Genomic DNA, 72,089 nt, shown 5'->3' on the forward strand with positions numbered 1-72,089 from the left:
AGAGTCAGCCTCCGGGCCCCTCCGGCTCCCTACCGGCTCAGCTAAGAGGCATCCGGGGGGCTTCCCCTCTGGATCCAGCTCAGCTGCGTTGGTCCCTCTGCCCCACTTACCTTAGGGGGATCAGCTGCTGCTGCCCCCGCTGCTGCTCTGTTTGCTTCTGCTGCTCTCGCCTCCGCTCTGGGTCAGGTAAGGGGGCACACATGTGTGTAAGACACATGTGTGCCTGTGTCCTTCCTCTCCCCACTGCTCCTAGCTCCTGAGTCTTTTTACCATAGTCTTACACATTTAACAGTGTTCTATAGGTGTGACATAAATAAGAACTCTGCTGAATGCAACTATTCCAGTTTGCATCTCCCAAACTTCTGGCAGCAAATATTTAAATAACAAAATTAAGAAAAAATATAATACTTAAAGTTTCTCAACAAACCATGAGCCAGAATCAATGTTCTTCTGCTGAAATGAGCTGTATATTTCTTTCTGTTTTATAGCAATGTTTACTATATGGTAGCTCAGTTATGTTGATGTCCTTATTTATTTGTGGCTATGTAATTAAGGTACTTAATTAAGTTCTACCATTGGGTATTTCCCCATGCTTCTGAGCTTTGCTGGTTGCCACATGGGATGGGGAGGAAATTCCCCCCCACCCCATTTCTGTTGTTCCATGTAACAATATTTGTTTAACCCTGCCTCAGAGGCATTTGGTGTGGACTGCAGCAAGGCTGGAGATTTTGACAGGGTATGCCACTGTTCCTATTGGAACTTAAACCCAGAGGTTTCTGGCTAGAGGGTCTTGCCACTTTGCTCAGGGTCAGGCTGATTGCCATATTTGGGGTCAGGAAGGAATTTTACCCCATGGAGCATTTTTACCTTTCTCTGTAGTCGGGGTGTGGCCCTCTTTGTGGATTCTCTTATGTCTATATTAATAACCTTTACAGCAGCAGGATGTTTGCTGCTGCGGTCCTCCTGCTTTACCTGTGGCAGGTTACAGTATGATGTCCTGTGTTGCATCAGGGTTGATGGTATAGTTTTACTGAGGTCAGACAATGGATTTGTACAGGATGGTTTGGATAGGGATGATCCAGCTTCAGGCAGGGGGTTGGACTAGATGACCTCTGGAGGTCCCTTCCAGCCTGACTTCACAATGATTCTATTATTCTAATTATGATATTTTAAATTATTTATTTCTTTACTTTATGCCTCAAATTGTGTAAGCTATTTGGTATACTTTTTTTCCAATTAGTAGTGTTAACTGTGGTTTTGAAGCTATGGGTCAATTGGTCTGGTTTCATTAAGTAACACCAGGTACAAGTCTGGAAGGAGGCACAGATGACTTTAAACCCTCACTGTTATTCTTCCAATTCTGGGGGTTCTGATGGTGGCTTTGTGTTGCCTTCACTTAAAATAGGAAAAAGAAGTTTGGGGAGGTGGTCTGGTCATGCTACTTTTTCATTGGCCATACCCACTGAGCTAGTACTTGCTAAATGGTGTTCTTTAAGAACCACACCAACAGTTTTAGAGCAGCCTAGAATCATCACAAGGGACTCTCTTAGTGCCTACATCTTCCAGATTTTAAGGAGCCTAGATTGGTTGAGAGATCTGGAATTTGTGTTCTGAGATTTGGAAAAATAATAAAATCTCTCTCTGCTGGATAGTTCCATCCATTTTACACCTGCCTCTGAAGTGAACAGCAGATTAGTAGGCCCAGGAGGTTTAATGGAGTACAGACTGAATACATTAAGTCAATCCCTAGAGTAACAACCCCTAAGGGCAAGAGTGAACCAATGATATATGTTGTATGTTCCTTCATCCCCATTTTAAAATAGAGTTAATGAAAATAGTAGCTGGTTTCAAGCCCAGTGAGCAAGGCTACTACATTATCCATTCCTAGAAATTTTATATATATAGGAATTGCTTAACACAGATTGCTTGTACAATTTTAGATATGCTCATAGGAAGGGAATTCAAGGTCAGCAGTCCCTGGAGGCTGTTGAACTATTTACAAGTTAGCTATTTATAACAACTAGCCTGGGAGTTTCTAGTAGCCCCAAGTTCTTAGACAGGTGGTTAATTTTTGCAGAGCACAGAGAAGGTTCTGGTTCTGCAGCAATGTCCAACGGTCAATAATACTCAGTACCATTCTCTTAAATTACACTTCTTTTAATTGACACAATTGTAGTAATAGGCTTAATTACAACTTCATCTGACCCAAAGACAGACAAGAACAATTAAGATCAATGAAGTTACAGTTACGGGGATTTTTCTGTACAGTTGCCAGAGACTGGAAAAGTTAATACAGTAATTTAATGTTTTATAAAAGTTATTAATGAAGTGACCCTTGGATGTGTAATCAGTTCATAAAATAGCAGTTTGGTGAATTTAAATGCATTAGCAAGAGCATGATCTGAGTAAGACAGGGGTTTTGGTGCATATGTCTAGTTTCTGTGCATTTTACCAAACATAGTATTTGTTCTTATATCTGCACATATAAACACAGAGGAGAAACTTAAAGATGTCATAAGAACTATGGAACTCTCAGCAAAATTATATCCAGCAAAAGTACAGATATGTTCAATTCAGATAAGTTTCCCACGAGTACAGAGGCAGGACCTGCTGTTCTCTTCCTGGGTAATTTTACCTATTAATATGTACAATTGGTACTTTTTGTACCGTACTTTAAGTGGATGATACTTCTTAGCAGGAAACCACTTGTTCTAGGGAGCAAATCTAAAGGCCATTTCATTTGGATGCAGCACTTAAAAAGTAAGTTCTGTTAGATGATCTTGATAGTTCATGGGAAAGAATTGGTTTTCTTGAGGTATTGCACAACAGACAATTTCCATTTAAAAACAGAATAAAACAAATGGGTATCTGCAAGCTGCAGCTGATTTTAATCTCTCTTTAAGAAGTTCAAAAGTAGGACACTTTCCTGAAGTTGTCCTAGTGGCCTTTTGTTTCAGGGGTTCAAGATAAAAGTTCTCAATGTGAGAATACAATCTGGAGAAGCTAAATCATAACTGAATGTGTTACAAATAAGGACAAAAAGCCAAGAATGCAAAACGGGAACAAGACAGTTCTCATTGTCAATTCAGTGAGCAAGTGTCCTGGACAAGCTGTGAGTTATGGCAGACCTTGTACACAAAATCCTTTAACGGTGTCTTGGGGAAACTCAAAGTGTAAATTGTATATTGAAAATAAGCATGTTTATGGCAGTGGCTATGGAACCAGTGAATAGGGGCTGCAAACAGGGTAAGCAGTTTGCAGGCAGTTGCTGGGGGCAAGAGGAGGAAGGAGGAGAGAAGCCAGGCATCAGCCACCAGATCCTGCCCAGGGAAGGTAAGTGATCCAGCTGCCAGTGCCTTTGGTCCGCTGAGTGTTTCTTTCATGGCTGTGTGTGTTTGGAGTGTGTGCTCTGAGAAGCAGGGAGTGATTGCTGACTGCTGAGTAATTCGTGCCTGGGCCTGACAGAAGCCCTAACGAGTGGGCAGATCTAGTCCAGGCTCAGCAGGGTATAAAAGGAAACTTCCCAGGTGACCAGGGAACATGGGTTGCAAACAGGGTAAGCAGTTTGCAGGCAGTTTATAGGAGAGTTACTAGGCCACTTTGTGCCCCCCTTTTAGGGGCAAGCTTTCAGTTTGGCATGAGGAAGCAGGAAAAAAAGGAACTTTTGGAGCCAACAAGCAATAAACAGGCCAGCTTCCAGGCAAGTTCGCTGGGGAAGGTTTGCTTGGAAGGAGAGCAGTAAAAGAGGGAAGACAGATTAAAAGACCTAGAGAAATGAATGGAGAACATCATAATGCCAGAGCCACTGCAACTGCCTCTGCTTGCATCTGTGAGATTTCTGTCTAGGCAGGACCGCTCACCATCAACGCTTCCAGCCAGGTCCAGGTTTGGTGTTGTGTAGCTTCCAGGTTCCCTCCAGTGATGGCCAGGTCAGGAGTTCCTGCAGTGTGAGTGGTACCTCCAGGTGGTGTCTCTCAGATAACAGGCAAGAGAACTACAGGAGGAGGTGGTGAGGCTCCAAAGCATCCTCTAGCATGAGGAGTTTATCAGTTCAATGCTGGAGGAGACCTCCAGGATTATGGAGGAAGAAATGTCAGATGCAGCGCTAGAGAATGGAGAGGACATGGACAGCCAAGAAGGTGGAAGCTGGAGGCTTGTGAGTTCTGGCAGCAAGCAGAGATCTCCACTCTCACTTACAGTGGTTCATCTGAAGAACAGATATACAGCCCTAACAGCAGAGAGGGAGGAGTACAGTCCACTGGTGGAGGAAGACAGGTCAAGCATCACCAAGAAGGCTTGTCCAAGATGTCTCAAAGGGACTACTGAGGCTCATCTGACCCTCTAACTACTACCCTATGCTGCTCAACCATGTGGGCACCAATGATTCTGCCAGAGGAGACTCTGAGTATATAAAAAATGACTATAGGGCTCTGGGTGCAAGGGTGAGAAGGCCTGGGGCTCAGGTTGTGTTCTCATTAATCCTTCCAGTCAAGGGAAAGGGCCTAGGCAGGAGCAGATGCATCCTGCAGATCAACACCTGGCTGCTCAGGTGGTGTCACCAGCACAGCTGTGGCTTCTTTAAATATGGGATGAAGTTACAAGAAGAAGTATTACAGGGAAGAGATGGGACCCACCTGGTAAAGAGAAGGAAGAGTGTCTTTGTACACAGGCTCACTAACATAGTGAAGGGGGCTTTAAACTAGGTTCACTGGGGGATGGAGACCAAAGCCTTGAAGTAAGTGGGGAAACATGAGACCTGAAGGAAGAACAAGCAGGAGGGGGCAACAGGGGAGGTCCTTTCATACTTTCTGAGAAATCAGGGCAATCAACTAGTTACCTTAGGTGCCTATACACAAATGCACAGAGCCTAGGAAACAAGTAGGAAGAACTGGAAGTCCTTGCATAGTCATGGAATGATGATCTGTTTGGAATAACAGACTTGGAGGGATAGCTCTCATGACTAGAGCAGTGTTGTGGATGGGTATGAACTGTTTAGGAAGGACAGGCAGGGGAGAAGAGGAGGAGGAGTTGCTCTGTATGTAAAAGAGCTTCTAGATTCTTCAAAACTTCAGTATGAAACTGGAGATAAGTCTGCGAGTGTCTGTAGATTAGGATTGGACAGAAAAGCAAAGGTGATGTCATGGTGAAGATCTGCTATAGAACACTAGATCAGGAAGAAGTGGTGGAGGCTTTCTTCAAACAGCCAGTGGAATTTCCCTGATCATAGGCCCTGGTTTTCATGGGGGACTTCAATCACCCTGATATCTACTGGGAGGGCAATACAGCAGTGCTCAGGCAATTCAGGAAGTTTTTGAGAGTGCTGGGGACAACTTCCTGGTACAAGTGCTGAAGTGGCCAACTAGAGACCATGCTCTTCTTGACCTGCAACTCACACACTGGGAAGAACTGGTGGAAAATGTAGTAATGGATGGCAACATGGGAAGCAGTAACTACAAAAGGATTGAGTTAGGGATCCTGAGAAAAGGAAGGATGGAGAGCAGCAGAATAAGGACCCTGGACTTCAGAAAACCAGACTTCAACTCGGGGAATGCATGAGCAGGATCCCTTGGGAAGCCAGACTGAAGGGGAGAGGAAACCCAGGAGAGCTGGATGTACTTTAAGGAAGCCTTACTGAGAATGCAGGAACAAACCATCCTGCTGTGCAGGAAGACTTGCTAGTATGGCAGAAGACCAGTTTGATTTATGCGGGGACTCTTCAGGAAACAAAATCACTAAAAGGAAGCTTATAAGAAGTAGAAACTTGGAAAAATAAGTAAGGAAGAATATAAGAGCATTGCTCATGCATGCAAGGATGAAGTCAAGAAGGCCAAAGCACATTTGGACTTGCAGCTATCAAGGGATGTGAAGGGAAACAAGAAGGGTTTCTACAAGTATGTTGGTAGCAAGAGGAGGATGAGGGAAAGTGTGGGCCCCTTACTGAATGGGTGAGGGAAACTTGTGACAGAGAATGTAGAAAAGGCTGAAGTGCTCAGCACCTTTTTTGCCTCAGTCTTCACAGGCAAGATCAGGTCCTGGACTACTGCACTGGGCAGCACAGTTTGGGGAGGAGGTGAGCAGTCCTCACTGGTGAAAGAACAGGTTAGGGACTACTTATAAAATCTGGATATATACAAGTCCATCGGACCAGATGGGATGCACCGGAGGTTGCTGAGGGAGTTAGCTGATGTGACTGCAGAGCCATTGGTCATCATCCTTGAAAACTCATGGCAATCAGGAGAGGTCCTCGATGATTAGAAAGGGGCAAACACAGTGCCCATATTTAAGAAAGGGAAAAAGAAGGTCCAGGGAACTATTGATCAGTCAGTCTCACCTCAGTCCCTAGAAAAATCATGGATCAGATCTTCTAGAAATCCATTTATAAGCACTTGGAGGAGAAATGGGTGATTAGGAACAGTCAGCATGGATTTCACAAAGGACAAGTTATGCTTGACCAACCTGATTGCCTTCCATGATGAGGTGACTGGCTCTGTGGGGAGGTGACTGGCTGTGTGGGGAGACCAGTGGACCTTGATTTTAGCAAGGCTTTTGATAGTCTCCCACAACATTTTCACAGGCAAACTAAGGAAGTATGGGCTGGATGAATGGACTGTAAGATGGATAGAAAACTGGCTGGAGCATCAGGCTCAGAGAATAGTAATCAATGGCTTGAGGTCTAGTTGGCAGCCGGTATCAAGTGGAATGCCCCAGGGGTCAGTTGTGGGTCCAGTTTTGTTCAATATCTTCATCAACGGCTTGGAAGATGGCACAGAGTGCACCCTCAGCAAGTTTGCAGATGACACCAAGCTCTGGGGAGTAGTAGATACACTGTGGGGTAGGGCTAGGATTCAGAGTGACCTAGACAAAGTGGGGTATTGGGCAAAAAGAAATCTCCTGAGGTTCAAGAAGGACAAGTGCAAAGTCTTGCACTTAGGACAAAATAATCCCATGCACCAGTACAGGCTGGAGGCTGACTGGCTGGGCAGCAGCTCTGCAGAAAAGGGCCTAGGTGTTACAGTTGACAATATGCTGAATATGAACCAGTAGTGGGCCCATGTTGCCAAGAAGGTTAATGCCATACTGGGATGCATTGGTGTGTTGCCAGTAGGTCAAGGGAAGTGATTTTTCCCCTCTATTCAGCACTGGTGAGGCCACACCTGGAGTACTGTGTTCAGTTTTGTGCCCCCTGCTACAGAAAGGATGTGGACAAATTGGAGAGGGTCCAGCAGAAGGCAACAAAATGGTGAAGGGGCTGGGGGACATGACATGAGGAAAGATTAGGGATCTGGGCTTATTTAGTCTAGAGAAGAGGAGACTGAGAGGGGACTGAATAGCAGCCTTCAACTATCTGAAGAGGGGTTCCAAAGAGGATGGAGCTAGACTGTTCCCAGTGGTGGCAGGTGACAAAGCAAGCAGCAGCAGTTTCAAATTACAGGAAGTGAAGTTTAGGTTGATATTAGGAAAAAAATTCTTACTAGGAGGGTAGTAAAACACTGGAACAAGTTAGCCACAGAGGCGGTGGAAGCTCCATCCCTGGAGGTTTTCAAAATCTACTAGACAAACCGTTGGCTGGGATGATGTAGTTGGGGATGGCCCTGCATTGAGCAGGGGGTTGGACTGGATGACCTTCTAAGGTCCCTTTCAACTCCAACTTTCTATGTTTCTATGTTGGAACCAATTCTGTGACATGGCTTTTAAATTGTGTGACTATGGTTGAACAATAATGCCAAGAAATGTTTCCTGGTTCTTTAGTTTCAAAGCAGGCTATAGAACAAATGAGAGAGACCAGGTTGCAGACATTCTTGTGTATTGGTTAGACCACCAGAGGAGGGCCTAAGACGGGGGCAGATTCCAAACCACAGGCCCAATCCAGGGTCAGGAAACCTAGTTAATCTGTCCAGGGGCCAGGTGAAAATCATAAGCTGAGTCAAAGTTGGGGAGTCAGAGACCAAATGACTGGATCGAAGGGAAAAATCTAAAAACTAGAGTAAAAGAATAGAGCAAGCCAAGTCAGAAAACTAAGACTACTAAATCATAGAGGCTTGCTAGGATGGACCCTCGTCAGGAACTGCTGCCTATCTTACAGTTCATTGGTACAGCTGGAGCTAAATGGGGAAAATGCTCTCCCAGAAGCCAATCAGGAGGTTCAGACAATGGCCAGCTGAAGTCATTAGCTGGGTTAGGTAATTAGCAATTAGCCCAGACTAGGCTGCCTATCTGGGCTGCTGATAAAGAGCTTCCAGAAAATGACATCTTCTTGGCTGACAAGAGTAAAATCATAGACCCTGATCCTAGACACTGCTCTGCATGGGCAGATGCCTAGGTCTGTGTTGACATCAATGGGAGTCCACACTGCACATTTTGAATTCTGGGCCTTGATTAGTATGTGGCAGAATGGTAAAACCTCTCTAAATCCATGGGCAAGTCCCTGGTTACATAAAAGATGTACAGCTTATTTTAAGATCATAGTGGCTCATAACTCATGAATTCAGAGGCATCTGTCTGTCATAATGAACTTTGTTTAGAGATCTTGGTTTGAGTTATAAAGGCATTCATGTATTCATACACTTATCAGAAGCTTGGATCAGACTTACTGTCTCTAAGGGAGCTTGATAATCAGATTCCTGACCTATGTAATGGGTTTAGAGAAAGAACAGAAGAGATGCAGGCAGACAGTGATTTGGTAGGATCCCTCCCAACATCCAAGACTATGAACATGCCTGAAAATAAAGGATACATTATTAATTAGTTCATGTTGGTAAAGCACTTTGAAGATAGAAAGTGCCAAGTATTCTTCTTTAATTTTCAGTAAACAAGCATTCTGTGTTGTAAGGAGACAAAATGCTGAGTACATAAAATGCATAAAAATATACAAAATATTTAAGAATTAGAGAAATTTTCAACACCAAAATAGCGTCCAGGCTTCTGCAGTTTTATATCTATGCAGCATCATATGCATGTGTATGGTACTTTAGATGAGAGGAGTCCGTGACTCAGTGGTGAGATATGATCAATGAGCACTATGGATAACTTTGGTAATAGATGGGTTGCAGAAGTGCTTAAATCACCTTTCCAACCTTATCCTTCTTCCTCCACCCGGCTCCACGTTGTGCAGGTTACATTAGGCAGGTCATTCAGAACAGCTTATGGTCTGCTTTATGGAATCTCCTGTGGTTTAGTGGTAGAATCCTTGGGTGCATCTACACATGCATTAACATACTTTAGTTAATTAAATCTAGTACCTCCATTGTGAGGTACTAGGAAAATACACATGAGCCAGTCTTAAGTGATGGTTAATGTGCATTAGTCTTTTAAAATGTGCATTAACTAAATGGCACGTTTTTCTTTTAGTGATGGTTTAATGTGCATTAAAATAGGCCAATGAGCATTAAAGCACATGTGTAGATGTGTCCCTTGTCTGCCACACAGGAGATCTAGGTTTGATTCCTGGATGATTATACAACTACAGCCATGGAGGTACCAAACATCCGGATCCACTCTGGCCTTTGGATTCTGTCTCAGTGGCCTAAATGAGGGAAGGTCTGGGCAGCCTCCACTCCTCTGAACTCCTGCCTAGGCATATCTATCTAAGGTCTGGGTGACCTCTCACTCAGACACCATGATCTGGAAGGACTGATGGTTGCCCCCCTCCCCACTCCAACCCCCAAAAAGGGGTCTGCTACTGACCGGCTACTTTTGTGGCTGTAGTGAGACATTATTCATACCTTCTGTGCTCTGGCTACACCCCACCACATCAGCTGCAAGAGATCTCTTTGTAGGCATTAGAATGATTGCAGCTGTTCCATACTACCCCAAAGACCGTTAGACAGCAGAGAATTTCTCTGAGGTGGCTTTCCTGCTAGAACATTAGGTCCTAGTGCAGCAAAGGATTTTACCCATTGTGTCCTACACTTGAAAATTTACTGTCTAAAGGGCTCACATTGGGAAATGAAAACTATGATTTAAAACCTGGAATTTTTGCCTAATATTTACAAAGAGAAAGGGAAAACAAAGGGGCATCCCGATCATTACTTCCTCAAGAACTGTCCCATAAGTATGCATCAAAGGGAGCAGTTTGTCCAGCACTGAAAATGTTGTACAAGCTGCTGCAGACTGTTTCCCTCCCCACTCATTGTCATGTCCCCATCTGTTCTTTCCAGTTCCCTAAGTGGTAAACAAGCTAAGTTGGAAGTCAAACTGTCAAATTCATGAAGTTTAAGTAAGTTGGAAACTACATCAAGAAAGGTCATGCACTTTGCTTTTCGTTCCATGGGTGCTTTTAGAATATGAAATTTTGGACAAATCCCTAAAAACTCAATTGCATTTTTGGAGACTTGAAGAAATAGTAGAATGTAAAATGATTTATCTTCTTCCTTTCATTATTACTATTATGAGAGCCTTGACCATCAAAATAAAACCATAGTTCTTAGAAACTGCAGAGCATCTGCTCCTGCCCTTCAGCTGAAGTCATGTACCTCAATTCACAACTTCATACTTTGAATGTTATGATGTCACAAACACAGGATTATAACTGTAGATGACAGTTACCCAGTAGGAGCAGATAAGCTAAGTAATAAGTCAGGCACAAGCTAATATCTTTGAAATGCTTAGCCATAACTAATGATCAGGTAGAATTACTGCTAAATGAAAGGAGCTAATATAATTTCCATGGGGTGCTTAGTGAGTCAAAGATTCAAACAAGCTGCATAAGAAAAAATAAAAAATAGATCTTATAATATTTTATATATTCCTAAACCATTCATATTTTCAAAACATTATGCCTATATTTTCCACACATATTCCTTTATATTCATATTTTTTCTTGTATGACTCTCTCTTTTGCCAAATGATAAAATATGCATGGGACGTAAACCTGTACATATAAAACTCAGGGGTCTAATTCCAATTTATAACAGCTAAAGCTATGGACCAGGCAATTCACACACACACTGAATATAGTAGGAATTCTGTGTCTGCAATTTTAGTATAGGTGTAAGAGATAGGAACACTTCTATTAGGTTTAGTGCTGTCCTGCTATAGTCCTCAGTAGGAGACAATGTTTTAAACTGTATTTATAGAAATTGAGACTAATTTTTCAGGTCTTTTGAAAATATAAGGCCAGATGGAAATCAGTGGGGCTTTGTTGAAGGTGCCAGAGGACTGGAAAAGGGCCAATGTGGTCCCCATTTTCAAAAAAGGGAGGAAGGAGGACTCAGGTAACTATAGGCCTTGTCACAGAGAGGAATATAAGGAAGGACACCAAAATGCCAGGGGGGAACCCTGGGGGTAGGAACCCCCAGAGGAAAGTGAAAGGAAAAGAAAAGAAAAAGGGAAATATTTACTTACAGTGGGACCCACAGTGAAGCCGGAGCCTGAGGAGGGACCCGCACAGCTCATCAGCCATGCCTTTATACAGTTGCGGCCAGCCAATGATGTCAGCTGCAACTGCTGGCTGGCAGATATAAAACAGGCAGCTGGCAAAGCAGAAGGGGGCAGATGGACGCCAATGGGCTCACCGGCAGGAGAGGTCTTCTCGAAGCCCCTGCAGGGGCAAGAAGAGCTGGAAACTGCTTCTCTCAGTGGGGGAGGATGTGGCAGAGCACACTGCAGGGAGGATGCTGCCGGCCACGGTGCGAGAAGCCAGGAGCCAGAGGCGGCGCCCCTAGACCAGGAACCCAGACAAGAGAGCAGAGGGGAGCAGGAGGATCCCAACATCAGGGGCCACAGCAAGGGAGCGGGAGAGGCCAGCACATTTCGAGACACCAGAACAGGTGGGGTTGTCGAGGGCACTGGGAGAGCCAAAGAGGCGTACCAGGTGGGAGACGGGAGGCAAGACCAGCGTGAGGGGCTGCAAAACATGACCCTCAAAAATATAAAGACAACCCAGTGGATGACATGGGGGCAGTCCGCTGCCGGAGGACCACAGTGGATCCAACGAAACCTAAGGTTGGGCGATGAGTGAGAAGAAGCATGGAGTAGCCCACAGGCCACCGCAGCCATATATAGGGCCAAACATAGACCCCTAATATCTGGGGTGGGTATTGGTGACTAGGCTGGGGGGAAGCAGGGGAAAAGGGGCACCTGGGGCCCTCAGAGAGTAGCAGCAATTTTTTGTTTGTATTTTATGTTTCCCACGATTGAAGGGGTTGAGGAGAGAGGGCTTGTGGAGCCTGATTGGTGTTGGAGCCTTGAAGTGGTTGGCAACATCAGGTAAATTAGAATGGCTTTGAGGCTTGGATAGGATATTACGGGCTGTTTGCAGGTAGGCCGAGAAGACTATCTTGGCGAATGTACTCAGGGACTCAACAGTTGGGGATCTGGCCAGAAGGATATCTGTGACTCATCAAGGCTGGGTGTAAGGACAAGGTAGAGGGGAGGTGGAGCCTCGCAGAAGACCACCAGACAGACCTCCCACCATAGAGAGACTCCCAGTGGTCAGACCCTCCAATGAAGCAAGATTTAAAGTTGTGGCAGGCGAGATTGGGGAAGACTACACCAGAGGTAAACCCCTACTCAGTGGAACACCTGGGACGGACAGGTGAATGTCACTGAACATCTGGGCCAGAGCAGCATGTGACCGGATGTTCAAGGCCAGACGGGCATAGGCCTGTTAGTCTTACCTCAGTCCTGGGGAAGCTCTTTAAGAAAATAATCCAGGAGCACAACTGTGAGGGACGAACAGGGGAGATTATGATTAGGGGCAACCAACATGGATTAGGGGCAGATCCTATCAGACCAACCCGGTTGCCTTTTTTGACTATGTCACAAAATCCTTGGACGCAGGTGTCACAGTGGACGTAGTCTTTCTGCACTTTAGGAAAGCCTTCGACACTATCTCTCACCCTGTTCTCATTAAAAAATTAGGCGACTGTGGTGTTGATGCCTACCCAGACAGTGGTGGTGGGCAGGTCATTTTTGACCAGGTGGGATGTGAGCAGTGGAGTCCCCCAGGGCTTGGTCCTCAGGCCCGTACTGTTCAACATCTTTATCAGCGACTTGGACAAGGGTGTGAAAAGCACCTTGTTCAAATTCATGGATGACACTAAGATGTGGGGAAAGGTGGGCACGCTAGAAAGGAGGGACAGGCTACAACTAGATCTGAGCAAGTTACAGGGGTGGACAGATGAGAACAGGATGGGATTCAATACTGACAAGTGCAAGGTACTGTACTTAGAAAGAAAGAACCAGCAGCATACCTATAGGCTGGGGATCCCCCTTCTCATCAGCACAGAGGCAGAAAAGGATCTTGGAGTCATTATTGATTCCAAGATGAACATGGGCCACCAACGTGAGCATGCAGTCAGTAAGGCTAACTGCACCTTGTCATAACCATAGGTGCATCATGAGCAGGTCCAAGGAGGTGATCCTCCTCCTCTATGTGACATTGGTCAGCCTGCAGTTGGAGTACTATGTCCAGTTCTGGGTGCCGCAGTTCAGGAGGGATGTGGACAGCATTGAGAGGGTCCAGAGGAGGGCCACTTGCGTGGTCAGGGGGCAGCAGGGCAGGCCCTACAAGGAGACACTACGGGACCTGAACCTGTTCAGCCTCCACAAAAGAAGGCTGAGAGGACCTGGTGGCTGTTTATAAACTTACCAGAGGGGGACCTGCAGGGAACGAGAGAGTCCCTGTTCCCCTGGGCACTACCAGAAGTAACAAGGAATAATGGCCCTAAGTTGACGGAGAGTAGGTTCAGGCTAGCACTACTTCACAGTCAGGGTGGCTAGGGTCTGGAACCAACTTCCGAGGGAAGTGGTGCTCGCTCCTACCTTGGGGGTCTTCAAAAGGAGGCTAGATAGACACCTAGCCAGGGTCGTTTGACCCCAGCACTCTTTCTTGCCATGGCAGGAGGTTGGACCTGATGATCTGCTCAGGTCCCTTCTGACCTTACTAACTATGAAACTATGAAGTACAACAGGCAAAAGCTGGTCACTAATATAGACAACCACATTACAACTCACTGGCAACAGCCCTTTTAACAAAAATTATGGAGTTGGTATTGCTTTAGTAAATGTTCAGTATAGGAGCCAAGATAAATTCCTGATAAATATACCATTCAAAAGAGGTTGTACTCTGTAGAAACTCTGGAAGTCAACCTGAATGGACCTGCAGGCAGGCACAGGGGAAATGTACAGCATTAGGATATAATCACACCATCAGTTTAATACTGAGGACAAGCTCTGGAAAAAACATTGAAGCTCTACAGTTTTGGAAGTTAGAGGTTTACTTGGTCTCACTTTGGAGAAGCTAGCAGGTCATTCACTGCTTATTAAATCTGTTGTTTTTTTTTTAAAACAGCCTTCTGCCACTATCAACACATTTTGCTTTAAAGAGGTAGATATGAATATTATCATGACTTGTTATACTAACCCTCTAGGTCAAGAGCAAAAAATTACAAGCTAGAGAGCATTTGTCTTTGTCCTTTCCAGCCTGACTTAGTCTACTTTATTGCTATTACTCCATTAAAAACAGAATTATTCATTTTATAGAAGAAAACATTCTTTTCAGAATGACTAATCACCAAAATACCTTTATAGGAAGAGGAAATAACAGCCTTTAATTACGATCCCTGCTTTAAAAGGAAGGAGCTAGGCTTTGTTTTAGGAAGCAACTTTCATCATTTTTTTTGGTAACTTAGAAAATAAAATTTTATTTTTGATCAAAATAAAAAATGCTCATTCAAACAAAATTTAATGAGAAAACCCCTTTGGCCATGTCTAGCACAAACAGGCTAGCTTTATGGAAAAAATTAAAACTGATGCTAAATGGTAGGTCACTGGTTCTCATGTCATTCTGAAGTTTTGTTTGATTGCTTCAATGCAAAGTGAAGCTGTAATACTAGGATTAGATGCTGTAGAACAGGTTTTAATTTACAAGTTTAGGTTTGGCTACAAATGCAATTGAAACATAGTTCACTTTATTTCTTTTTTGCTTTTTTAAGCCAAGTCTGCCCTGTGTTATTTTGTTTATTCTGCCCTCAGTTCTGATCCTCCTCCTGGCAAACTGCTGCGTTAGCCAGGAATTCAACAATTGCCAATCTATCATTATTACTTACAAGACTTTGGCATTGTGTGATAATGCCCTTTAAGGCTGAATGATAAAAGTGAGCTTAAATCCTGTTTACAAAACAGACTTAGGCATCCGGGAGCCTAATTCCAATTAGTTTTTGATGAGAGTTTCATGGACATGCACACAACATACAGCAGAGCAAAAGAGATTTGGACATACCCAGCTGCTTTGGGGTAACCATCCATATTTGTACTCTTGCTCCCATAATAACTCAAAGTTTGGTAGCTTAACTGTTTTGAGGATTGGGTTATTTTTTATTTACTACAGAGAAGCAGCAAGTGTTCAAGTAGTCACTGCAGAGCAGCTGACATGCTATTAAATCCTCTTTTGAGCATGATGACTTGTTCATGTGCCACTGAGTGCCTAACTTCAGGTCGCTTTTAAGAATCTGATTTCAAGATCTATCACTGAATTATAGAATCACAGAAAATTAGGGTTAGAAGGGGCCTCAGAAGGTCATCTAGTCCAACCCCCTGACTGTTCCCAACTACATAATCCCCAGCCAAGGCTTTGTCTACCCAGGTCTTGAAAACCTCCAAGAATGGAGTTTCCATCACCTCTCTGGGTAACCTGTTCCAGTGCTTTACTACCCTCCTAGTGTGAGAGGATTTTTTTCATAATACCTAACTTAAACTTCCCTTGCTTCAACTTGAGACCATTGCTCTTTGTTCTGTCATATGCCACCACTTAGAACAGTCTAGCTCCATCCTCTTTCGAACCACCCTTCAGGTAGGTGAAGGCTGCTATTAAATCCCCCCCTCAGTCTTATCTTCTTCAGACTAAATAAGTTCAGCTCCCTCAGCTTCTCCACAGAAGTCATGTGCCCTACCCCATAACAATTTCCACTTTCCTCTGCTGGACTCTCTCCAATTTGTCCACATCCTTTTTGTAGTGGGGGGCCCAGTACTGGACACAATAATCCAGATGTGGCTGCACCAGGGCTGAATAGTGGGGAATAATTGCTTCCCTTGATCTGCTGGCAATGCTTCTACAAATGCAGCCCACTATGCCATTAGCATTCTTAGCAACAAGGGCACACTGTTGGCTCATATTCAGCTTATTGTCCACTGTAACCCCCAGGTCCTTTCCTGCAGAGCTGTTGCTTACCCAGTCAGCCCCCATCCTGTACTAGTACATGGGATTGTTACATCCTAAGTCTAGGACTTTGCACTTGTCCTTGCTGAACCTCTTGAGATTCCTTTTGGCTCAATCCTCCAATTTGTCTAGGATACTCTGAATCCTAGGCCTGCCCTCAAGTATGTCTACTACTTCCCCCCCCAGCTTGGTGTCATCTGCAAATCTGCTGAGGCTGCACTCTCTCCCATCTTTCAGGTTGTTGATGAAGGTATTGAACAAAAGTGGCCCCAGGACTGAGCCCTGGGGCATTCCACTTGATACTGGCTGCCAACTAGACATTGAGCCATTGACTATTACCCTCTGAGCCTAATGCTTCAGCCAGCTTTCTATGCACCTTACAGTCTGCTCATTCAACCCATTCTTCCTTAGCTTGCCTGAGAGAACATGGTGGAAGACCATATCAAAAGTCTTGGTGAAGTCAAGTATCACTTCATCCTTTTGCAAGCACCCCTTCACAGGAGCTGAATTCACACAACTGCTTGTGCTAAGCATGGACTTCTAACCTTTCAACACACTGAGGATTTTTTTAAAATTAATTTTTCAATGATAAAAAGGGAACCAGACAAAATTTCCGAAGAACAAGATCATCATGGATTAAACAGTGAACACAAGATCACTGTGTCACCCATGTGTTTTGAGTACATGGCAGAGGTACACTGAACTACAGAGGTGTTTATTAAAAATGATGAGATAATGCAGAGTGAAGCATAAAATGGAAGCTCTTTGGGATAGGAATTATTTTTGTTCTGTTGGACTGTACTGGGCACAATGGGGCCCCAGCTCATGATGGGGGCCTACAGACGTAGCAATACAAGTTATATTATGGCCACATAGTAAAATAATGCTGGCATGTTTATCTCCTGCTCCCCAATCCCCTCTGCTCACCTGCTATACATATGCATACTCTGTAGCAGTAGCTGCTAAAGGAATAGAAAAAGACTAGGAAGAAGGAAAAGGAAGGAAAGTGAAGGAGGAACGGAAGGTTTGAAGACACTTTTAATCTATCACAAGGCACCCAGTTACATTTGTTTGTTTCCCTTGGTTATTTGTTTTGTATTATGATACCTGAGACATCAGAAAGCACAAGAGGGATTTGCAGGCCTAAGAAAAAGGTAAAATAGTACTTGAAAAGGATTATTTGTGAAGGTTTATTTTGATTTTATTACACGAGAGGCCAGTCAACCATAAAGGGATTTGGGTTTTTTTGAGTTTGTAACAAAATTCAGGACTAGGGATACACAATAGTTTGCTATTATTCTTCCAGCCTGCAAAAAAACCCAAAAACCATTAGATTCAGAAATATTGGCCAAACAGATGTTAGAAAAGGCTTCTACATACGATACTTCTGTGGAATTTAAGCATTATCAGCATCATACCAGTATGTAACTGAGAGACTATTTATACCTAGTGGCACAAGCATCTGAAAAGCAAAATATGTTGAAGTGCAGTTTTTGACACGGTGTCTTTCTAAGGCTGCAGTGATAGACTGTACTATGAAGATCCAACTTAGCACGTTCATTTCCTGCCTGCATCAACAAGTAATGCATTCACTAATATACTGGTGGTTGGTTGCCAGCCTGAGAAAAGCAGCAGGATTTCTGCTGAACAGTACATAAAGCTAAATGTGCTCATTTAATGGGAGCTAAAACAATTTCCTCTCCAGAGCCCTGAGCTGTAGAGAATGGTGGCGACACTGCTAGCTAGGGGAGGAAAAACTCACCTGAAACACACAGCTCACTATGAAAATTTGGTATCTTGACCTTTGGGTCTATCTGAGGTCTGCACTGGTTTTGAAAGTGAAATCAATGGTGGGTAGTTATACCACCTTTGCAGTCTTCTGACTTCTAAGGCAATCACTACCATCAATTACTAAATTCTCTGGATGGCTACAAGTTACACTGGAGGACCATATGCTCTGCCCAAGTCCTGGTACATTCTACATATGTCACTTTTCAAGAGACTCAGAAGGCTGTTGTGTACAGCTAGCTATGCTGCTTTCACACCAGATAGAGATTTCTCAGGAAATCTTCAGCGACCCTGTTAGGGCAGCTTTCCATTTCCTTTGCAATAGAGAAGAACAAATGGGCAGAAGCATGATTTTTATCTGTAAACACTGGCAATCATCACAATGTTAGAGGTACATATTGTAGTAGGAACAAAATAGCTGTATGTCCTGGTGAAAAACATACAGTGCTGCAACTCAAATACAGTTGTTGAAAGAACTTGCCACTTATGTATAATACGTACCATGTTTATGTAACTCTTCTGTTGGGCACCAGCTGGCAGCAACAAGGGCTGGCTTCAATTTTGGGGTACTAAATATAGTTTACCTTGGCTTGAGCCCCTATTCAGAAATCTGGGAAACACTAAATGAATGACTAGGGTGGCATGCATAAATAAAACCCCCTCCTCAGACATTATAAACACACCCAAATTTATTACAGAAAATAAAACAAAAATATTAAATAAAATTTTAAAATACTATTACTTCAAAGCAAAGTCTATAGGTGGCATCCTCTTGGGGGAGGCTTCACCTGTGCCCCGGCAGTCTAGGAGTTTGGGCTCCCCAACACGTAGTTCTGGGGGCCTTCACCCTTATACCTGCCCTTCAACAATGGGCTGGAGAGGGGGGCCCACACCAGATAGTTCTTAGCTGCTCCTTGGGTTCACTGCACCATGGGGAGCTGCTTGACAGCGTGGGTTCTTCTGCATTGCAAGAGGCTCCGTTGCTCCCAGAGAAGTGGTAGAGTGCCTACCTCCACTTTGCATGTTGGCTTTGAGGGACTAACTGCAATTTTCATACCACACCTCAAAATTCCTAGTCCAAAGAAAGCTGCAAAAAAAGTTGAAGGAAAGGTTGGGCCTATCTTGGCTTGGACATCTAGTGCCCAACCAGTTGGTTGTGACATAAACTACAAAAAGGGACAAAAGGAGGTCCAGGCATATCTCACTGGGCCTGGACTGGGCAGTAGGCCTATACTACGCTGAGGGCTGGATAAAAAACAAGAAGTGCCAGGTCTCACCCTGGCTAAAACCATGCCAGGCTTCACCCTGGCCCAAATCTGCCAGTCAAATATAAGGCTGTGGTCCAGCTGTACAGCTAGGTTGAAATGCAATAGCTTTAAACAGCAGAAAGGTCGCAGCCTATGGCTGCAGCAGGGACATCCAGTCTCAGCTATACCACTGTGCTGAGACACTACAATCACAAAACAGAGGGGCCAATAACTGCCAGGACCCATTTTGGGGCAGTTTGCTCCAAGGAGTAATACCCCCATGTCACTAACCCACTTAAGAAAAAAAGGGGAAAGAAGGAGGAAATAAGAGTTGCAAACTCTGAGACATACTTTCCCTCTACTACCTGAGGCTTTCCCATCCCATAGCTTTTCCTTGCCCCTCCAGTGAAGAGGTAGGGAGACTTCCTTTCATAGGGAGCAAGTTTTCTGTCTCCCAGTTCAGCTGTGTAGCTCTCAGCAACCCCAAGAGAAAAAGCCCATAACCTCAGTTGAGTTGCTCTTATATACCTGGCATGACATCATACAAGCCTTGTCCAATTAGGGAGTGTCACACTCTCTCTCGCTCAATTTGCCTGGAGTAACTTCTGCTTCCTCTGGCCAACAAGGCCAGAGGGTTTTACATATTTTGACCAGATACAGGCCCTACCTTTTCATGTGCAGAGCACAGGGCCAGAACAACAGGGGCCATCTTGCCCACATAAACACACACACACACACAACAACAATACAAAACTGTGTGTGTGTGTGTTACATTCACTTTTGTGAAGCTATTTGATTTACCAAATCAAATAGCTTCACAAAAGTGGTGAAATCCATTAGTATGGGGACCCTGATTCTCATGTTTGTTCACATTGTTTATTTATGTCTGCATAAAGTGAGCATGGGATCTTGGCAAGTCAGTTTGCACTCACTGCGGTAGGTAAATGACCTACACAAGGTGAAAGGCTACTTAATCTCCGTCTTCCCTCTCATTACCTGTGTCACAAGCAACCTGAGGGAAGATTAGAGGTAACTCACCCACGTATGTGGAACAAGGGTTTACCATTCAAGAGAACTCCTCAGCTGCTGTGGAATGACTCAAGTCTGCGGCTTGCTGGCTATCCAAGCCTTCATTTCCCATTGACTTATGCCACACAGGAAGTAGGAAGTCACTCACACATCTAAAGGACTTGTAAGAAAATTTCAACAAGCTGCTCAGTGCCTCTCATTCTGATTTAGTCTCTGGTTTCTGCCCTGACTTCCAGTTCCTGTTGCTCTGGTCCTTGATTCCTGGCATCCTGACTTTGGCTCCCAATTGTGGCTTATCTCCTTGCTTCCTGTCTCTGGCTTCTGCCCTTTTGCTTGACATCCTGGCTACTGACCTTACACTGGACCTCAGCCTGGTATCCGAGACCTACCTTGTTCTCTTATCATTGGCTTTGTGCCCCACCCAAGCCTTTTTACCAGGCTTTACAAGAGAATAGTGCATGCCTTTTCAAATGAAAATATAAGCGTTAAAAAAGATCACTGGCATCAATGCAATACCTTTACTTACCTCTGCCTATGCAATTCTACCCACACAGTTGCCCTGATCAGACTTCTGGGGATTATACTTTGTGGCTGCAACACAAACTGCTTCAGTGATCCCAGTCAGCAAAATAGTCCCAAGCTTTAATTGCTGGTGCAACTTTGACCAGACCAAAGATTGCTTTGTCTTGTGCAGCTAGACTCAGTGATCAAAGATTATGGGAGAAGATTTCGGAGAGTCACTTTGATTCCACTTATTTATTATGCATAGATCGAGTCATGGTCTATAAGGTATTTGTTTGTGGGAGCATAGCTAGTGAATGGGTTCTTCATCCATGAATATGGAGCACAGGCTTCACTTCTTTATCTACATTTGGGCAGGGTAGACGTAAGAGAAACAACAGCAGCAGCGGCAAGATTTGGAAACCCCGAACAGTCTTATAACCTGAGAAAAAATACCCAGGAGAAAACTCCAAGAGATCATGCAGATGCTGAGTTGCTGATGCTTTATAGTAAAAGCAGAATGTGTTGTATTGCACTCCAAGTTAAAGATACTGCTTTGTGTACTAAGACATTGGTATACTAGGTCTCACAGTATTATGCCCCTTAGAAAGAAGTCAACATTTGCCAGCAAACCATACTGTGATAGAACCATTGGCTAAAATGCCATATACAGTGACCAATGTGGTAAGTGACTCTTTAAGGGACACTTTTAGCCAACAGCTCGCTACTGAAATAGAGTGTTATTTCTCAACAATTTCAAATTTTACTTGCTTAACTTTTGCCATTTATAACAAAGAAGATGTTAAAGTCTAATAGAATTAGCATTCCGGAGAAACCTAGAATAGTGTTCCTTTATAACAGAGCCCAATACTTGCTATTCAGGACAGGTGTTTTCATAGTGTAATTTAAACCTTTCCCAAATTACCCATTATTATCCAGACAACTCATTTAACATTCTGAAGCTAATCATACAACAACCTACCCTTTCACAAGGGATAGAAAACCTCACTTCCAATTGGAGCCTCATCTTGTAATCAGAACTTAAAGCCTGAGGTTCCAATTGAAAATTTCAGCAATAAACCAAATGACCTTCAATGACTATAGTCTGGAAAACCTGGTGACTAATCTAAATAGATTTTCAGGCAAGGGAGGGATGGGGGGGGGCAACAACCAGCTCTGGTTTCCAGTCTCCTGCATTATTAGAGTAATGACAAAGACAAGTAGAATGTGAAAAAAAAGTCATGACTGCAGTGACCTTCATCCCTTTATCCCAGAAAGGTCAACAATAATCAGCAAAACTTTAACTCTACTCAAGTTCAGCTTTGTTGTCCTTTAGTGCGGGTAAAGTTAAGTATTCTGTTCTTGTGCTATGTAAACAGCTAAAGTAATTGGCGGTGTTTTTTTCAGCTTCGGTTTTGAAAGTGTCAACTGGAGCTGAAATTCATAGTAAAACACTATTTCATATAACTTACAACAATCAGCCATTGAGTGCCATCCATACTTTGAGGCCATAATCTGGGTTCAGTTTTCCCTGGTGAAAATTCACAGAAACTGGGTGTATCTACAAGAGCAATTAATGCACCTAAATAAACTCTGTCTCAGTTCATGCCAGATCAGCTGCTTCTGGGTGCAGCGTCCTTACCTTTGCTTGGGACTACAGCAGTTCAAGCCAGGGTGGTCCAAGGTGCACATGAAGCTATTACACTTGGGAGCAGCTGACCTGGAGCAGGGGAACCAAGGGTCAGACTTGGGCTTCAGGTGGCAGTGTCAGGGGCTAGTTAGCAGGCAGCCCCCACAGCGTAGCACCCTTGTGCCTCAGCCAGCTCTGGTCACAGTCTACACATACATTTTGGTGCACCTAAGTACTCTGCCATAGGACAGTACTTGTCTCAGGCAGTAGTATCCTACAGCAGGGTTAATTAATTTATTGCACCCTAATAAGGGTGAATGTGTAGACTGTGGTGTTTTACTGCAGAGCTAATTAGTCAACTCAGCAGTAACGCACACATGTAGATGTGCCCACTGTGGTTTAACTGAGAGCAGTTGTAATATATAGGCTTGAATACTGTAATCCACCATTGTTCAAATTTGCAGTTCATGGCAAAATATATAACATATGAACGAAGAGACCCATATGAAACTATCATGAATTAAATTGGCAAGAATAAACCAAAGGAGGGGAGAAGGGGGTAAAAAAATCAGTGAACCAGAAGGAATAGATTCTGGTGAGGGCCTTCTAGGTATTGGAAAAAGTATTCAGCAATACCCTTCCTAACTCATCCACAAATATATACCTGCTAGCCACAGTTAAGGACCAGTTATAATTCGGTACATAAAAATTGCTATATTAGATCCAGTCAATGATTCACGTGCAACAGTAGTGGCTGGCAGCAGGTGCATAGAAAAAGAGCATGAACTTGAGGAAATAAGCACTTGGCCTCCCTAAATGTTCCTTTCTGGTTCTCAATTATTAGCAGACTGTTTAGACTTTGAACTATGAGGTCTAAAATTACTGTAAAAACTATTGTTATAATTCTGGACACTTTTGTATTCCATAACAATGCCTAATTCCTTTCTGAATCCTTCTAAATTCTTGGCCTCAGTGATAGCTTGTGGCAATGAGTTCCATGAGGTAATTGTTCAAAAAATAATAATAACAAGTTTTTCTATTCAATTTTTATTTTGTTTACCATTTTAATGAGTGACCCCTGTTTTCTAATTGAGAAAGAATGTGAACAGAAGTTCTCTGCACAATCATCATTTTGTATGTCTTAATTTACTTATTTTTCTTAGTCTCTGTTCCAGCTGCCTGTGGAGAGTTCGGGATTGAGAGTATGGTTGGGGGTAGAAAGGTAAGAAAGGTTTATTGGCTTAACAAAAACACAACTACACGTAGTATACTAAGACAGATAATGACAGATGATAATAATTCGTGTCGGCAACTTATCAGAAGTCCCCTCTGATGCCTGATGTACAGCAAATTTCTCTTTCCACAAAGCTCAGTGAAGTCAGGCATCCTTGATCAGCACTGTCCGAGAGGTACTGGGAAGGACCCTGGTACTCAGTCTTTGGGCTCCTTGAGATCCACGGGCCTACTGATCAAGGTCAACAGCTAATTAGTCTCTTTCACAGAGATGTATCTTCCTTCTGAATGATTTCCATATGTGCCAGCCAATTTATAACTTATCAGCCGTGCTGATAACTTATAGCCATTCAGATTCTTTTTACTTCAAATGTCCTTAGACTGACCAATAGGAGTACAAGCCTTGCATTCTTTTGACTAGGTTAATTTTAACTATGCCACAGGGCCTTACTACTGCAAGGCTTTCCTAAATTTACTATGCCTTACTTTATACAAGGCCTTACTACATCTTAAACTTTAATTAGGCTTTTAGCAATAACATATAGCTTAATATCTAAACAAATGACAGAAAAACACTTGGTCTAAGCTTCATAGAGCCTTAAGCAAGCACCTTTATCTCAGAGACATAATTTTCAGCTGTCACAAGTCTCCTTTTTAAAACATGATCCTACTCTTTTCATTTGTTTTCCTAAGTGTTTTCCATACCTACAATCATTTTTGCTACACATCTCTGACCCCGCTTATAATTTTTCCTTTCCACTGGTTGAGATGGGACAATCAAAAACCACACAGTTCTAAAGGCACATTTTTTAATTATATATTTGTTATTTTGTTTTATATTACCATATATTATTTTACCATTTTGAAAGAAAGATTAAAGTGACATGCAAGATTTTTGTTTTTAAATTAAGTAAAGTACCATTAGATACTCCCTCTTCCCCCCTCCCCCAGCATTCTAAAAATAATGGCACTTACCTTGAACTTTGAAAGTCTCCTTCCTTCTTATGCGCTCAAATCCTGAGCTGCATTTCCTATGTCTTGAAACATAATAAGACTGGACATCCTGTGTTGCATAGCACCAGTCATATAGCAGCTGTCAATGGGGGACACCTGCAGCATGTAGTTATAGAGCTATGGAAAGAATGATAACTGTTTCTGAAAACTGATAAGGATTTTTTTAAAATATAGTCCTATTTTGGGCTTCATTCTTAAAATCCTTACACACTATGAGCAATTCCTTACTCTATATAATCCCATTACTGTAAATGAAACCGTTTGTGGACGAAAGTAGGATTCAGCATATTCAACACATAAAATGCTATTGGCATAAACTAATCCTACTCTAACATTGTCAGAATGATGATGATGATAACAAATAGAAGGAGCTAATTTGAAACATCTTCACAAATGAAAGAGGGAAACAATCAAGATTTCACAGTACTCATAGACATTAGGGCTAGAAGGGACTTTGGAAGATCATTGAGTCTAGCCCCCTGCCCCAGGGGCAGGAATTCAGTTAGGGTCAAAGGATCCCAGCAAGATATGCATCCAAATATTTCTTTAAAAAGTCCAAAGTATCTGCTTGCACCACCTCTACAGGGAGTCTAGGTGTTTGGACAGTACCTCTAGAGGGAGGGAGCCTTAGCTTTCATAGATTTCATAGACATCAGGGCTGGAAGGGACCTTGGGAGATCATCGAGTCCAGTCCCCTGCCCAACGGGCAGGAAGTCAGCTGGGGTCATAGGATCCCAGCAAGATAAGCATCCAATTTACTCTTGAAGATATTCAATGTAGGTGCTTGAACCACCTCCGCTGGCAGACTGTTCCAGACCTTGGGGGCTCGGACAGCAAAGAAATTCTTCCTTATGCCCGGCCTGAAATGGTCTTGCAGGAGTTTGTGACCGTTCGACCTTGTCATCCCTTGGGGCGCTCTGGTGAACAAACGTTCCCCCGGATCCTGGTGGTTACCCCTGATAAACTTATAGGTGGGCATCAGATCACCCCTGAGCCTGCGCTTTTCCAGGCTAAAGAGTCCCATGGCTCTCAGCCTGTCATCGTAAGATCTGTTTTCCTGACCTCTGATCATGCATATGGCTCTCCTCTGGACTCTCTCAAGCTTCTCCACATCCTTTTTGAATTGTGAAGCCCAAAACTGGACGCAGTACTCCAGCTGCGGCCTCACCAAGACCGAGTACAAGGGGAGAATGACGTCCCGGGATTTGCTCAAGAAGCATCTATGGATGCAAGCCAGCGTTTTGGTCGCTTTATTAGCTGCAGCATCGCATTGCAGGCTTATGTTCATCTTGTGGTCAATGATGACCTCCAAGTCTCTTTCTTCTGTAGTGCTATCCAACGTAGCACTGCCGAGCCTATAAGGATGCTGCAGGTTTTTCTTCCCAAGGTGGAGAAGCTTGCATTTTTCAGTGTTAAACAGCATCAGGTTCTCATCTGCCCATTTGCTGAGCTTGTCCAGGTCAGCCTGGATCACCCGCCTATCTTCTGGCGTGGATGCTTTGCCCCAAAGTTTGGTGTCATCGGCGAACTTGGCCAGTCCACTCCTGACTCCAATGTCCACATCATTAATGAAGATGTTGAACAGGATGGGTCCCAGGACAGAGCCTTGAGGGACCCCACTGGTCACAGGGCACCACGATGAGTGAGTGCCATCAATCACAACCCTCTGGGTCCGACCACGGAGCCAGTTTCCCAGCCAGCGGATCGTGGTGGAGCCAAGGCCACAACTGGCCAGTTTGGCTAAGAGGTGATCATGGGATACCAGATCAAAAGCTTTTTTGAAGTCAAAATATATGACATCAATCTCTTCTCCCTTGTCCAGGTGATAGGTCACCTGGTCATAGAAGGAAATGAGATTGGTCAAACAAGACCTACCCGCAACAAACCTGTGCTGCGGGTAGGTGTTTGAACAGTATAGAAGTTTTTCCTTATGTCCAGCCTAAAATGGTCTTGGAGGAGTTTGTGACCATTTGACCTTGTCATCCCTTGGGGCACTCTGGTGAACAGGAATTCCCCCAGATCCTGATGCACACCTCTTATATATGTATAGGCAGCCATCAGGTCACCCCTGGGCCTGCACTTTTCCAGGCTGAAGAGTCACATGGCTCTTAGCCTCTCATCATAAAGGCCTGTTCTCTTGTCCTCTGATCATGTGTGTGGCTCTCCTCTGGACTCTCTCAAGCTTTTCCATGTCCTTTTTAAATTGTGGAGCCCAGAATTGGAAGTAGTACTCTGGCTGTGGCCTCACCAAGGCTGAGTACAGCAGGAGGATGACATCCTGAGATTTGCTTGAGAAACATCTATGGATGCAAGCCAGAGTTTTGCTCACTTTACCAGCTGCGATATCGCATTGGTGGCTCATGTTCATCTTGTGGTCAATCGTGACCCCCATGTCCCTTTCAGCTGTGGTGCTAGCGAGCGTAGCACTGCTGAGCCTATAAATGTGATGTGGGTTTATTTCCTGAGGTGGAGCACCTTGCATTTATCTGTATTGAATGTCATCAGATTTTTATCTGCCCAGTTTTTAAGCCTGTCAAGGTCAGCCTGGATCACCAGCCTATCCTCAGGTGTGGATGCTTTACCCCAAAACTTGGTGTCATCTGCGAACTTGGCCAGTGCACTTCTGACACTAACATCCACATCATTAATAAAGATGTTAAAGAATACAGGTCCAAGGACAGAGCCTTGGGGGACACCACTGGTCACGGAGCACCATGATGATTAACTTCTGTTGATTACCATTCTCTGGGTCTGACCTCGGAACCAGTTCCCCAGCCATCAGACTGTGATGTAGCCAAGGCTGCAGTTGGCCAATTTTTTCATGAGGAGATCATGCGACACCAGAGCAAAGGCTTTTTTAAAGTTCAGATATGTGGTGTCAATCTTTTCTCCCTTGTCCAGGTGATATGTCACTTGGTCATAGAAGGAAATGAGATTGGTCAGGCAAGACCTACCTGCAACAAACCCATGCTGGCTGCCCTTCAGGATGTTGCCATCAGCCAGTTTGTCAAGAATGGTCTCTTTGATAATTTTTTCCAAAATATTTCCAGGGATTGAGGTCAAGCTGATTGGCCTGTAGCTCCCTGGATTTACTTTCCTCCCTTTCTTGAAGGTAGGCACCACATTGGCCTTCTTCCAATCTTCAGGTACTTCACCTGAGTGCCATTTGTTCTCAAAGACCCTTACCAGTGGCTGGGCTATGATGCCCGCCAGCTCCTTAAGTACCCTGGGGTGCAAACTGTCTGGACCAGCTGACTTGAAGGTGTCCAGCCTCTCAAGGTGTTTGTTACTTCCTGTGCCTTTCACCTGTGCATTGAGTCCATGTGGATTTTTCTGGCTTCACCATCACTTTAAGGGAAGAACAAGCTTATTAATGTACTAGACCTTGGTCGGTGTCCCAGAAGGGGTCTCATCTGCCATGTCTTTGCTGGAAAATTAATTTTTATGGAGAAGAAGATGGTTTATCCCATCCTTCCTGGTACCTTCCTTCAGTGGTTCCATTTGTCCTTTCTGCTCGGGGCTCCACCTCCCTTATACCCCGCCTAACACCAACCAAAGATGTTGTTACTTGGGCTACCAGGATTATTATGACGCACTCTTTTGTGTCTTTGACCTTTAGATTTACTGTGGCAGAATCGAGACATTATTTGACTCGTTTGATCATGGCTGCACCTTTCCTTACTTATGTGTCTTGTTGGTCAATGACTGTCATGTTCCCTGGTGTCCCACTCTCAACTTGTGTCTTATACTTGCTGTGAATTGATTGTCTGTTGGTACCTGCTCTCTCTGATTCTATTGACATTCAGTCTGTGCTGTGGATCTCTGTCACCCACAGAGTCTCCTCTGATAAATTATAGAGCCATCTCTGGCTCTGCCTCTTCAATAAAACCCCTTCCTGGGGTAGCCACCATGTCCCTGGACTGGGAATGCTTTTAATATCTGGCCCCCCCAAGCTGGTCAGTGACCTCACTTCCTGTCTTCCTTGCTACTTCCCTGCTGGGCTTTTATCCCAGCTGCAGTGTTCTGGGCTGCAAATTGGCCCTGAGACACTGTTATAAAGTATGCCCATGCTGATGTAGGAGCTGATCCTGGCTTTTCTGACTTCAGCTTTTTTTTCTTTTCCTTCTTTGCTGCAGTGGATGGGGAGTGCTGCAGTTTCACTTTCACTGTGCGCTGCTTCCAGTGTGGCATCCTGCCATTTCCTTTCTTCGTCTGATGGAGGTAAGTCTTCTCCACAGTGTTCCTTTACAAGGTCTACACCAATGTTGGGTATAAATTCACCCTCACCTTAGCCATTCCACATCGTGTTAGGCAGGGCAGTCCCACTGGGCAAGTGAAAAACCAACGCAAAATACCCATTAAGCAGGTTGGCTTTTTCCTGGGTGTTGGTTGTCAGTTGTCCCATTTGGCTTAGCAGAGGTCCAATGCTACCCTTGCTTTTCAAAAAGGACTTTTTATTTTCCTTGATATGTGTACCTAGTTGGAGTTCGCTTTCAGTCTTGGCTTTCCTGGTTCACTCCCTACAGGTCCAGACCAGTGCAGAATACTCCTCCTTAGTGGTGATTCCAGTCTTCCATCTTTTATAAGCCTCTCTTTTTAGACACAGGAGGTCCACAACTTCCCTGCTGAGCCAAGGGGGTCGCTGCGTCCTTCAGTTACCTTTCCTCCAAGATGGGCTGGACATCCCTCATGCTTTCAGGATCACTCCCTTAAGGAGCAACTACTCATCCTGAACTCCCCTCCCTGTTGAGTCATGGTCCCTTAGGGCCTCAGCAACAAGCCTTCTGAGTTTATTAGTTGGCTTTTCTAAAGTCGAGGACTTCTGAATTGCTCACTGACTTGCCAGCTTTGTGATGGATATTGAAAGTGATCAGCTCATGGTCACTGTCTCCCAGCTTTCCTTCGATTATTAGGTCACTGACTAGATCACCCCTTTGGCCAGTACCAGGTCCAGCAGCACTTTACCTCTTGTCTGTGCATAGACTTCTTGAGTCAGATAGAGCTCTTCCACGCATGTGAGGAAGCTTTGTGACTGTTCAGATTTGGCTGAGTGCTCTTCCCATGAGATGTCTGGGCAGTTGAAGTCTCCCATGACAACCATGCACCAAGAGCATGCAGCCTCAGCCAGTTCCCTGGTGAATTCCTAGCTAAGCTCTTGTTCCTGATTAGGGGGTCTGAAGTAGACCCGTACCATTGTGTCCCCTGTGCCACATTCCCCATGTATTTTAACCCAGAGGATTTCCAGTTGTCCTCCCTGGGTGCCAGTGTCAGCTTGCAGGGACATGTAGCTTTCATTGACATAGAGAGCTATGCCTCCAACCTTTTTTTTTGCACAGTCTCTCTGTACAGGGTATAGCCATCTATACCTGTGGCCCAGTGATAGGTGGAGTCCCACTAGGTCTCTGTTATCCCTATGAGATCATAGTCATTCCTGTTTAGCAGGAGGACCAGTTCCTCCTGTTCGTTCCTCAAGCTGCTGGCATTGATGTACAGCCACATAAATGTCCCCATCGGAAGCCTTAGGCTTCTTTGCACTCCTAGGAGGACATCATTCCAGGGCTGGGGTAGGAGTGGATTCCCTTGAGTGACCTAACCAGCTGGTTTTGCAGTAGTTACCTAGCCACCCATCCCCTGGTGGGCCTAGTTTAAAGCCTGGTCAAACAGGTCAGCCATTCGGGCTGAAAAGACCTTCCTCCCCAGTGAAGTGATGTGAAGGCCATCTCTTCCCAGCAGACCACTGCCCATCTCACCAAAGAGTGGACTGTGATTGTGGAAGCCAAAGCCTTCATGACGGCACCAGTGCCGCAGTCTCTGGCTGACTACCTCAATCTGTCTCTCCCTCCTCAGCCCATGACCCATAACTTTATTAACAAACAGTCAAACTGAACAGTAAGACAAAATAATATCTGGTCTTAGACTTCTCTCCTAACTCAGCTGTACTTAATGCTACTAGTTTAAGATACTAAGCCACTCTCTTATATTCTCTCTACTTGAGAGTCAGAGCTCTCTCTCCTGGCAGCCTAACTACCCAAGATACTCCATTTCCACCACATCTATGATCCCACCTTCAGGCGCAGCATTGCTGTCAGGTAAATTGGCTTTATCACTCATGCACAGCACAGACCACAAACTCTTTGCCCACTTTCAATGTGGAGTTTGTCCTTTCCATTGCACTCCAAGAGACAAATGTGAAAAACAGCAGATGCCACATAATCAAAAAGTGATAAGATCAGAGACTATTCACTACATTGGGCAAAACAAGGATAAATATTTCACCCTTTCATAACGCTTATTCTAAAACAATCATAAATGCATAGCACACAGGTGATACAACTTTTGCTATTGTGGTACGAGACATCAAAGTAATGTGTGTCTCTGTTGTAAAATCACTTCTAGAAACTGTAGAAAAAAATAACTTTGCAAGTGCCTACAGCTGGAAAAATTCAACCTGACCTAGCCAAAGCTTTTCAGTTCTGGGCCCAAAACTGGATACTGGCAAGAGGCCTTGAAAGAGGAGATAAATTATTTAATCACTTTCTTTTTATATCCACCAGAAAATTTAGATGGTGAATAATTAAATGAATTGGAATCAAAGTTTTGAAAGCAAAATGTCACTACCACCAGTAAAATATACTGTCAGGTTTCAGTTAGGCTCCAGAGCGGTGAGAGACGCGTTGGTGAAGCCCGCTGCGCCCCCGCTCCCCCGAAGCCCCCCAGACACCCCCTCAGCAGCCACAGAGCCCCCTGCTGACCCCCAGCACAGCCGGAGGTAAGCGGGCTCATGGTGGGAAGGGGTTAACTCCTCGCTCCCAGGGAGGAGGCCACTGCCTGGTGCCGGGCCAGGTCAAGGCCCTGCCCAGGCCCCTACTTGGCCCACCCCCCAGGGAGTGAGAAGAGAATGAGTGGGGTACTCACCAGTCCCCCTCCTGTACGGCAGGGCCCCCCTGGCCTGAGAAACCAGCGTTCCCTGACGGCAGGCCCACTGTGCATGCGTGCAGTTTAAAAGGGCCTGCCAAACAGGGAAAAAAAAAAAAAAGCTCAGTTAGGCTCCAGAGCAGTGAGAGACACGTGGGTGAAGCCCGCTGCACCCCCACTCCCCCCAAACCCCCCAGACACCCCCTCAGCAGCCGCAGAGCCCCCTGCCGAACCCCAGCACAGCCGGAGGTAAGCGGGCTCGTGGTGGGAAGGGGTTAACTCCTTGCTCCCTGGGAGGAGGCCGCTGCCTGGTGCCGGGCCAGGTCAAGCCCCCGCCCAGGCCCCTACTTGGCCCAGCCCTGCAGGGAGCCATGCGACCAGAGCCGTGCGAACAGGCTGCGTAAACAGGCACTCGAGTTAGCGTGGAGTTCGCGTAGGAGAGGGCGTGGGAGGGCATGAGACCCTGCCTGCAACCCCCCCAGAGTAGTCAGCCCCAGCCATAGCCAGCCTACCAGAGGCATGACATGGATGGGCACGCGCCGCACCCCGAGGGTCCCCTCGGGCTCTGCGGCCCCCCCATTCGGCATCTCAGAGATGCCCACCCAGATGGAGCCCATGGTCCCGGGCTCCACGCAGATGAAGCCCCTGTCTCTTGGCTGCGGGGGCTGCCTGTCCCTTTTTCAGGCTCTGGGGCCCAGGAGCATGGCCACCTCCCCTTGCGGGGTCTGCTCCCAAATGGGGTCTCTGGCGCGCCAGCTGGAGGAGCTCCAGGCCTCAGTCCAGAGACTGAATGCCATTAGGGACTGCGAGCAGGAGATAGACTCCTACTGCCAGGCCCGTCTCCCCCGGGAGCCGCAGGGGAGAGCTCCGTCTCCCTCCGTGACTAAGGAGGACTCTGGGACCTCCCGCTCTGCCCAGTCAGGGGCATGGACCGAGGTGGTCAAGGGCCCTAAGGCCCGCTGCACCAAGGCCCCACCCTCGCCGGAGCTTAGCAACAGGTTCGCACCTCTTGCAGCCCCAGCAGAGCCTGCTCAGTTGCCAGCTCCCGCAGGCAACCCAGGCTCAACCACAGCTACTGTCCCCTCTCTCCCCAAGTCAAAGCAAAAGGTGTTTGTTGTGGGAGACTCCATCCTGCAGGGCACTGAGGGGGCAATATGCCGCCTCGACCCCTTAGCCCGGGAAGTTTGCTGCTTCCCGGGGGCCTGCATCTGAGACATTGTGGAGAGGATCCAACAGTTCCTCCGGCCCACAGACCACTACCCCATGCTTCTTATTCATGTGGGCACCAATGACACAGCTCGGAGCACCCCCAGCCAGGTCATGAGGCGCTACAGGGATTTGGGAGCGGGGCTTAGGGGTCTGGGAGCTCAGGTGGTGTTTTCGTTGATCCTCCCAGTCTTGGGCTATGGGCTGAGGAGGGAGAGGAGGATCCATGCAGTGAACCAAAGACTGCGGAGCTGGTGTCATCCGGAAGGCTTTGGCTTCCATGACCACAGCCCGCTCTTTGGCGAGAGAGGCAGCGAGCTGGTGGGAAGAGATGGCCTCCAACTCTCCCCACTGGGGAGGAGGCTCTTCTCAGCCAGGCTGGCTGACCTGCTCCACCAGGCTTTAAACTAAGCCCGCTGGGGGATGGGGGGACTACTGCCACTGCTGGCCCAGTGAGCAACCCTTGCAAAGCCAGAAGACCAAGGCACTTAAGGGAGCCCACCCCTGCCCCAGCCCTGGCACAATCTGTGGGCAAGGCAAGAGCCCCCAAGGGCACACTTGCCTGCCTGTACACTAATGCCAGGAGCCTGGGTAACAAGCAGGAGGAGCTCGTCCTCCTGCTCAGTGCAAAGAATTATGACATCATTGGGATAATGGAGACCTGGTGGGACTCCACCCATGACTGGACCATGGGTATAGAGGGTTATACCCTGTACAGGAGGGATCGTGTTGCCAAAAGGGGCGGGGGTGTAGCTCTCTATGTGAAGGAAAGCTACATGTCCCTGCAAGCTGATGTTGGTGACCAGCATGGACAGCTAGAGACCCTCTGGGTAAAAATTCATGAGGAATACAGCACAGGGGACACAATGGTGGGAGTCTACTACAGACCTCCCACTCAAAGTCCTGAGCTTGACCAGGAGTTCGCCCAGGAACTGACTGAGGTCACTTGCTCCAGGACCTTGATTGTCATGGATGACTTCAATTACCCGGACATCCCATGGGAAGATCACTCAGCAAAATCCGAGCAGTCGCAAAGCTTTCTCTCATGCGCGGATGACCTCTACCTGACTCAAGAAGTCTATGGGCCGATGAGAGGCAAAGCGTTGCTCGACCTGGTACTGGCTACGGGGGACGACCTAATCGGCGACCTAGTGATCGATGGGAAGCTGGGTGACAGCGACCACGAGCTGATCACCTTCACCATCTGCCGTAAAGCTGGCAAGTCAGTCAGCAACACAGAAGTCCTTGACTTCAGAAAAGCCGACTTTGACAAGCTCAAGAGGCTTGTCGGTCAGGCCTTCAGGGACCATGACCCCAGGGAGATGGGAGTTCAAGAAGAGTGGTTGCTTCTCAAGGAAGTGATCCTCAATGCACAAGCCAAATCTATTCCAACATGAAAGGCAGCAAGAAGGCACAGCAGCCCTCCTGGCCCTCCAAGTACCTAGCGGACCTCCTGCGGCTAAAAAGGAAAGCCTACAAAGGATGGAGGATGGGATTCACCTCCAAGGAGGATTATTCTGCACTTGTTCGGTCCTGTGGGGAGCAAACCAGGAAAGCCAAGGCTGCAACTGAACTCCAACTAGCTTCAAGCATCAAGGACAACAAAAAGTCCTTTTTCAGATATGTGGGGAGCCGGAGGAAAAGCAAGGGCAATGTTGGACACCTGCTAAACCAGATGGGGCAGCTGACAACTGATGCCCAGGAAAAAGCCAACCTATTAAGTCGGTACTTTGTGTCAGTCTTTCATCAGTCCCATGGGATGCCCATGCCTGCTATGGGACAGGGAGATCCGGATGATGGGGATCCCCTACCCTCCATAAATGCTGCCCTCGTGAAGGAACACCTTGAGAAGCTGGATACCTTCAAGTCAGCTGGCCCTGACAATCTGCACCCCAGGGTACTCAAGGAGCTGGCGAGCGTCATAGCCCAGCCCCTGGCACGGATCTTTGAAAACTCCTGGCACTCTGGTGTACTGCCCAAAGACTGGAAGAAGGCCAATGTGGTGCTGATCTTCAAGAAAGGGAGGAGAGTGGATCCGGCTAACTACAGGCCCATTAGCCTGACTTCTATCCTGGGGAAGATCTTAGAAAAGTTTATTAAGGAGGCCATCCTTGAGGGACTGGCCCAGGCTAACATTCTAAGGGATAGCCAGCAGGGGTTTGTTGCGGGTAGGTCTTGTTTGACCAATCTCATTTCCTTCTATGACCAGGTGACCTATCACCTGGACGAGGAAGAAGAGATTGATGTCATATATCTTGACTTCAGAAAAGCCTTTGATCTGGTATCCCACGATCACCTCTCAGCCAAACTGGCCAGTTGTGGCCTTGGCTCCACCACGATCCGCTGGCTGGGAAACTGGCTCCGTGGTCGGACCCAGAGGGTTGTAATTGATGGCAGTCACTCATCGTGGTGCCCTGTGACCAGTGGGGTCCCTCAGGGCTCTGTCCTTGGACCCATACTGTTCAACATCTTCATTAATGATGTGGACATTGGAGTCAGGAGTGGACTGGCCAAGTTCGCCGATGACACCAAACTTTGGGGCAAAGCATCCACGCCAGAAGATAGGTGGGTGATCCAGGCTGACCTGGACAAGCTCAACAAATGGGCAGATGAGAACCTGATGGTGTTTAACACCAAAAAATGCAAGGTTCTCCACCTTGGGAAGAAAAACCTGCAGCTTCCTTATAGGCTCGGCAGTGCTACGTTGGATAGCACTACAGAAGAAAGAGACTTGGGGGTCATCATTGACCACAAGATGAGCATGAGCCTGCAGTGCGATGCTGCGGCTAGTAAAGCGACCAAAACGCTGGCTTGCATCCATAGATGCTTCTTGAGCAAATCCCGGGACGTCATTCTCCCCTTGTACTCGGTCTTGGTGAGGCTGCAGCTGGAGTACTGCGTCCAGTTTTGGGCCCCACAATTCAAAAAGGATGTGGAGAAGCTTAGAGAGTCCAGAGGAGAGCCACGCGCATGATCAGAGGTCAGGAAAACAGATCTTACGATGACAGGCTGAGAGCCATGGGACTCTTTAGCCTGGAAAAGCGCAGGCTCAGGGGTGATCTGATGCCTACCTATAGGTTTATCAAGGCTGACCACCAGGATCTGGGGGAACGTTTGTTCACCAGAGCGCCCCAAGGGATGACGAGGTTGAACGGTCACAAACTCCTGCAAGACCGTTTCAGGCTGGAACAGTCTGCCAGCGGAGGTGGTTCAAGCACCTACATTGAACACCTTCAAGAGTAAATTGGATGCTTATCTTGCTGGGATCCTATGACCCCAGCGGACTTCCTGCTCTTTGGGCAGGGGACTGGACTCGATGATCTCCCGAGGTCCCTTTCAGCCCTAATGTCTATGAAATCTATGAAACCAGTAAAATATACTGTCAGGTTTCAGAGGCTTATGAGCATAGCAGCGGATAATTTAGGGTGTGGATATAGAGACAAAATGGCCAAAAAAACAGCAGACCATGATGGCAAACTTACTGCCCTGCACATGTGAGATGATACAACAAATCTAGAATGCTACAAAAAAATGAAACTGTGACTTACTCCAACTGCTGCTGGCTTTTCGTGATTAAGAGGAAATAAGAAGTGTAAAACAAGGGCCAGATCCAAAGCTCATTGTAATTAGTAGAAAGAGAAAACCAACACACCAGAAAGATGATGTTGAGTTTGTGTTTTTATCTGAAAAAAAAGTTTAATGAAGTGTAAGAGAAGAAAAAAAATGATGAGTAGAAATACAAAACATTCCCTCTTTCTGCTATTTTCTGTTCCCTGGAAAATTGAAAATGGTGGGTAAAATAGCTAAACCCATGTTAAATTAAACCATAAATATCTTGTCTGTCTTGAATTACATACTTTAACAATCTTTTTATTACATTACTGATAAGGAGATGGACAGCACATTATAAATACTGTGTTCTGAAAGAATATTGAGAAGCCTTGGCCTCATTTATATTACAGGGAATTGAATGGCCTCTTCTGTTTTGCTTGTTGACTTCAATCAGAAGTAGAAAGTTGTAATAGAATTTAATTGTAGGAAAAATATTGCAATTATTTAACCTGTAGTTAGGTAAAATATTGTCTCAATTTGAAATTATGTGCCTAGTACAGGAAATATTTTGGTGTCAGCTGTCTATGGTTTTTGTCCAAGTATTTCTGTTAATTGTCTCTCTTAGTAAGAGAAAACATATTCTTCCATAAATAGTTGAAGGTATATTTTAACACATTAATGTCAATAAATCAATAAGTAAAAAGTGAGGTCAGCACCTGCAGGTTTACCTAATAATGAGATAATAAGATTACCGTCTAGTTCATTAAGAAAATAAAGTAGGGTAAAGAAACTCGGGTTTTAAACCAGGGATTTTCTTATATAAAATTATTAAAATATTAAAGTATGTAGAGACCAGGTAAGCCTTGGGTTATAGGGAGAAGCTAAGAAGTTCCTCTGGGGAAGTCAGTTGGTGGAGCCAAAATGATGTCCAAAGGGCACAACTGAGGAAGGCTTGTCAACAATGATGAAGGTGGAATCCATGAGGCCTGTGTAAGGGAGTAATTGATTGAGGAGGACAATCCCTTTACCAACAGTCTGAGGACACTGTGATTAGTGCTGGGCTAATGGCACCAATAAAAGGGGCATGAGTCAGGATTAACTGAACACTGATGACCCCTCGCCCCCACTGGGGAGGGACTGATAAATGTCGGTGACTGGGTGAGCTACCAGCCAAGAGACTCAGGTGTAGTGCAGCCCTGTGAAGAGGACACACTCCCCATTGAGGAACTGTTTCCCTTTTTTTTAAACATTCAACTTCCCCTTTGCTTTACATCAAGGCATGGCAGGAGACCACAAGGTAGTAGGCAATAGCTCTCAAGAAGAGCTACCGTTGACAAGCATGAATGACTCTTTTTGGTGTATTCACTTCTGTAGGCTGGTCCATCACAGTTTCTACTGCGCTGCACATTTGGATAGTTTTTTCTAGGGAGAAGTCTCATTCAAAAGACTTCCTTGTAATGCAGTGTCTGCAAAGCTACCAATAATCTCATCTTTAACAAAGGATTCTGTCAGGTTCCTAAAATCCTAGTTCTTACTCAGTCTCTTTAGTTCAGTTACATACTGATCCATACTTTCTCCTGTTATTTATCTATGCATAAAACATGGGCTTTCAAGTGTCTCTCTTTCTCACTGTCTCTCTCTCTCTCTTTTTTGTCATGCAGTACTCATCTAATTTGGACAGTATTACACTTAACTTCATATGGTTGTCTTCTTCAAAGGTAGAGGCATTATAAACAACTGGGGCTTCTTTCCTATTGAGGATTTGACTGTCATTTTTCTCTTCTGTGAATGTGGCTTCTAGGTACCACTTAAACCTTTGTCTAAATAGTTATCTGAGATATTGCCTAACATCAGAGGGGTAGGTAGAGGTTGCAAAACTTCCGTGAGCAAATATAACTGTGCAGCAAGATCACTTACAGTAGTCCTTATTCTTCCACAGGGATGCATTGCTCCACTTAATATCAGTTTCAAGCTTCTTCAATTTGGAACTCTAATTATTTCAAGTTTTCTCCTTCACCACTTCTGACACTATGTAGTGATCACTGAATTCAATAACAGACATACATGACTGAGAAGAACTAAAATGCAAGTTGTATTTGTGGAGCAGTAGTGAATCTCTATAGACCCTCCCTCTGGCTCTAACTAATTGGCTTCTTAACTGAGACACCATCTCCCAATTCCCAACCTCTTTAGTCTAAGTAAGGGGGTGTGTAGAAGCTGCACTCGTATCCACAGTAGTCTGTCTTCATCTATTCACCTTCCTTGCTTACCTGCCCTGCTTTGCTGGTAAAAGACACAAAGAAAGAAAACAGATGTTGGGAAAACAGTGTCACAGGAGCACTGAGGTGTCCTGTGCCTTAGATAAGTAAGTAACAGAGCTGTCAATCAACAGGGCAGTGCAGCTGTGGGTCACTATGGCAACCAGCCAGTCAGGTGACCAGAAGGGGGCAGGGCTGGGCCCTTTATAACAGCTCAGGCCTGGGCCCAGGAGCAGTTCCCTTCTGGCAGCCGCAGGAGCAGGAGCTCTGTGGTAGAGCTGAGTGGCCTGAGTTGCTGGTTGCAGCCTTACCTTGCTGACCGGCTGCGATGATGCTAGGGATGAGAACACCCTGAAGAGAGGTAGGGTTGGGAGCCCTAGAGGGGCTTGGAGTTTACATTATGAGCGGGGAGGCTCTGTGTTGTTTGTGTTGTAGCCAGTTGGCTCGGGTTTCAGTTATAGTTACACTGGAGGACCAGGTGAGGCTGTAGGGGTGTGAGGAGGCCTCACGGGGGCTCCCCAGCAGCTTGGGGGTTCCCGGTGCCCAGTGGGGCACAGTATGTGGTGCCAGTGTGGCACAGCAGTTTGTGCCGAGAGGCGCGGCACAGGCCCCCGAGGGGGGGCAGCGGGCACGAGAGGCGCGGCACAGGCCCCCGAGGGGGGTGCAGTGGGCGAGAGAGGCACGGCACAGGCCCCAGCTGGGGCAACAAGCACGGGAAGTGCGGCAAAGGCTCCACGGAGGGCGAGGAGCGGGGTAAACCAGAGAGACGGGCCCTGTGGGGTGAGGCCTGGGCATGGCAAGCCCAGAAGCGCCGGTAGTAGGGTGTAGGTCGCAGCAGTGGCCCAGGGGTGCCGGTATCAGGGGTGCAGGTTGCTTAACCGGCCAAGGGGCACCGGTAAAAGGGCGACAGGCACGTGACTGACCCAGAGGTGCCGGTAGAGGGGTGCCAGTGGTGTGGTAGGCCCAGGTGGATTAGAGAGAGGTGCCGGGCAGTAACAAGGTCCAGGGGCGCCAGGTGGGCGACAGGCCCGGGGTGCCAGAAAGGGGCACTAGGGCAAGACGAGCCCGAGGGGTGCCAGAGAGGGCGCCAAAGGGCAAGGGACCCAAACAACGTCCAAGGAACAACTGCGAGGCTTGAGGCATGCTAAAGGGGAGGTTGGAGGCATGCATTGCCCTTAAGGCAGGGGTGCGCTGAGGCACCCCTTATGGAGTAGGGGTAGTAACAAGCACTGTTCACTAGGGGATAGAGGCAGCCTCCCTTCTGAACTAACTGACATCAAAGTCATGGCAGGCGAGAACCAGAGGGTGCTGAGTCCACCTTGAGTGACGGTAGGGGGCGCTAGGGAGTTCACGGCCGCTCCTAGGCCTCACTCCCTCACAGGGAGGTGCAGTTTTCAGCCTAATTAATATTCAGGTATGTCACGGAGTGATGTAAGTGCCTTGTGATTGTGAGTATGATTGGCAGAGCTGCCAATCATCCAGGCAGCTCAGGTGCCGGTTACCAGGGCGACCAGGCGGGTCACGTGGCCAGAATGGGGCAGGGCCAGGCCTTTATAAACAGCTTAGGCTGGAGCCTGCCTCGCAGTTCCCTCCTGGCTGCTGCAGGAGCAGGAGCTCTGCGGCTGAGCTGAGTGGCCTGAGTTAAGTGGTTGCAGCCTTACCACACTAACTGGCTGCGATGATGCGGGGAACAAGAACACCCTGAAGGGAGGTAGGATTGAGAGCCCTGGTGGGGCTTGGAGTTTATGGTTTGGAGTACGGAGCCTCTGTGTTTATGTTACAGCCAGATGGCTTGAGCTTATGTTACAGTTTGCACCGGAGGGCTGGGTGAGGCTGTAGGGGAGTGAGGAGGCCTCACGGGGGCTCCCCAATAGCTTGGGGGTTCCTGGTGTCCAGTAGGGGCACAGTGCCAGCGGAGCACTCTTGTCTGTGCCGGAGAGGCACCGTATTGTGCCAGGGAGGCATGGTGTGCGGTGTTGCAGACCCCAGCCCCTAAGGGCGGCGTTTTGCCCAGTAGGGGCACAGTGCCAGCGGGGCACTATTGTTAGTGCCGGAGAGGCACCGTGTTGCACCAGGGAGGCGCAGTGTGCGGGGTTGCAGACCCCAGCCCATAAGGGCAGTGTTTTGCCCAGTGGGGCAACCGGACCCTGAGAAGGGTCAAGGGGATAGGCATGGCGGCGATCGCCTGTGCCCCTAGCATGCAGCGCGCGGTGTCGGCCCTAGAGAGGGCAAGGCCCCAGAGGGGGGCAGAGAAAGAGCGCGAGGCGCTCGGTGTCGGCCCTAGAGAGGGCAAGGCCCCAGAGCGGGGCAGAGAACGAGTGCGAGGCACGCGGTGTTGGTCCTAGAGAGGGCAAGGCCCCAGAGCGGGGCAGAGAATGAGTGCGAGGCGCGCGGTGTCGGCCCTAGAGAGGGCAAGGCCCCAGAGCGGAGCAGGGAAAGAGCACGAGGCACGCGGTGTTGGCGCCAGAGCGGGGCAGGAAAAGAGAGAGAGTGCGAGCCGGCGAGAACCCGGCCCAAGGGCACCGGTATTAGGGCAGCGGTAGCGAACCAGCCCAAGGGCGCCGGTATTAGGGCGGCGGTAGTGAGCCAGCCCAAGGGTGCCGGTATTAGGGCGGCAGTAGCGAGCTGGACCCAGGGGGCGCCAGCGATTCGCCGGACATCAGCGAGACACGCCCAGGGTGCAGGGAGCAGGCCAGAAGAGAGGAGCCCGGCCCAAGGGGGCGCCAGGTGGGCGAGGAGCTCAGGGTGCCCGAGAGAGAGAGAGAGAGAGAGGGCACCCGAGGGGCGAGGGACCGTACAAACGTCCCACAGAACATCTGTGAGGCTTGGGGCGTGCTGAAGGGGAGGTTTGGAGGCACGCATAGCCCTTAAGGCGGGGCACATAGAGATACCCCATTTTGGAGTAGGGGCAGGAACATCGGTCTGTCAACTAGGGGAACACAGGCAGCCTCCCATACAACTTATTGGTCATCAAAGTCGTGGCGGGTGATATTCTGAGGGTGCTAAGTTCACCCTAACGTGATGGTAGGGGGCGCTAGGGAGTTCACGGCCACTCCTAGACCCCACTCCCTCACAAGGTAATAACCGTGGGCCTCTTCACAGGGCTCCTCCATCCCTACACTCTGTCCTTAGCACACCACGGATGTTCTGGGCATATGACCTCCCTAGGATCTCTCTCATGATACCTATAATTTCAGGAATGGAAAATAGTCTGATTCCCTCCTTTATATTCACTTACCTCCCAATTCAGTCTTTAGGGTCTCATACATGCTTCTTTATTTTCTTGTGCTTTTCTCTCCATAGCCTAACTTTGCTGCTGGCAATTCATCCAGCTATCCTTGCATTTAATCACTGAATCCTTGCCACTGGCCCTTAACTTTTCAGGGTATCCAGTTTGTCTGGCAGCCTTTCCAGCCTGTATGACTGCTGTCTCATTTAGATTATGTTCCCTAAATCTTATCTTTTCTCTGGAGTGTCACTCTAGGCAAGGGAATGTCTGCCCACAAGTCTCTCCATCCAACAAACCCTTTTCCTTTTTCTTTTTTCTCTTGCTTTCAGAATGTGCAACCAGCATAAGTAACACTCACCAAGTCACCATTCTCACCCCGAGTTGGAAGTGTCTGTGCCATCTCTTCACTCATAGTATGTATTCTCCTGTTTCTTGATTACCTCCATCTCCCCAAGTAGGGGCTCATGGGATATAGTCCTGCACCTCTGTGTGATGTATACAAGCTGCCGTTCTTGTGAGATCCCCTCTCTGGGTGAATTTGTCTTCTGGACACCAGTCAGTTTTTAACTTCTGGCTTCTCTCTAAGAGCCAATGATTGCCAGCTCTGTTCCCATGTGTTTCTCTACTGGTGCCAGACCCCTGTGCTCCTCATGGCATATACTGTCTTGCTCCTTTAATTGACTGATCAGCTAACTATGAATTTTCTCTCCTCTGGCTTGAGCCAGGTGCCACTTCCACAATTATAACAGGCACCAAAGTAGTTGCCCTGTTATAGGGCATCTCCAAATGACAACCTCTACCACCAGTTTGTACCCCATACAGCTGCATGCTTCATGCAGCATGCTATTCAATGGTTGAATTAATATGGGTTGATTTTTTAAAACTCCTTTTTAAAGGAATTCTGTAATAAAAAGAACTTTACCATTTTATCCAAAGATCTCACTTTTTCATGTTTAATAGAAAAATTTAAAGCAACCATTACAAACTGAGAGAAAGCATAGATTTTTTCTAAGTATTTCAAAACAGAAAAGTTGTGCAATTACAAAAAATGTATTTTGAGAAAAAATACATTGTTTATGTTTTCCAAGAAGCAAGGATATTTTTTTTTGGTGAAGTCTTTTATTGGACCAACTATATAGTTGGGAGCGTTGCTAGACAAGCTTTTAGGCACAAAAAGTAACCTTCAGGTCTGGGAAATCTTGATTTTTTTTTCAAGATATTTATTCTTTTTTCATGAAAAAAAATTTAAAAAATTGAACTAAGCATAAATTACAATTTTCACTTATTTGAGCTTTTAGGTGGTGCCAGTGACCCAACGGTACTATGAAAAAGACATTACAGTGGCTTAGTGTTGAAGCGGAAGAGGAATAGATAACTTATGATTGTATGAATTTTTATGTTTGGAAAGGAGCATCAGATTATCCAGACTTGTCACCTGTATATTACAAAATCTTACATTTTTTGCACTTACACCTTTATTGGGCCAATGTGATGTATTTGCCTAATGTGTATCCTCCATATAGTTATCCAGTCTTGATCCAAAAACATAAAGAAATATAACTTTTTTAAAAATTGGAATTTCTGTAGGTTCCCCCTCCTAGGATTTGTTTTTGTTTCACTTCTCTCTGCAAGATAAGAAGCCCCTTGGATATCCAGTATTTCCTCTCCCTAGAGATATCTACATAGTGTAATCAAATCACCTCACAATCTACTTTATGGTAAGCTAAGCTGATTGAATTCTTTAGATCTCCTACTTTAAAGGATTTACTTAAATTTACTTAAATTCTCAAATAATTTTGTTTTTCCTTGGTGTACTCTCCTGTTCTACATCCTTTTAAAATTTGGACCAGACCTGTACTAATTTTTTTAATCCAATATCAATGTTTTATCCAAAGGTAAACATTTGCTTATATATGCAGCCTATGCAATCAAGCAAGGATTTGCATTAGTCCTTATTGTTATGTTCACTGTGGAAGTTTAGTTTCTTGTCTACTGTGACCCCTAAATCCTTTTAAGAGTCACTGTTTTCTAGGATACAGTCCTTAGCTCTGTAGGGAGAGTCCACATTCTTTGGTTCTGTATGTATGACCATGCAGTTGACCATATACTAATGTACATCTTGTATGAATGGACCCAATTTTCTAAGTCAGGGGTCGGCATCCTTTTAGTAACAGACAGATGAGTTAACACAGCTTAGTCATGAGGAGGGCCAGAGTGTATAATTTATTATGGAGTTGATCTTCAACAGCAATGTGTCAGTGGGTGACTCCTTCACAAAGCAGATGTACAAGGACTACTGGACTCACACCAGTTCCTCACAGTTTCTCATCAGTGGGAAAAACTCACCAGAGCAGCCCTGTTTCTTTACCAACCCTAGGGCTAGTCTCTGGCCCTACACAACTCAAGAAGAGTTGGGGGCAGGCAGCCTATGATCACTCGCTGATTGGAGGCATATGCACCCTGCATCCCAGAAAAAAGTTCCTACCTGAAGAGGATCCCCACCTGCTCTAATCAAGCAGGCACAACCGGACTGCTCCCCAAGTCCCTGTCTGGTCAAGGATATGCTAGCCCCTGTTCCAGTCTTTTTTGTTACAGCTTCTTCCCAGTGCATAGCCTGCCAAGTTCTGGGACATGGCAGACTGGCAGACAGTGTGCTTTTGGATATGTGAAGAAGATGTATGTAATGGCTGTGCAGTCCATTCTGCACTGCACCCTGGACAGCAGCTATAGCAGCAGGGACTGGGACAGAGGTGCCAGCATGTTCAGTGTATCCCTGATGAGCCCAGTATGTGGTGCAGAACATACCATTTCACTAGAGTTGTAGTTCCTCCCTATGTCCTGAAGCCATTTTGTACCACATGCCAGGCTGGTTGAGGACACACTGGCTCCTCTGTCCCAACCCATGCTACTGCAGCTGCTAATTAATGTGTGTTGCAGAATGGACTGTGCCACTGCCACAGCTCCTCCACACATCCAAAAGTGCACTGTGCTTTGGGATACTCCTTGCAGTCTACTGGGTCGTGGAGCTTGGCAGACTGCTTAAAAAACCTAGCAGGGTGGATCTGACTCCTGTTCTAAGTGACCTGTTTTGCTATGTATGACCGGCAGGGCCTCATTGTTATTTATCACTCTGTGAAGTTACACATCTTGAGCACATTTTTTGCTACCTGATTCCAGATCATTGATTGAAATGCTATATAGAATCATGCCAAGAACTAATCCTATTTGAATTAGTACCATTAGAAACAGCCGCATTTGATAATATTTTTCCTGATAACTACTTTTTGAGATCTGTCAGTTAGTCGGTCCTTAATCTGTATAACAGGTAGTTTGTTGATATTTCATAGGGTTCATTTTTAAAACTGAATGCCATGCAGTACTAAGTCAGAAACCTTACAGAAATCTAAATGTATTACATCCATGCAGTGACCTTTATTAATCAAAATGGTATTCTCATTAAAGAATGAAATCAGATTTGTTTGACAAGACACATTTTCCATAAAACCATGATGACCGATATTAAGTATAATCCTATCTTTTAATTCTTCATTAATTGAATCCCTATCTGCTTTTTCATTATTTTGCTCAAGATTGATGTCAAACTAACCTGCCTATAATTACCTGGGTCAGCTCAGCTGCCCTTTTTCAATATTTGCACATTAGCACACCTCAGGCCTTCTACAATTTTCCCAGGATTCTAGGAGTTAACATCCATGGGGCAGTACTCAGTTAACTCCTTTAGGAATTTTGGGTGTAAATAATATGGACTTGCCGATTTAAAAATATTTCTTTTTAGGAGTTGTTTTCCCCCCTGCTCCTTTGTTACTAATGGGATGAAAATGACTTTGGCCTTGTGAGATGTGCATATTATTTGGCTTCTTACAGAGGAGAACTAGTGAGTGAATAGCACTTTCTTTTCTACATATTTATTAACAATTTGACAATCTTCATCTAGCAATAGCTCTATGCCACTGTTAAGATTTGTTTATTTCTATTACATTATGATATGCAATAATAACAGAAAACCTTGCTTTTAGCCCTGATAGTTATAGATTTCCCCTGATATTTATTGCTTCCCTTATCAATTTTCTATTTCCTGTAACTTCTGAGATACATAAGTTCTTTCCCCATTTTTACCGTTGCTTTTTATTTTGAATTATTTTCTTCACTTCAGCTCTTGGTCAGATTGGGCTTGTAGCCAAAAATCATCCTTTTACTTGATTTTGGGATTTGGCTTTTAGGTCACCTTCTATATCACAACAATAATTTTTAATAAAAATATAAATTTGTATTTACATTGAAATATTAATTCATTATGAGGGTAGGAAATTCCTCATTAGAAAGAAAGCTCTTGTAGCTGGGTGTAAATACAAAAATTGCTACTGACGTGTGTCACGGAGTCACGTAAGTGCCCCATGACTGTGAGTGTGATTGGCAGAGCTGCCAATCACCCAGGCAGCTCAGGTGCCGGTTACCAGGGCAACCAGGCGGGTCACGTGGCCAGAAGGGGGCAGGGCCAGGCCTTTATAAACAGCTTAGGCCGGCGCCTGCCTCACAGTTCCCTTCTGGCTGCTGCAGGAGCAGGAGCTCTGCGGCTGAGCTGAGTGGCCCGAGTTAAGTGGTTGCAGCCTTACCACACTAACTGGCTGCGATGATGCGGGGAACAAGAACACCCTGAAGGGAGGTAGGATTGAGAGCCCTGGTGGGGCTTGGAGTTTATGGTTTGGAGTACGGAGCCTCTGTGTTTATGTTGCAGCCAGATGGCTTGAGCTTATGTTACAGTTTGCACCAGAGGACCGGGTGAGGCTGTAGGGGAGCAAGGAGGCCTCACGGGTGTTCCCCAACAGCTTGGGGGTTCCCAGTGCCCAGTAGGGGCACAGTGCCAGTGGAGCACTCTTGTCTGTGCCGGAGAGGCACCATATTGCGCCAGGGAGGCACGGTGTGTGGGGTTGCAGACCCCAGCCCATAAGGGCGATGTTTTGCCCAGTGGGGCAACTGGACCCAGAGAGGGGTCAAGGGGAGAGGCACGGCGGCGATCGCCTGTGCCCCCTAGCGTGCAGGGCACGGTGTCGGCCCTGGAGAGGGCAAGGCCCCAGAGCGGGGCAGAGACAGAGCGCGAGGCGCGCGGTGTCGGCCCTAGAGAGGGCAAGGCCCCAGAGCAGGGCAGAACAAGCGATTAGCCGGATGCCGGCGAGAACCCGGCCCAAGGGCACCGGGATTAGGGCGGCGGTAGCGAGCCAGACCCAAGGGCGCTGAGATTAGGGCTGCGGTAGCGGGCCAGACCCAAGGGCGCTGGGATTACGGCGGGGGTAGTGAGCCAGACCCAAGGGGCGCCAGCAATTAGCCGGACGCCAGCAAGAACCCAGCCCAAGGGCGCCGGTATTGGGGCGGCGGTGGGAAGCCGGACCCAGGGGGCGCCAGCGATTAGCCGGCGAGAACCCGGCCCAAGGGCGCCGGTATTAGGCGGCAGTAGCGAGCCGGACCCAGGGGCGCCAGCGATTAACCGGACGCCGGCAAGACAGGCCCAGGGCGCAGGGAGCGGGCTGGAGATAGGAGCCCGGCCCAAGGGGGTGCCAGGGGGGCGAGGACCCCAGGGTGCCCGAGAGAGAGAGAACGAGGGCACCCAAGGGGCGAGGGACCATACAAACGTCCCCAGAACAGCTGCGAGGCTTGGGGCGTGCTGAAGGGGAGGTTTGGAGGCACGCATAGCCCTTAAGGCGGGGCGCATATAGATACCCCATTTAGGAGTAGGGGCAGGAACACCAGTACCGTCAACTGGGGAACAGAGGCAGCCTCCCATACAACTTACTGGTCATCAAAGTCATGGCAGGCGAGATTCTGAGGGCGCTAAGTTCACCCTAACATGACGGTAGGGGGCGCTAGGGAGTTCACGGCCGCCCCTAGGCCCCACTCCCTCACAACGTGATTTGATCTTTCAGAAGCAGCTCACAGTGTATGAAAACTCCAAGGATCAGATTCTATACACATTTACAGTAACCAAACTTCAATGAAGTTATTTATAGATTTGTCCAGGTGTGAATGAGACCAGAATCTAGCTGCAGCCACATGACTTTGGGTTACAATTTTGTCTAAGGCAAGGATGTGTGCGGGTTTTATCTTTTATTGGACCAACCGTGTGGTTGAACTAGACAAACTTTCAAATGCAAGGTTTCAGTTTTGGTCTGTTTCAGCTGCTTCTCACAACCAATGATTTATATAAATTAAGCTCTAACTGGCACTCACTCACTCACTCTCCAATGTCAGAAACACATCAGTTCATGTGTTTTACTACACTGGCTAATTCTGATCTGATCATCACTGGCATTTGGAATGGACTGCAAGCTTATTTTCTCACTAATATACTTTACAGACTCTTAAACAGAACAGAAGGATAACATAATTGATACTGTCCAGCAAGACTGGCTTTAGGGAAAATGGAGCCCTGAGCCAACCTGTATTTTGGTGCCCTTTCTTTGAGTTTAAGTATGTAATAGTAGTAGCAAAAGTTTCAGAACTAAAGCCCCAGGGGGAGCTGCTGGGCTGGATTGAAAGACTTGCTTCCCCATGGGCAAGCATCACTGCTGATGCGTGACAGCAAGATGGGCAGACTGGAATAGGCACCACCCTGCCTGCACATGCCCAGTCCAGCTTCTCCTGAGCAGCGACTAGAGGTGAGGGGCTGGGCTGAGCACCACTCCTCCTGCCTGGGGCAGGGATTGGCCAAGGTAGGGTGAGGGGAGATCTGTGCTTCTGTGAGCACAGGCTGCTCATAAGTGTGTAGCCCAGGTGTACACGAGTTTCTACTTCCCTCTCCAATTTAGGGAATTATTGGCAGGGCAGTGTGCTGTGGAGGGACACAACAGCCCAGCGACTGCCTCTGTCCCCTGTAGAGTCACGTCCAATCAATCAATTTCATAGTTGGTAGGGTCAGAAGGGACCTGAGCAGATCATCAAGTCCGACCCCCTGCCCCACAGCTGTGAAAGGTAAGCCTGCTACATGTGCATGCACGTGTGTGCATATGTGTGTGCAGTGCTGACCTGTCCACAGTGCCCTGGTGGTCCACATTGCCCACCCGTAAGCCCTGCCTTTCAGATCTCTTTGCCATAAATGAAGTTCCCTTTGTGATTTCTCAGCTACAAGACAAGTAAAAGGAAACACTGGAGAAGAACTTTCTCTACCCCAACTAGACACTGCAGATCACTGAGCCTTGTGATCACTGTTACCAGAGACAGATCTAATAAGGATCATTTTATCATAGAATTATAGAAAATCAGGTTTGGAACGGACCTCAGGAGGTCATCTACTCCAAACCCCTGCTCAAAGCAGAACCATCCCCAACTAGATCATCCCAGCCACAGCTTTGTCTAGTTGAGTCTTGAAAAACTACAAGAATGGAGATTCCACCACCCCTGTGGATAACCTGTTCCAGTGTTTTACTACCCTCTTAGTAAGAACATTCTTCCTACTATCTAACCTAAACTTTTCTTGCTGCAACTTGAGACTGTTGCTCCTTGTTCTGTCATCTGCCACCACTGAAAACAGTCTAGCTCCATCCTCTTTGGACCCCACTTCAGGCAGCTGAAGGCTGCTATTAAATCCCCCCTTAGTCTTGTCTACTCCAGATTAAATAAGCCCAGTTCCCTCAGCCTGTCCTCATAACTTATGTGCTACAGCCCCCTCACCATTTTTGTTACCATCCACTGGACTCTCTCCAACTTGTCCACATCCCTTCTGTAGTGGGAGGCCCAAAACTGAACACAGTACTCTAGATGTGGCCTCACCAGTGCTGACTAGTAGGGCTGTGCAAAGCTTCAGTAGCTGATTTGATTTGGAGAAGATTCAGTCCAATTTGGCAGCTGAATCTCTGAATCTAAATCATATCAAGAGACAAATTAAAAAGGTCAGAAAGGACATGGTCCAACCATAAGGGGTTGTATGGAGAAATTCTTTAATCTCGTTAACTGCAGTGAAAGAAACTGCTGTATCAGAAAAGAATTTCCAGTGATCCCTTCAAGAACTGCTCTGTCCTAATGGTGACTGGCAAACTTGAGCAATCTTGTCTGCAATGTAGCATAAAATTCTTCATGGGGAAAAGTAAGAGAAAAAAAGACGACAGTACTGCCATGCAGGAAGCAGTGTTTCTTTACCAAACAGTCAGCAACCTAAATCAGGCCTACAGTGCAAAACTTATGCTTTCTGCTGGGATCTGTTTCTGTTAAAGAATCTTATTAGAAATCCAGTCTTCAAGGAAATGTAGCTCATGGATAAATAGAATATCAAGTAAAAATTGGAAGTCTAGTCACATTGAAACCATATGGGCAGCATATGTCAGCAGATGATATGGTAGAGAAGAAACACTTCTTCATTTCCACATGGTGGTAACATATGACTGTAAATATTTCATACATTGGAATTAATCTTATTCAGCCAGATATTTTTGCTAATGATACTCTGGCTCTTTCCCATTTTGTTTCATATGTTGCAAGTCAAGTGTAATCCCTAGTGACCTCTGAAGACAAACTGGTGTTTGATGGACAACATATTGATAATGGGAGGTATACTATGTCTAAATGTACTACCAACAGAGGTGTAGCTAGGAATTCTGGAACGCTGGGCAAAGATGCATGAGAGTGGGGATGGGGCATACAGTGACATGCACAAATATTACAACAGATGGGCTGTTGCTTAATTTTACTACTGGTGTTGCTGCCACCAGACTGACTACCCAGGGGCTGCTATTCTGTCCTCTCTCCCCCAACCCCCACCCCCTGCCCCTATACTGACAATCAGGGCTGGTGTCCCACTTACCCACCCCTTATTACACTACCAATTGCCAAACCACCAATAGCCAGAATGTGTCATCTAACTGATATTATTCACAAAGCCATCTAAAAATTTAGACTGGCCATTAAAACAAAAAGGTGGTCTCCAGACTCATCTCACAGAAGGCATTTACAAGGAACTAATTTCTTCTTACTTGGCCTATGCTCCCATTATTCTGAATGTGGCCACCTATCTGAGCTGATCCAGAAACAAACCTTATGCATGCCTATACTTTGGTTAAAACTAACCGTAGTATAGTGCTGGCATACCCCTACCTTAGATAGTTTAAAAGTAAAATGTTTCAAATGAAGACCAAGTAGCCTGAAAACTTTCCAGCAGCTGCACAAAGGTCTGCACAGGCTGTAAAATCATCCCAAGAAACAGCATCAATATTTTAGACAATTAATCCACAATTAAACTGCTATGTGTCTGGTTGAAAGCTAGTTCCACTATGTCTGTGCTACGCTTGTCATAGTCATGGGCAGCTGTGTGACTTTAGGCAAGTCACGTTAGGCCAGATTCTATTCTACCTACTAGGCACATATGTGTGATTTTGTTTGACCCTGATCACGTCCCTGGAAAACAGTTCATGCCAACTTTGGGCAAGTCCTCTTTCTCCTCACTGCTTTTAAGTGACTCAGCCTTAAGGGTGTGTTAAAACAGTAGATGCTTTAATGGTTTTTAAAAACTTGAAGAAGCTGAACAGAATCATGCTTAGATGCCTTGTAGTTAGGTTCCCTAACTCCTGCTATTTGGAGAATGGAAAGTCAGAACCAGAGGAATAAGGTAGGCAGCTGAGCCCGGGTCAGCTTCAGAGAAATAAGTAGCTAGGAGAGCTACAGACAGGTGCTAATGTGCAGCAGGGGATTGTTTGAGAGTTGGCTGCTTGGACACAAGCAGAAAGGGCTCCAGGCATGGAAGAGGGCAAAGGCTGCTGCTTAGTGGCTTGAGCTACAGCACTCGATATCAGACAGCATAGCAGGCTGAGTATTAGAAACCCCTAGCAGGGGTGATTGGTGTCTCCTGACTCTGGGGGAACAAAATTTGTGGGCGAGCCTGGGGGATGGGCTAAAAGTCCCATATCCACTCCTATACTTCTATGCTGTGGCTTGGTGCCTCCACCTGCCCCAACACACTGCTGCCCATGAGGCAAAAATCTATCCCATCCTGAGCGGTGCCAAGTTGGGGGCGAATCTCAGGGTGCAGGGGGAATGTGTCCTCCTGTGTGCCCCCTACCAGTTGCCTGTCACCCCTAGTCCCCTAGTTAGGTGGAGGCCATGTGACTGGAAGGGGTGGAGCCTCAGCATACTAAAAGGCTGGTTCCTGAGCAAGAGAAGTCAGGGTGGCCCTCATCTCTGCTGATGTCAAAACTCTTGCTAGCTTTGGGTAGCTAGAGAGGCAAAACCAGGCAACACAGGTATGCAGGGAAGCTGCAAGGAGCCAGCAGACACAGGGCAGGGGTTGCTGGGATCCAGGGAGACCCTGGAGGGGCTTTTGCTTGCTTGGCAAGGAACCAGAGTTTTAGTAGTGACTGTGAGGGTGGTATGGAGGCCATAGGTGAGTGTCTGGGAAACACTTTGCAGTAGGAGAGGCTAAGGCCCAGAGAGGAAGCCCTACTTAGGTCTGGGACCCAGTGAGCTTCAAGGGTCTAAAGCAAAACAGAAGCTAGAGGTAGCAGCAACCAGGGCCCAGTGAGAAAGAGAGAGGCAGGTCCAGGGGCACTATGCAACAAAGACAGATATTGCTCCAGCTAGGATCAGGGACCTGGTGCCTGGTGGTGGGCCAGAGCATTAAGATGGAGGGCCTAGAGGATGAGATGGCAGGGTAGGAAGTCTGGTGACCAGGAGGACAGAATAATATCTGTGAGGAAAGGGCATGGCTATGAGGGGCAGCTGGAAGCCACAATTATAGCACTTAAGGCAATTGAGACTGAGGGTTACAACTGGGAATGATAGGGATAAGTGTTAGAGAGCCAGTGTTCAGAAGGATCAGAGACCTGAGCAGAAAGATTGTGGGCAATGAACTTGGAGCCCTGAGTTAAGTGAGCCAATTTGGGGAACTAACAAGAGGAAGAGGAGGAGTCTGGATGAAGGCAGAGAGCTGAGTCTCCGGAGAAACAGAACTGAATGCAGCACCCAGAGCTCATGGAGCACCCAGAGCTCACTGACCAGAGGTCAGCTTCCCCAATTGTCTTTTACCATCAATGCATGGCAGGTGAGGCAGCAGGGTGAGACCTCTGAAAGGCTAGAGGAAGAGGTAGGGCAGGATTAAGGCAGCCACCAAAGGGTCTCAAAGCCACCCTTGAGGCCAGTCCTGTCACAGTGCCTAAGTTCACTTAAATGCCTAGTGTCCCCGACGGGTCTTCTAGTACTCCTCCTGGGAGCTCAGTTTCCTTGGTTGGCGACTATTCCCTTTCCGGACCGCTTTGTCTCCATGGGTGTTCTTCTCCCGTGTCACCAAACCCCGCTCTCGCCTGCCATGACTTGGTGTTTCCTTAGTGGGGCGGGGCTCGTTCACGGGTCCCTCGGTAGCCCGGGTGTGAGGGAGTGGCGGCTAGGGACGGCCGTGAGCTCCCTAGCGCCCCCTACCGTCACGTTAGGGTGACGTAGCACCCTCAGAATCTCGCCCGCCACGACTTTGATGGTTGAATATATAATGTGGAGGCTGCCAGTTTCCCTAGTGGACGGTCTTGTTGTTCCTGTCCCTATTCCAGACTGGGGTATCTATGAGCGTCCCGCCTTAAGGGCTATGCGTGCCTCCAAACCTCCCCCTTAGCACGCCCCAAGCCTCGCAGCTGTTCTGGGGACATTTGGATGGTCCCTCGCCCCTCGGGGGCCCTCGTTCTCTCTCGGGCCCCGGGGCTCCTCGCCCCTGGCGCCCCCTTGGGCCGGGCTTCTATCACCAGCCCGCTTCCTGCGCCGTGGGCCTGTCTCGGTGGCGCCCTGCTACTCGCCGGCGCCCCCTGGGTCCGGCTCCCTAGCGCCGCCTAATACCGGCTCCCCCTTGGGCCGGTTCGCTCCCTAGCATCGCCTAGCCTCGGCGCCCTTGGGCCGGCTCGCTCTCGCCGGTTATTCTCTCTTGCTCTGGGTCCTCGCCCCGTTTTGGGGCCTGTACTGTACCCTCTGTGCTTTGCCCCTCTGGGGCCTTGCCCACTCTGGGGTCTTGCCCACTCTGGGCTGACACGCGCGCCTCGCGCCGTGTCTCTGCCCCACTCTGGGGCCTTGCCCTCCCTAGGGCTGACACCGCGCCTCGCGCCCTGTCTCTGCCCCGCTCTGGGCCTTGCCCTCTCTAGGGCTGACACCACGCGCCTCGCGCCCTACCTCTGCCCCGCTCTGGGGCCTTGCCCTCTCTAGGGCTGACACCGCGCCTCGCGCCCTGTCTCGGCCCCGCTCTGGGCCTTGCCCTCTCTAGGGCTGACACCGCGCGCCTCGCACTAGGGGCACAGGCACTCGCAGCCGTGCCTGTCTCCTTGACCCTTCTCTGGGTCTGGTTGCCTCGCTAGGCCTAACACCGCCCTGATGGGCCGGGGTCTGTAACCCCACACACCACGCCTCCCTGGTGCAATACGGTGCCTCCTTGGCACCGACAATAGTGCCCCTGGCACTGTGCCCCTACTGGGCACTGGGAACCCCCAAGCTGTGGGGGAGCTCCCGTGAGGCCTCCTCGCTCCCCTACAGCCTCACCCGGTCCTCCGGTTTAAACTGTAACGTAAACTCAAGCCCTCTGGCTACAACATAAACAGAGGCTCCACACGCCTAACAATAACTCCAAGCCCTGCCAGGGCTCTCAGTCCTACCTCCCATCAGGGTGATCCTGTTCTCTGCATCATCGCAGCCTGTTAGTGGGGTTAAGGCTGCGACCACCAACTCAGGCCACTCAGCTCGAGCCGCAGAGCTCCTGCTCCTGCAGCAGCCAGAAGGGAACTGTCTTTCCAGCTCCGGCCTCAGCTGGTTATAAAGGCCTGGCCCTGCCCTCTTCCGGCCATGTGACCACCTGGTTGCCCTGGCAACCAGGCACCTGAGCTGCCTGGGTGATTGACAACTCTGCCAATCACCCTCACACTCACGGGGCACCCATGTGACTCCGTGACACCGGGCTTGGCCCACCAGTTGCACACGGGGCTCTGCCACCCCTACACCCCAGCCTCACGCTACCTCTGGGCTCCACTTCTTGAGCCTGCTCCGCTGCTTCTGCCAGCTACTACTGCGGCTTTCTTACTCGATCCCACAGTCCGTGGTATACCCCTATACTGCTACCTTAATGTCAACCTCCTTATAGTAGCCTGCACCGGAGCCTCATCTGCATCCTCTATAGACCCCAAGCCACAAGCCCTTCACCCGGTGCTACTCTCCCCAAGTGCAATTATTAACTATAGTGCTATCCCTCCACCAGATCCTTATAAGCCTGGATAGGGAGGGGAAGGGATTTCCCCCTTAGTGGTCCTCTGGTTGCCTCACTCCTATTCCTTTACCCGACGTCCACAGGTCTGGCGGCGATCCCACCCTGATCTCCCTTCGGCCCGGTGATTCTCAGCCTTTTGACCCTCTTCGGCATGTCCCGTACCCACTGTCATGGAACTTACTTCTGGGTCTCCAAACTCCTTCTGGATCATCCTCATCCTCTGTCACTCACCCGATCCATCACTTCTGGCATGATCTGCTGTTGTCCCCATCGTCGGGCTTTCTTTCAGGGTCGCTTCTCCCTCCAGCGCTCCGACCCAGCGTGTCCTGTCCCTGGGATCCTTTACCATCACTTTCCCCGTCCGCCGCTTGATCTCCGGGCCATCCGCTGCCTCCGGAGCGGAGGCCACCATTTTTAATTCTCCCGGCCGGCGTCTGACATCATCATCAGCTGCCATCCGCAGCAGGGTTCTCCCTCCGGCGCAGCGTTCTTCTCGTCCCGCCTTTTGGGTAAGTTTTCCCAGCTTCTTCGGGTCCCGGGACACCTAGAAGTCTGGGCTCACTTGGAAGCTGATGGAAGACAATCATCCTCAACTGTGAGAGATTGTTAATGAGGTGGAATAGAATCTGGCCCTTTATGTCTTCATAACCACCACTATAGGGAAGGACAATAGGAGAATGCTACCACATTATTCCAGTCATGGACTGTGTGGCAGGGCACTATGTGTGCCTACCACTTTAAGGCCCTGAAGCTGGCAGCCTCCAGGTGCCTAATGAGGGCAGCCATTTTAGGCTTAGGGCTGCCTATTTAAACAAAGCAGTTTGGCTGCTGGAGAGCAAGTGCAACTTTGTCTGGCTTGAGGGCTGCTGAGTTTCATCTGGAGATAAGGGAGGAGCTGTAGGGGATGGTAAGAGGCTCCTGGTCCCGGGTATGACTGGAAACTACACCCTGCTGGGAATGGGTGGCTCCCAGTGGTACAGGAGCCCCCAGGAAATGCCAGGCCAGTGATCACCCCAGTGAAAGGTAGGTTGGGGTGCCTTAACCCCTAGCCCTCACCTTCAGGTGGGTTGTGTACACTGGAGGTAGTTGTGGGGTTGCAAGCCCCAGAGAGGAAAATTGGGGGCCAGGTGTGGCCAAGGCTGCTTGAGCCCTGCAGTGGTTCGAGACCCTGAGGAGGAGAGTTGGGGCCAGACACGGCTATGGCCACCTGAACCCATCTGTGGAGGGAAGCCCCGAGACCCTGAGTAAAGGGGGTGTTACAAGCCCCCAGTGTGAGGGGGGCAGCATGTGGAGCCCTGTGAAGGGAGAGGGGGCTCAGCCAGAAAAAGAGAGCTGAGTCCCCAGTAAGTCCTCCAATGTGAGGAGGCAGAGTTTGGGTTGAACATAACACCGGTAGTAGCACCACAACCTGCTGCCTGGGGGGGAGTGAGAGTCCCTTGTGAGACCCTGAGGCACCAGTCATGGTGTGAGGTAACCCCAGCTCCCCATATTTGTGGAGGAGGACCCACAGTGTGGGACCACAGGAAAAGAGTATGGATCATACATCAGGGCCTGCCACAGTTTCCCCTGAGTGGCCTAGGTGGGGGCCAGGACCAGGAGGGTCAGAAGGGCAAGGAGGCCCACCAAGAAGGACGCCCAAGAGCCAGGGGCCTGGGATCCTGACTAGCCTAGAGGTGGGCTGGGGCTAGTGTGAGCTGAAGGTCCCAGTGAGGGGACCACACCCGAAGGGGAACCAATGGCAGGGTGATATGTGGCCCGGTGTGATGGCATCAGTGTCTGTCTGAAGGGAGGAACCCAGGTAGGGTCTTAGAGCAGGATTCTGGGCCCCATCGTGGGGGACTGGCACATATGAGAACATCATGAGGTCATCAGCGAGGCTTGGGCTGTGGTGTAGGGGAGGAATGGAGCTGCAGAAAATGGGCAGCCTCCCGCCTAACTACATCTATTAATCAATTAAGACCAAGGTGTGGTAGGTGAGAAGGCAGGTGGTTTGCCCAAGAACAGGTGGCCATGTGGAGATTGGCCCGAGTAAGCCCCTGTTACAGACTGATATAACTTTATTTTACCTTTCATTAACTAAATTACAAAACTAAGAACTAGGTCCATCATCACTTTCCTGAGAGCCATGATATGCCAAACCTTTGTGATTATGGATTAAGATCTCAGCCTTAGCACTACTTAGTGAAACTCCAGCTTCTGTTCCAGCCATAAATTGGCTTCTTTACATGTTTCCCATCCAAGGAATTCTTTTCCCTGACCCTGCTAAATTCAGGAATGCCAACAGACCCGCAGCACATGTTGATATTAGTATTATCAACAAAATACATCCCAGCATCCCAGCAAATGTTTCCCTTCATTCTTATTCAATCAAACTGAAATGTCACACAGTAATTACTGAGTATGCAGTTAAAGGTGACAAGATCACCATTGAAACAGAAATTGACAAAAAAATGTGTGGAACATTTATATTTTATCCTATACAACTAGGCAGATGCTGGTAATGATAAGAGTGAAAAATCAGTTTAGGTCTGAATAGATGGAGAGATTGCTTATGGCAGACTAGATTACTGTACCTGTCCATACCAGCACAGAAGAAGAAGCAAGGAAAGGAAATAGTTTTGGATTATGCTGCATTTAAAACAGTGAGCTATGATGACTGGACTGGCAAATGAGCTAATAGTAATCATTGTAATAACCATGAATGTTTAATGTATGACATACAGGACTAGCTAAAAACTGCTTCTTGGGGATAACAAACCTGATTCTTTATTGCACCAAGCCCAGTGTAATTCTTTATGGTGGCACAAGTGAATGTATTATGTTACTGAAGTAGAATGTTTTGCACCCATTTTATACTGAGTACGTGGTACAGGTCAATTAAAAATCAGGGCCAGAATTCTTATGTTCTGAGAAACAGTGTGGAAAATCCTAATGAACAAAATTATAGTGACCATAAACTAATGGCTAACATGCTTCAACGCAGATAAAAACAAAGTAGATTACTTTATAACAATGCTGCTACGATTTAGATGGCAAATATAAAATACTACACAATCATTTAAAGTAGCATTAGTTGAAGGATTTCTTTCAAAATTCCTTTTAAAACTAAAACAAAATTGTTTGCTTTAAACAAACACCATCAGTTTAAGTTCTGCCTGAAAATGTGTTTTTTAAAAAAGAAACCCTAAGAATTGCCTTGCAAACCTGAGTGTAACAGAGAACCCCTACCCCTGTTACTAGCAGGGGTGCTTGAGAGGATAGGATATGTGGGTTGGGGAAAAGGCAGTTAGGAATACCAGCACAGGTAGACGCAAGCAGCTCAGGACTGGTAAGACCAGGTGGCTGAGGAAGTAAGCAGTTGTACCTGGTGACTGGGGGTGGGCAGACCTGGTCAGGTGACTGGAAGAAGACTAGGTTGAGGGATTTAAGGTGAGCAGACAACCATACTTGACCAGCCTAGGCAGCAGGGACAGGGGCTTTTGTGTATGGGTTCTGCTAGAGACAGATAAAAATCCAAGCCACCCAGGGAAGCTGGGAAGAAGGCTCCCAAGAAGGTAAGACCTGTGGGCAGCACCTATGCAAATAGGGAGACTACTTTTTTCCATTTGAAGCAGCTAGCTTGTGTTTTTGGTTCAGTTTTGATGTGTGACTGGAGGACCAGATTGTGGCTGCAGGGGTGGAGGAGTCCATGAACAGGGGTGCTAGAGTAAGCCCCCTGTTACAGTGGCCAGGAGACAGACTCAAGCTTGTAATGCAAAAACTGGCGTACTGAGGCTGAACCCCAGGGCTGAGGTCTTAATCAGTGGACCAAGGTAAGGCATGGCCAGAGAGGAAAAAGGAGCCTAGGCTATGATAGCTAAAACCCTGAGAAATGCACAAGAGCAACCCTTAAAGGGGACTGCTGCATGGGGATAGAACTCGGGCAACTCACAAGAGTACTACTAGTCAAAGGACCCTCTCCCCACTCCTGACTACAAACAACATCAAAGTCATGGCAAGTTAGAAATGGATAGTACAGGGAAGCTAGGAGAAGAAGGCAAATGTGGTGGACCCTATTGGTTGTTAATAGGGACCTACTGAATTCGTGATTTTTTTTTTTTAAACAGATTCTGAGAAATCCAGCATTGCTTGCAAAATCCACAGGAAAAAAATTACTGAGTGCTATGGCAACTTGCTGGAGTTGGGAAGAGGGCAAAGAGGGGCGTGCCTGCTCAAAGGGCTGCTGATAAGATGGCAGCTGCTCCTGCTCTTTACTGCTGATTGGCTACAAGGGCTTCCTGTCATGTGGCCCCACACCTCTCTACCAAGCTGTCATGAGGGGTGGGGCTGCATGATGGACAGCCCTAACTTGCAGCCAATCAGCAATGAGGATCAGGACCACATAGACAGATGGGGCCATGTAGATAGGCAGCCCCTAAAGCCAATCAGTGATGGGGCAGAGCCACTAGGTCCTGTCAGCCAACCAGAGGCATGGGGAAGCGGGTGTTGCACTGGCTATGAAATGGCTGCCCAGTCTGGCTATGAAATGGCTGCCCAGTCCCGCTTTCTGCCAGTGAAATTGGGGAGTAGCCCTCATGAATTAGGTAGGTCCCTATTTAACACACTGAGAAGGAATGTCTTCCATTCAAAAGCTTATCTAAATTTGTCCCAGCTACAGCTACATACTTGGTCCAATAAAAGATACCGCCCTAAGACATATTTGCCTTTTGCATAATTTCTGGACCATTACAGCTACAATATCACTCTTATATGACTTTGCAAATCAAGTCATTTTCAGTGCATCTATTTCTTATATATACTATGTTTTCTCATTGCTAAGTGAAGTAAGCAAGGTCAAGTTTGGAAGAAAACTTAGTTACACGATAAATGTTAGTGGCACACCATGTTAAAGGTTGAAGATGCCTAAACTGTACTTTCAAAATCAATTATTATACAGTGTAGTCTCTCTTGGCTGAACAAAAATTAACACAAAAATACTTGTCAAACTTAAAATCAGATTCTGATTTGAACTGTGACATCAGAGAGATGCCACAGCATCATTAGCTCTGTTCTTTAGTTTATATTTTCATGGTAGAGGTTTTCAGCTTGTTCTGATACTTAGAAACTATCAAGTTCTTTTTCTTACCATGCTAGTCAGATTTTAGTCTTGAAACAAACTGCTATTTTATTGTTGGCTTTGTTATGGAGATTTTCAAGGCAACTGTGACTAGCAACAAGGAAATTTTCCTGTGTACCTTTGATTGTTATACAGAGTGAGTACTTGAGGCAGAATTATCGTTGCTGTGAGCTGAGATTTCCTGGATGAAGGGGCTGTCCATATGTTATTTGTAGTTGCCTCTGTTTCAGGATTGGTGTACAGTATAAATATAAGTTAAAGAAAAGTATACCCAGTGATCTTTTTTTTTTCTTTCTACAGACACTTGACTTGCAGAACCTTGAGCGTCTGCTATCTCTCAGCAAAGAAGTGACAATATAGAAATAGGCTAATTTCACATTCTGTCTCGTATGTTGCGTACAAATACCTAAGCAGAGAAGAACTGCAGTGCTGGGGCAAGTCTAATGTAAAATTCCTGGATTCTGAGAACTATAATATTACTATAGTAGCACTAATATTAATGAATGCATGGCACAGACGTCACACTTGCAGATCAGTCAATATGCTTAAATTATCAAGCTCCATCACTAGTTAGATCTAATTGTTACTGATAATGCAAATGAAAAACATGATCTGATAAGGCCAAAATGTACATTTTTAATCATACATATGAGTCCAGATTTGAATACAGAATTACATTGTGACTACAGAAACAAGTGAAAATTTTAATTTAGAACTAAAGCTATATTTAACTAGTGTACAATTATTTAAGTATGTTGTTTTGGCCTGCTAGTTCCAGTACCTGTTCCTAAAGTGATTGGTGACAGCACCAATCAAACAGGACAAAATATACATTTCTGACCTTTTTTTATCCATAATATAAAACTGCAATTTTGAAGATATCTGAACCATCGAGTTAAAAATGCTATCCATGCATATTCAGTTGTTGCTACTTATAAATGGTCTGCTGCTAGAGACATCCATAGCAGTTTTTTCTTCTTATTCAGTACTACTACCTGAAGTCATAATTGTCTTAATACCTAAAATGTGCCATCATGAAACCCCATGAGACTGACAAAAATCAACTCTTTTCATGACCTTTGGCCATGAGAAGGTTCCACATACTGTTGTGATGATGCATAAGACGGCAGGAGGCCTAACTAGTATGTCAAGCTGTATTTTTAGTGATGGTATGGACTGACACTATGGCAAAATGCATAGCCCCACTTTCTTGACCATTTAACCTGATCAACTGCAGGAACCCTTCAGTTTCTGAATTGCAGCTACTAGTACTTTTGTAATTCTCCAGTGGCAAAAACCATTTATTGCCAGTAGAAATACATTAGCAGATGCATTAATTTATATCCATAATCACTACTTATATCCCTGAAGATAAGAGTCTTGGTGTAAGTTCCATCAGTGGAACTTCATTGCTTTATACCCTCTGAAAATCTTTACTTCTGGACACTTCCTGACAAAAATTGCTCATGCATACTCATTATTGTATCTGCTGTCAATACAGCTGCATTGAGTCACACCATCTGAGACTTTGGCCCCGTAAATTCAGGCCACATAATTCTACGAAGGATTTACAGTGTGGAATAAGTTGTCAAAATAAGGCAGACACATTAACTCCATTATCTATCTAATTACTATACAATAAAGTGACAATGTTACACAGAAAACAATACTGTAATTATTAAATCAAACAAGTTTTAATTCTCCCCTTCCCCCATTGCTTTGTGGAATTAACTACAAATAGGAGCCGACATAGTATAATCTTTGTAGTGGTAGAAATGAAGGCAAATGCCCCACCCATGTCAGACAATCAACCCTTTGGAACATACGACTGATAATCTGAAACAGAACGTAATGCCCCCAAGAAGATACATCTGGAGGTCAGCTCAGTTAGATACTGTGGAATTGTTCCAACCAAGCGATCAAATATTTAGCAAAACCTAGAATAAAAAAAAAAAAAAATTGCATCTTTGGTGTATAGTCATCCAGTATAAACTAGATAAGGAAATGACTGATCTCATTTGTAGCTCTGACAGGGAAGCAAACCTCTGAATTTTCCTTAGTCTACATACAGAGTGTAGTTTTAACTGCAGTTTATAATGACTCAGTTTGTTTAACCCAACCACAATAAATTCATGTGTCAAGATCACAGTTGATCATTCATTACAAAAAAATGAGATGAGATAATCCACTTTGCTGCATATGGAATGCTGGAGGAATGTTACAAACTGTTGCAAATGTTTATTCTGAATCTTTTGCATGCTGTGCTTTGGAGGTAAGATAACAAAATAGACATTAAGGGTCCGATTCTTCTCTCTCGCCTTCTCTAGATCTCTAGAGTAGGATTTGAAGATGTGTTGTTAGAAATAGTTTGCAGAATGTTATAACTAACCAATTCCAAAAGTCTACCATGTGAGTAATCAGTGTCAACTTTCACACATGCTAAACTGCTTAAGCATGGGCCCCCTGGTAGTCTTTAACTCAATTAGTTTAGCTTGTTTGGAGACAGTATGCCTAGTCTAGATGAGTTTTTAAAATGAGTTTGAGTGCATATTTAACCCCTACTGGAGACAGAGTCGAAACATAAAATAAGGTAATTGAGGTCAATGGGTTGCATTCTTTTCTTAGTGACATTGGTTTAATTTGGGTGACCTTTCATAAAAGTAATTCCTGATTTACCTTTTTGCCAGCAAAAGGAGAATATGGCTCAAGGGAGCAAATTCCATAAAAAGTAGAAGCAGAATCAATCCCTAAGTTTAGAATAGGTCAGTCAATAGCTTTTTTGAAAATTGGATCAGAAAGTGTGAAAGTCTGTGGTTTGGTCTGTTACTTTTTGAGAAATGTGATCAGAAGGGAAAAGTTGGGCTAGCTTTTTGGATCTGGCATAACCTGAGGGGGTGGAAAAGAAAGGTGGCTATCTCTACACCAAACCAAGCATCTAAGGTTTGGCCATCACATAGCATAATGCAGTTTGAGAACTGTTCTAATTTTCACCTGGCTGTATTGATTTTCAAATGGTTGCCCCAGCAAACTGGAGGTTATCAGTGAGACTGGGGGGTTATCAGCTGGACCCACTACCTTGATCCTTACATAAAGGATGTCTTCAGATAGCTCTCTATATAAAGACAGCTTGCAATCTGCTTCGCATCACTGGAACTGCAGAAAGCAGACTTAACAGGGTCAAGGATCTAAACAATATTCTGGCACCAGCCATTACACAGACAGAGATTCTCTGCTACTGCATGCTATTTTTAGTCATTTATACAAGCATACAATGGATGTAAATGATCTGGCCAATAGAAAATTCTATGCTGGAAGTGGTTTAGATAGAAAGAGAGAGTGAACAAAAAGGCCCTCAAAGATACATACGGAAATTTGTAGCCTATAGCATTTCAGGTTTCAGAAAGAATAACAGTGAAAACATTAAAATGCAATCTGCCAGTATTTTCTCTCAGGGCCTGATACTCTCCTACCTATTAGGCACATAAAAGGACTTAAGCACTGAAGTCTGATTCTGTTCAAACCTGTATGAGTCTTGCCAAATTATTAATACAAAAGATGTGCAGGTCTTCTTCCTTTCCTTTTTTTGTCATGTAATCTTAAGGGCAAAATAGCAGTTGTTACAAAATGGATGCATTAATGAATTTTCAGGACTTGAACAAGATGGAATAGAATTAGAGTGGAGTGTTTCTTAAATCCACTTGGACAATAAGGCATCCGGACAAGTGTGGCCATGTGGAATGTAGTGTCACAGACATGTCTGCGGTGCCACGTGCCACACATTCAGGTGTTCTCTGCACTGCAAGGTAGTTGTCAGAGGGGGTTTTTGACCGCGGGAGATCCCAGGGTCAAAAACCTGCACAAAAAAAAAAGGAAAAAAAAGTGGGGTGGTGCACATGGGGATGGCATGTGCCACCCAAAACGAGCCTGGCTGGGCAGAGCCACGCTCTGGCTGCCAACCAGGCTCTAAGCAGCAGGGTTGCCACTGCTGCAAACCCAGGAGGACCCAAGGACCCCAGGTAAGACTGCTAGGGCCAGCCCAGTGCTGGCCCCAGTCTCCTTTATCTCACCTGGAATAACCTGTTGTGCACTGAAGGGTGCATGCCACAGGCAGTCCCTAGGGACAAGTAGCAGTGGCACAAGGTATGCTGCTGCTTCTTGTCCCTGAGGAAACAAACATCCACAGTCATGTGGATACAACCTTAATAGGCAGAACAGAATCTGAGCCTCCATATACTAAATATATGAGGTACATAGATAACTAACAGAAAGGTGAATCATCTCTTCCCATGGTGAAGCTCAGGGGCGAAAGCTCTAGTGGATAAAATCACTGTGAAACTCCCTCCACTCCTCCCATAGACCTCCCCTATGACTTTTGTGGAGGTGGATTTGTCAACCCCATCTGGAATATGCTCTGTGGCTTAGCTTCAAATCTCCCGAATGTCTGGAATCCAGACACAGATGGCCATTCAAGCTAATGCACTGGCTCTATTATAACATCAACAGCCCCTTCTTGTCTCTTGCTCTACAGGTGAGTGAAGTGATTACCTGAGAAATCAACACTAACTCACTTAACTCTCATGGATAGAAGGTTTTTTCTTCCTGCTCCAGCCAGCTGAACCCAGCCTCCACTGTCTTTACCAGTACAGAACACATACCCACCGAGTGAGATGCAGGAAGGGAGGAATGATGAGCATGGTCCCACATTCAGCACACTTTGGGCTTTGGCCTTGAGCCTGAGGCCTTGTCCTACCTGGTATGGCCCCTCATCCTGGTTTGCCACCTCCTCTAAAGAGCATTGATATGGATATAGGTAGCCAGAAGCCTCTAACTGAACCTAGTGAGATGCCCACTCCCTGCCACCAGAGTGGCCAACCAGGGTCAGCTGGCCCCTCACCCCTTCAAATGGAAACCCCATAGCTGCTGAGGAAGTGTCTGGCCAACAAGGCTCAACCTTGTATTTAGCCCCTTGAATTTGCCATACCCGTGGCTTGTGCTGCTGTTGCTGACTCTGATGAATTCCTTGGATACCTGACCCAGCTAGCCTCCTGACTTCACGCTCTGCCTGACCCTCTGGATACCTGACCCAGCTCAGTCTCAACCATATGGATACCTGACCCAGACAGCCACCTAAACCTGCATTCTGCTTGACCCTCTAGATACCTGATCTGGCTAACTTCCTGACCTCACACTCTGCCTGACCCTCTGACTCGATTCACTGGGCAGATCTGGCTTCTGCTGACCCTGAGGTAAGCCCCAGACCTGGCTGCCCATGGCCTGGCTTGATAGTGCATAAGCAGGAAGCTCCAGGCATATTACCATATGCAGATTGGGTGGTGAGGGACCATTAGGAAAAACTTCTTTACAAGTTGAGTGCTGTGGGCTTGGAACAGCCTCACCCCAGAGGCGGTACAGTCACCCACCCTAGCAATCTTCAAACCACCTTCCTGCAGTCATCTGATCCCAGCAGTTCCTTCCGGCCTCCTAACGTGTGAAACTATCCCACCCATTCTCTTTTTGAATACCATTCTAGGATTTACAACACAGTAGTCTTATGAACTGTAGCAATATAAGACCTTAGCAAGAGGTAGTTAACCCTGTTAGTCTGAAGTTAGACAGAAAGCAGGGTAGTGTGGCTCCTTATGGAGTAACTCATTCAGAAAGGCACAAGCTTTTGTTGTCTACAGCAGTGGTTCCCAACCTTTTTAGACTCAAGACATCCATGGATAGACTCCAGACACCCCTCAGAAAATGCCAGCTCCTAGTTCTCACTCTCTTTTTGACTACAGAAAAATAATAGAACTTAGAAAGACCACAACAATGGATTTCTATTTGAAATCTCTGGATTTATCTTGTGAATTATGTTTGCAGACCTAAAGGTGCTAACATTGGTGTGACACCCTGCAGCACTCTTGAAAGGATCTCAAGGCACCCAAGGGTACTGTGGTACCCTTCTTGAGAATTTCTGGGCCACAGCTTACTTTGTAGCATCTGATGAAATAGGTTGCAGCCTTTGAAAGCTCATGCCCCTGAATAATTTGGTCTAGAAGTACAATGACCATATGTTCAGGTTTAGCCAGGACAGCTCTGGATTTCAGAGGCCGGTCCCAGCTGGCTGTTGCAAATTATAATGGGCATCACAGAAATGCAAGGCCACAGGGTGCGTTCTGGCTGGGAGTCAGATTGCATGTTGCAGAGTGCCTTGCCTGCCCAGAACACCATCCCACCCAGCCCCTGCCAACTTGTGAGAGCATGTGGTGGAGTCAGGGGCAGTGTCCTTATCTCTGATGTCCTGGATTTCATTATAGTCAGTCCATCTGTAAGGTAGTCCTCTGCCCTGCCTTCCATACAAGGCATTGTTATAGAAAAAGTTACACATAGCCATGTGGTATAATTCAGGTCCCCAGAGTACTCCTCAGCATGACTGTAAAATCAACAACTTCCTTTTAGTAGTTACTATAATGAGAGATTTAGATGTGTGGCATGCTCAATTCCATCTTAAAATCATCATGGTAGATTATTTTTGCTTTTATGTCTAACATGGATCACTAATGGAGGCAGGCAAAACAGTGACTATTTTACTACTATTTAATACTCACTGCAGAGTTAAGGAATTTGGGGTGTGACTACACATACATTAATGCACTTAAGTTACTGTGCATTAACTCTAGTACCTCCATTGTGAGGTACTAGGAAAATGCATGTTAGCCTGTCTTAATGTACATTAACTGGAGCACGGGTTTTTTTAGTGATGGTTTATTGCACATTAAAATAGGCTAATGCACATTAAATTGCACATGTAGATGCACCTTTGAAAACCCCTTTTCCAGTAAGTAGAGGAAAGAAACTGTACATTGTAAATTGTGCACTATTTTCCTTAAGGACAGTTACATTTTCATTTTCATAATACAAGAAGCAGAAAAAACTTGAAACTGAGTTTTTAGGACTAAAGTAAAAATTTCTTTCTGTGAAATTAAATAGATTAAAACTACTGAGGAGAAACATTAATTCATGTCCCAGTGAAGTCAAAGGGAGCTCTGTAACTTCAGTGAAGCTGGTATTTCACCCATCCCCTGCCCCTTACTACTCCAGATGTTTTGGTGTAGATTCTACCATCACAATTCTCCACCACATCAGTCCTCCCCTGTAGGGGCTATGTATCAGTGGCCCACAGTCATAAAAGTCCTAATTAAGAATTCCTCTTGTGTCTGGGACTTGCCATTACGTTTCCCATGTTCAGCATAGTGAATCAATAGACCATAAGCCCAGAGCCTATCAGGCACCTTGAGTGATGGATAATGCAGAGACTCATCTCAGCATTCCCATAAACTCTGTCCCACAGTTAAGTGTTTCCTTAGGGAGAAATTCCTTTCTTTCCCCTCTTGGGAGCTCTCTCTCAACTGTGCTTTTTCCTTTTTGTCCTCAAGTACCCAGTACGAAACACCCACACTCCCTACTCCAAATCTCCGGCAAACTCTGTGTGGCATTCTGGTCAATAATTTGGATGTGGGGGTAAAGAGCTCACTGGCTAAGTTTGCAGATGATACCAGGTTATGGAGGAGCATGGTCATGCATGAAGATAGGCTGCAGATACAGTCAAACTTAGGCTGGCAAGTTGGACAGATCAGAACCAGATGAAGTTCAACCTTGAGAAGTGTAAAGTGCTCCATCTGGGGACAAATGATCCCCAACATACTTACAGGCTCAGTGGTGCCAAACTGACTAGCACTATGACTGAAGAGGACATATGGGTAATAATAGACCATAGTATGAATATGAGCCATCAGTGCGATGCTGTAGCCAGCAGGACAAACAGTACTTTGACATGCATCAACTGATGCATCTCAAGGAAAACCAAGGAAGTGATTCTTCCACTTTACATAGCATTGGTGAGACTGCAGCTGGAGTACTGCATCTGGTTCTGGGCACCACATTTCAACAAGGACATGCACAAGCTTGAGAGAGTCCACAGAAGAGCCACCCATATGATCAGACACTTGCAACACAAGCCATATGAGGAAAGAGTGAGGGACTTCATAGATTTCATAGATTTCATAGACATTAGGGCTGGAAGGGACCTCGGAAGATCATCGAGTTCAGCCCTCTGCCCAAAGGGCAGGAAGTCAGCTGGGGTCATAGGATCCCAGCAAGATAAGCATCCAATTTGCTCTTGAAGGTGTTCAGTGTAGGTGCTTGAACCACCTCTGATGGCAGGCTGTTCCAGACCTTGGGGACTCAGACAGTAAAGAAATTCTTCCTTATGTCCAGCCTGAAACGGTCTTGCAGGAGTTTGTGACCGTTCGACCTTGTCATCACTTGGGGCGCTCTGGTGAACAAACGTTCCCCCAGATCCTGGTGGTTACCCCTGATAAACTTATAGGTGGGCATCAGATCACCCCTGAGCCTGTGCTTTTCCAGGCTAAAGAGCCCCATGGCTCTCAGCCTGTCATCATAAGGTCTGTTTTCCTGACCTCTGATCATGCAAGTGGCTCTTCTCTGGACTTTCTCAAGCTTCTCCACATCCTTTTTGAATTGTGAAGCCCAAAACTGGACGCAGTACTCCAGCTGTGGCTTCACCAAGGCTGAGTACAAAGGGAGAATGACATCCCGGGATTTGCTTGAGAAGCATCTATGGATGCAAGCCAGCATTTTAGTCACTTCACTAGCTGCAGCATCGCATTGCAGGCTCATGTTCATCTTGTGGTCAATGATGACCCCCAAGTCTCTTTCTTCTGTAGTGCTAGCCAGTGTAGCACTGCCGAGCCTATAAGGATGCTGCAGGTTTTTCTTCCCAAGGTGGAGAACCTTGCATTTTTCGGTGTTAAACACCATCAGGTTCTTGTCCACCCATTTGCTGAGCCTGTCCAGGCCAGCCTGGATCACCCGCCTATCTTCTGGTGTAGATGCTTTGCCCCAAAGTTTGGTGTCATCGGCGAACTTGGCCAGTCTACTCCTGACTCCAATGTCCACATCATTAATGAAGATGTTGAACAATATCGGTTTAAGGACAGAGCCTTGAGGGACCCCACTGGCCACAGGGCATCATGATGATTGACTTCCATCTATTACTACCCTCTAGATCTGACCACGGAGCTAATTTCCCAACCAGCAGATCGTGGTGGACCCAAGGCCAGAATTGGCCAGTTTCACCAAGAGGTGATTATGGGATACCAGATCGAAGGCTTTTTTGAAATCAAGATATATGACATCAATCTCATCTCCCTTGTCCAGGTGATAGGTCACCTGGTCGTAGAAGGAAATGAGATTGGTCAAGCAAGACCTACCCGCAACAAACAAACAGACTTGAGTCTCTTCAGTCTACAAAAGAGAAGGCTGAGAGGGGACTTGCTAGCAGCTTACCACTACATCAGGGGAGTAAATTAAGGGCCCAGCAAACAACTGTTCACCAAGGCACTCTGGGGGAAAACCATGAGTAGTGGCCACAAACTCCTGGGAGACCATTTCAGACTTAACACTAGGTAAAGCTTCTTCACAATTAGAGTGTCCAAACTGTGGAATAAACTCTCTCCAGAGGTGGTGCAATCACCTACCCTGGAAATTTTCAAGAGGAGACTGGATGGTCACCTCTCCGGGGTCACCTGACCCATGGGCGACTGGTGACACCTTAGTCGGGGGGGCATTCCCCCCCCCCAGTGACCAGTCACTAGTGCAGCGGTCCCTCCTGTGGCCAATCTCACTGACCGGGGGGAGCGGGGGCACATTGGTCAGCGAGATTGGCTATGAGGGGATTGCCCTTCTCCACCCCCACTGGTTCTGGAAGTGGCTGTGGCCACTTTTGGGAACACTGCTCCCTGGCTGACGCTTGCAGGGGGGGAACTGGCACTCTCACCTGCCCATCACCTAAGCAGTGACCGTGGCCAGTCAGGGGGTACACCAGTACTCTCAGGGGGTGCATGTGCACCCCTGTGCACCCCCTACATGTCACCACTCACCTGACCCCAGTTGTCTTTCCTGCCTAGTGCAGGGCGCCTGGTTCCACTGATCTTGTGAGGTCCCTTCCAGGCCCTTGCAATCTATGAATCTATGAGAAGAGTATGAGGGATCTTTTGTAAATAGTGAAGAGGTTTAAAATCATGAGGAAGAAATCCCACATTAAAGACAATGTCTTGCAGCAGTTTTTTGTGGCCTCTCTCTGGGTGCCAAAGTAAGAAAGAATGAATGACTGGACACAACTGCAAGTTTGGTATGCCCCTGAAAACAAGTAGTGCTTCTGCTCACACTCCCAGCTAAGCCAAAAGTGCAAGCAAGGGACAGGAGGTATATCTCTGTCCTGGAGCCCCAGGAGAACTCACACTGCTTTTTCTTAAAACGTGCCAGGGCTTACTGGGGAGTCAGAAGAGGACAGTGCCTGCCTAAATGTGGGACTGTGCCCTGAAGGCAGAATGCAGCCCTTACTCTGAATAGAATTATGAATGTTTTATTTATCTTTCATTTGTCTTTCAGCAAAAGGAAAGTCAGCAGATATTGAAAATCTGTTAGGAGAGCTACCCACTGTAGATCCCTCACCTCTCTTTAAACTTATAAGGAATACTTAAAGGAAAAATATTAACGTGTGGCACAATTTTTTCTGTTCCAATTTCAATTACAGTAGCTGACAAATATTTCAAAGCTAAATAGGAGTGGTTACTTTAATGTAACATGATTATTCTTTACAGAAAGACTACCTCAAATCTGATTCTGCTCTGTGTAGTTATCAATGACTCTGCATGTCTATCACTGCAATTTATCTTCAGTGTCTGTGTCCCTGTTCTGTGTTGGCATGTTGGCAGGTAGAACTGATAGAAAAATATGACAAATTAAGAAATATATATATAAACTCAATCCATTAAGCTCCTGCTAAAATATTTATCATAAAAGAACTGAGTTTAATGTGCTCATTTTTTATATAATAACATTAAAGAATGCACATGTAATTAAATGTAATATATAAATCATACCGGTTGCTAAGGCTATTGACTATGCTGATCCCATTCTGCCAAACTTAATATAAACTAAATTGTTAATTTTCAATCCAGTAGCTTGTTCTTCACCAACACATATGGGTAGGTGTGGTTTAGGTAGATGCCTGGAAAATTAACATTATAGTACAGGTTTCTACCCTACTGCTTTATAGATGCCTTGCTCAATATTTTACCTCTTTTCATGAAATAACCTGCTTCTTCAGCTGTGTAATAGACAAATTTGACATCTGGGAAGCCTTATACCAGCTCTTCAAGATGGTGCAAATTATATAGCTCCATTATACATATTGGTATAAGTATAAAAACAATGTTTAAATAGAAAATTAAAAGGTGGGGCTAGATCCTCAGCTGGGGTAAACTGAAGTCAGAGGACTTACCTTAGTTTACATTAGTAGGAGACCTGGCCCTAGTTTATTTGTACCTTACTCTGGTGCTCAGCTGTTCACTGAGAACACTCAGTGTAATCCAAGTGTCATTTTGCTGGACTAGCTCTGAAGTAAACTTAATCTTCTAGTAATAACAACAATGATTTGACCTTCCTCAGGAGAGCAAAAGAAGGAGTGCTCCTTTACATGGGCATATTAAATGAGCCCTTAACAAAACTTTTCTGTTGTGAAGGCCCAATAGTATTTTAGACCTCTGTTGAAATCTAGGTTACTTTGACCTTGCATAAATGAATCTTGCATTTCACCAATGTTTCACATGCTTGTTCTGTCTTGAACAAAACCTCAGAATCAAATAAGCACCAGCTCTAAAATAGATGATGATTAACTTAAGGAGTTCTTGGCTTCATCTTCAAGAAGGTTAGCTTGACCTTGAATGACAGAAGAATATTATGGATCTGTATTGTTGCATTTTATGCAGTGTTGTTTTTAGGGGTTTGAGTCTGTTGTTTTAACGTCTAACCAAATAAACATCTCTTACATTGCTTCCTCTAGACTTTTTGTTAAACCATTCTGCAAACTCAAACTAATCAGTGGGTTGGCTCACTTTTCCCCATCGTGATAT

The 72,089-nt window shown here is 46.4% G+C and overlaps 1 long non-coding RNA gene across 1 annotated transcript; it reads right to left on the reverse strand.

Moving 5' to 3' along the window:
• Positions 1 to 23,569: 23,569 nt before the first annotated feature.
• Positions 23,570 to 36,380, reverse strand: LOC149874332 (uncharacterized). Its single transcript, XR_016439922.1, has 3 exons — positions 36,271 to 36,380; positions 24,563 to 24,718; positions 23,570 to 23,819 (listed from the first exon to the last, which is right to left on the reverse strand). It is a non-coding gene; the product is annotated as an uncharacterized LOC149874332 (long non-coding RNA).
• Positions 36,381 to 72,089: the final 35,709 nt, after the last annotated feature.

This window comes from Crocodylus siamensis, chromosome 1 (genome assembly GCF_052110815.1).
Source record: "Crocodylus siamensis isolate JL-2025a chromosome 1, ASM5211081v1, whole genome shotgun sequence".
Taxonomy (NCBI): Eukaryota; Metazoa; Chordata; order Crocodylia; family Crocodylidae; genus Crocodylus; species Crocodylus siamensis.